The sequence below is a fragment of the Coturnix japonica genome, chromosome Z, assembly GCF_054131305.1.
Source record: "Coturnix japonica strain WE chromosome Z, WE-NBRP24, whole genome shotgun sequence".
Classification (NCBI taxonomy): Eukaryota; Metazoa; Chordata; class Aves; order Galliformes; family Phasianidae; genus Coturnix; species Coturnix japonica.
In genome coordinates this window covers 31688151-31760239 of record NC_140702.1, presented here as the reverse complement: position 1 = coordinate 31760239, position 72089 = coordinate 31688151, and the positions used below count along the sequence as shown (strand labels likewise).

At 41.6% G+C, this 72089-nt stretch overlaps 2 protein-coding genes and 2 long non-coding RNA genes across 4 annotated transcripts in view; 1 reads left to right on the top strand and 3 right to left on the bottom strand.

The window, feature by feature from the left end:
* The window catches only part of LOC146753888 (uncharacterized), a 21250-nt gene extending 17083 nt beyond the window's left edge, over positions 1-4167 (bottom strand). Inside the window, exon 1 of the long non-coding RNA XR_014939304.1 lies at positions 3955-4167. This is a non-coding gene — a long non-coding RNA (uncharacterized LOC146753888). The remainder of the gene's footprint in view (positions 1-3954) is intronic.
* Positions 4168-44590: 40423 nt separating this feature from the next.
* Positions 44591-61485, bottom strand: TMEM38B (transmembrane protein 38B). The gene is made up of 6 exons (XM_015849638.3): positions 61355-61485; positions 55660-55816; positions 51410-51594; positions 50277-50364; positions 48141-48258; positions 44591-47118 (listed from the first exon to the last, which is right to left on the bottom strand). The coding sequence occupies exons 1-6, from the start codon at positions 61458-61460 to the stop codon at positions 46909-46911; spliced, it is 864 nt and encodes a 287-aa protein (XP_015705124.1). The 5' UTR covers positions 61461-61485; the 3' UTR covers positions 44591-46908.
* Positions 61486-61532: 47 nt separating this feature from the next.
* LOC146753887 (uncharacterized) lies at positions 61533-62112 on the top strand. The gene is made up of 2 exons (XR_014939303.1): positions 61533-61737; positions 61821-62112. It is a non-coding gene; the product is annotated as an uncharacterized LOC146753887 (long non-coding RNA).
* Positions 62113-71058: 8946 nt separating this feature from the next.
* TAL2 (TAL bHLH transcription factor 2) overlaps positions 71059-72089 on the bottom strand; it is an 11214-nt gene continuing 10183 nt past the window's right edge. Inside the window, exon 2 of the mRNA XM_015849639.3 lies at positions 71059-72089. This exon is cut by the window's right edge and continues 1626 nt beyond it. The gene's annotated coding sequence lies outside the window, so the exon portion shown is untranslated.

Genomic DNA, 72089 nt, shown 5'->3' with positions numbered 1-72089 from the left:
CAAAAAATGTATTCCCTTTGCCAGAGGACTGATCTTTCAGATTTGTAAAATCTAAACTGTGCTCATGTCACTTGAAATTCAAGGGAGAGAAAATTCATGCAGTTCAGTAAATGCTTTGTTTGAACCTGCAGTGACTCTGGCATGGCAAAACTCAAGAAAGGGTCAGTAATTTTAAGGTGCTAAAATAAGAAAAAAAGTGGTATCACAGTGTGAAGCTGACCTTGGGTCCTGCCCTTTTACTGTCCCAGCTTCCAAACTCCTCGGTGACCTTGGCACAATAAACTAACCTCTACCCTTTGTGGGTCCTCACCTGCATGCAAGAGCACAGCCCTCAGTACAAGTGGGTCTGGATCACAAAGTCCTTTGGTCCACGTTCATATCCTCCTTGCTCTATGAAAGGAACCTCCAGAGGCAGGAAGCTTCTCCAAATAACACTGAAGAACAAAGAGGTCAAAGCCAGAAGACTAACACAGCTATCATAAGGAATCAGGTAAACTGTTACAGACTAAACCCTGTTCTCAGGTACAACATCCTCCTTCATCATCCCTTGCTTCAAATCATGCTGAGTACCAAAGAAACATTTTTCTCACCCAAACAGAATATCATTTTCCTTAGAAAGGAACTAAATCCAATGAATTAAACATTATCATTCATAACAATAAAGGGAAATTAGTATCCCCTCTTACTTTCTTCTTCAGCAGGGCAAGGTAGGAACTTCACCCCAGACAGACAACTGAAATAGCTCCCATAGGTATTTCCTGCACCACTCTTTCAGAGGGACCATATTAAAAATAAACTAACGCTGTAGGCAGCTTCGGAAAATGACTTCAATGGTATTTATTGCTTTGATAGGGTCAGTGCACAGTATGCGCATGTTGCCTTTTAAACATATGTTTCAGGCAAAGAATCAAAGCTAATTTCAGTGTGTGAAAAGCAAGCAGATTTCATTACTGATTGTGACTTTAACTTCAAAATGATAAGGATGCTGGATGTAGGTTCTCAAAACTGAATGTCCAAATGGGAATTTATGATGTAGAACTTCAGTTTTATCATCCATGGGCTTCAATACCAAAAGAAGAAAGAAATTCTTTGCTAGCAGTATTTTCACAGTTAACCCATAAGCCAGCTGCCTATTTCTCCCTCTCCTCTAATTCTCCCTGCAGCTATTTCCTCTCTGTAACATGTTAAAGCAAGAATGGCCATTGGCACTAACCATTTTTGGCATCCAAGTAGTGGATATGAAAGAGATCTGGAATTTTTTCTACCAGCACTATACAGTCCCACTTCGACTCCTCGCAGAAGTGTCAGCAGAATTCATAACAAACTCAATACAATCTGAGTCACAAAGTGTAATAAAAGGCATGCTGCTAAGTCGTCTTCGTCTTCGTCTTCTTTTTTTTTTAATGAGGATTCTTCTCATATTATTAAATCAGATCTAGTTTTCAACTTCAGGTGGCCGCCTGTAATAACCTTCCTACAAGGTATATGGAAGGAGATGGACCTGAAGAATTATTAAAAGGCTGCAGGCATAAACACCAAAAAGCGAATGATGCAGGGTTTTCCCAATGTTCTGCAGAAAATCAGTTCCAGGATAGATTATCACTAGTGGCAAAAGCCAGAAGGTGTAAACCTGTAGCCTAAAGACAGACCTCTAACTCATGTTTTGATACCTGAAGTAACCACTCTTGCCGTGAGATACTTCGAGTACATATTTAACTTTAAAATCAAATGTGGTTCATTCACTTCTGACGATAAAGAGCTTAGATGACAGATATCTATAAAAGTGCTTAAATGTATAATTGACATGTATAAAAATTCATATATGTATCAAATTAGTAAGTAAATATATGTATGTATACAAGCTTCTGTGTACTACTGAATCAAGACTAAAAAGAGTCTAATTTGCACAATGAGTAAGCAGCCACATCTTCATTTTGAGTCAAAGAAAAGTGCTAGATTATAAAAATAATCAACTCTTTTTTTTTTTTTTTTAATGCTCCTGACTAGGGATACAGATGTGCACTGCCTGTTTTGCAAGGCTTTGTCCAGGTCTGTGTAACAGCACCACACTTCCCTAGGTTCAAATGACACCTTTGAAACAACTGAAGCAGTAAATCATGCCTCTTTATTATCATCTCAACAAGAATGATAACAACCTCTGCTGCTTGGTGAAATACCCATGGGGATTTCACCCGATTACATGAGGATAACGTATTTTTCATGACTTTAGCTGTCGGTCTACCATTTCCATTGTATACTTGGTAGCCAGTAACAAAGGACACAATCCACTGAAGAAAAATGTATAGTTGAGGGGTTAGCCATTTCAAGAGTGGAGAAAGGGAGGTAGAAATTGAAGGAAGAAAGGAAAGGATGACACAGTACAATTGCTCAGCTTAGGAGCACAGCTGCTTGAACAACTGAATAGCAATCAATGGGTTAGTATTCAATCCAAGTTTAGATCACACTGAAATCTATTAGAATACTGCATATAATGAATGACTCTTACTTATTTGGTATTCTATCTTGGAATTAATCAACCCAGTTGTTATGCAGGAAAAATAAATAAATAAATAAATAAGAATCAGTTGGGTAGACAGGCCCAAAAACAAGAAAAACAACCACCTTGATTTCCCTGGTGGCTAACAGCCTGACAGTACTCAACAACACATGCTGAAATTGAACACTGTGAGAAACAATGCAAGTTAGAGGTTTCTCGGCTGTTGGGGCAACAGCCTGGTTTGCGTGTGTGTGCCCCATCCTTTCCCGTTGGGCTCTCACACAGTACTCATAGAGTTGTACCATCTGCTGGAGCACAATTCAGAGATAGCTTTAAAATGATGATAGCTCTGGGAAATGATAATCACTGGGTCATAGAAAGCTGTACTGCAGCGTATAAATAAGATAACTGAAAGTGCTGAGCAGGGCATGTTTGCATTATGAAATGTATTTTCCTTTTTCCTGTATAAAACCTGTCTTGAAAGCACGGGGAATGCAGAAGGATTGAAAACCAGAAGGACAGCAACACTGGCCCAGAAAGCTTCATAAAGGAGGAGGGGGATGGAGGAACGGTAAGCTGTAGTATTATTGACTGAGGAATGATAAAAGAGGAAGGAATTCAACAGTTACATCTATTTCGCTTGGTGCAATGGAATGAGATCAAAGGCTTACTTTCACATTAGCACAGAATAATGCATACTCTATAAATGATGCAAAGCTAGGCCACATTCCCAAGATGTGACAATGCCTCAAGATGCCCCTCTGCTAAGTTCAGGTCAAGGCAACAGGCTCCTGCATATGGAATTCTTTTTCAAAGCACACAAACGTAGCTAAATCATTGGACAAGGAGACCAAAAACATTCAGGACAAGCATGATGCTCTTCACTGGCTTCCACATTTTCAAAGACAGTATTGCAAATTTAGGCAATTTTCATTCACTTGCAGAATTTTTTTTCAATAGTTTCTGATCTTTCAAGGCACCCAAACTGTCCACCTAAGCACCACAAGAAGCTCAGACTGAGTAACTGGACTTTGTTTTATTTAAAAAACAACGGTGTGGAGGAGAGCATCAAAAGATAAGCAACTCACATTCCAGAGATGTGGCTCAATCCCTGCTCTGCACTGGCAGCCTCTGTGCTCTTGATCAGCTCACTTGGGACAGTCCCTTTAAAGACCTCAAGAGAAAGAACAATGCCAAAAGCTTCTTAACAGCCCTCATTTAATTTTTCTTTCATTCTTTCTTCCTTTTTTAATGTTTTTGTTTTGTTTTGTTTATGTGATACATCTGTCAAAGCTACCTAAAGATTCAGATCTGTTTCTGCTCCATCTAGATATCGTGGATATCTTAATGAAAACACCATCAGGACACATCTGTATCTGAATTCCTTTAAGAAAACTTAACCTCTGGGACTCTATTTTCCATTAGTTACATGGAGATGAATAATTATTTTCCCTCACCTGTCACGGTTTGGTTAGTGCAGGGATGCGTTGCCATACCAACAGCGATCCAGCCCGGCGGTCGGACAGGGCTGAAGTGCGGAGGTTCGGGCCACCCCGGTCATGCACAAACCCTCCTCGCTGTCCCTCCTCCCTCGCTCCCCACTCCCTCTTCCTGGAAGAGAAGCAGTTTCTCTTTGTGAGAGAGCACAAAGGGGAAGAAAGAAAAGGAATTGTCCATCAAGCTCAGCAGAGCCTCGGGGGCTTTCAGCAGAGGATGCCACAGCCTATGAGGAGCGTCAGGCACAGTGAAGGCTGATTTTAAAAGGACAGTTCAACCCCAGCTCCACTGAACTGCCTCCAGCGGTCCCCAGCCTGTGAAGATCATGTGGCACCAAAAGGCTGGCTGACATTTTCCCATCTTTTGCCATCCACGGGCAGGCACAGCTTCAGACTAAGCATAGAGCAAAGCCCCATGCTGCTGACAGGCAGCCCAGTGTGTGCCCAGCAGCATGGCACCACCGGTCTGGTGATCTGCTGGGTCCTCCCAGATGTGCCAAGAGCACAAGTTGATCTGTGCAGTATCTTCAGGGAAGATGTAAGAGATAAATCCAGTCCCTGCTAGAATGTAAATTCTCCAGATACAGACAGGGGCTCTAGCCAGTACTGGAAGAAAACTCACCCCAGTGTCAAACCGGGGTCTCATCCCAGACACACTTCTCAAGACATCCAAACTGAGAAGGCACTGGCAGTAAGCACAACTGAACAAGCTGCTCATGAAAGGAGACCACAAAGAATACAAGAGGAAAACCCAGAAATCATAGCTAAGGACAGATGCAATAAAGCTGAGTTTGTAATTATATATACATGTGTGTGAATGTACATTAATAGAAGAAATACAGTAAAAACTTCTAGTTACCTTTTTCTCATGATTTAGGAACAAGACAAGGATCAGCAAGAGGAGACAAGTGAGCGGAAAATGGAGTTTGATGATGAGAGGACTATTGGTGTGGTTTAGGGCCTTCCCCTACCTGCATCAGTTTTCAGTGCTTTTGTATTAATAAAACCACAGCTGACACATCTCTCCACCTTCTCCTTGCTCCTCACAACTCTTTCTCTTAAACTCCCTGTGATTTATGGTGTTTTCCATTTGCCTGTCTTTCACTCACTTGACAGATAGCCCTATATTTTGCCTGGCTCCTGACCTACAAAGCTAGTCTGGCACATTTCACCTTCCTCCCTTCGTAAAGGTGCCCTAATTTTTAGACTGCAATCACAGAATCAGAGAATCACAGAACCATAGAATGACTTGGGTAGGAAGGGACCTCAAAGCCCACCCAGTCCTAAACATCTGGTGGCTGCCCCCCACCAGCTCAGGCTGCCCAGGGCCCCACCCAGCCTGGCCTTGAGCACCTCCAGGGATGGGGCAATACAGCGTCTATGGGCAGCTGCGCCAGGGACTCACTGCCCTCAGGGCAAAAGAGTTTGACATGGGTAACACAGTAAGAGTTAAGTCAACAGAGAAATAAAAATAATATACCTAAGTATCTTTTTGGACTGGATATCTAATCATGTTTACTCTTTATGGCCTGAAGACTCCCTCCTACCTTACTCACATTCCTATGAAAGAGTCTTATAGATGCATAAATGTCCACCTCTTTGGAATCTCAAGAGCTCTGATGTGAAGAGGGGGTTAGTATTTCCTTTGAGATCTTTTTATTACAATGGTTATACCACTTTTAGAATCTAACCTTCCTAGGAACTCTGAAGTTTGGGTGTCTGGGAACATATCCATGTACTTCTAAAAATTCATCATGAACAGAAAAAAAAAAAAAAAAAAAAAAAAAGGATTTTTTGAATTATGTTATTATGTTGCTGGCCAAGGAGACTGTAGGGATGAACTAGATGAGCAGATGCAGACCAGGCATAGACTCCTGCTGTTCTTGGTGCAGCTATGTTTAAGTGAAATCCCTTCAGAAGAAATAATGAAATGGACATCTATGACAGCATCTGGAAGCTATTCCTGGATGTACTTCAACAAGAGCAAATGCATTAGGGTGGATGAGTTGTATTACGGGAAGAGGCAGCAGCAGAGAGGTGGGAGTGCGTGGAGGCCTCAATTAGGGGAAAAGTATTAGGAGAAGGAAGAAGGAACAGCAGCAGCCAATCCCAATGACAAAATGGGGAAGCACTGCTGTGGGTCACACTGCTTATAATCACACCAGCCTGCTAGACTGTATTTCTATGAAGGAATTATACTGGGAACACAGCTGCTATTCGCTGGACTTTAAAAAAATAATAAAATCAATTGTTAAGTTAAAATGAGGGGGAGCAACATATTGTTATAATGAATGAAAATAAAAATGTTCGTGATCAAGTGCCATTATCAAGAGAGATGAATGGTTAAACAACAGCCTTAGCAATATCAGGACAACTTCTCCCTCCAGTTTTTCCTTCCTCCTTTACCATTGTGTGCTTAGGAAATAACAGTTATGAAGTTTTTCTATGAATGGCATTAACTGCTGCTTTGTATTGATGCAAAAATATAATAGATTAATACTTTGTCACTGTATTTTCTTTAGCTACACTTTTAAATATCAATAAAAGCTTTAACAATGTACACTAGGTAATTACTTTCTTGGAAAGTCCATTAGAGTTCCTATGCTTTTACGCCACAGAACAAACAACAAAAGAAAGGTTATAGACCCAAACAGTTTCTGATGTAAAAGCTCATTTTTCCTCCACCTTTTCAAAGTAAAAAAAAAAAAACACATCTTCAGGGAGTAAGAAAAATAGCAATTATACTGCCAAAGCCAAAGGAACATTCTCAGTGAAGATGAGAATTGGTCCTTCAGCATTCTCATCTCCTTGCTTTCTCACAGGCATTCCAGAGACACACAACACAGGAAAAGGCCACACATCCATTTGCAGTAATTTCAGCACAACTGCAGGTCCCGTCCTCACCTCTCCAAACGTTCTGGAAAAGCGCTTTCTGTGCAGCACGGGGAGGCCTGATGACCTTTACAACACACCAGCTAGCTTCCTGCTCACGTTTACAGCCCCTCCACTATCAGCAGAGAGTGATTTCACACTTTACAGCACAAAGGGCCAAACTGCAACCTTCCTGCTCCACCAACAGGCTTAATGCTTTCATCAGGACATAACCCAGGTTGCCTGATACTGCTTACTGTGCAACAAACCATGTTGGCTTCCTCTTGAAAGAAATGCTTCCCAATGATTCTGATTCTCACCCACTGTTCCCCTTCCAAAGGCACTCACTGCTTCTGTTCACAAAAGAGTTGGATCTGAATGCAACACAAAATTCCTGACGAGGTGCAAAGTAGCGCTTCTGTTCGCGTTTTATCCCTTGGAGTAACACGTCCCAGTGCTCAGCCTTTTCCACAGGACGTGGCAAAGACTTGGAAGACATCCTCGGTGTTGTCTTTCCAGATCTCTGGCAAATGTGTTCCATCCCACACAGAATGCTCTTTTTATTGATCACAGCTTTTATTGATTTATAGCTGTCTGCATTATGTGCTTTGGTTATTTGCTGTCTCACTGACAGGGAGGGTCAAAATCTTGCAGTTTCTCTTTATACTGCTGCTACAAAAAATTACAAGCATCAGTGGAGGTGGTCCTTTATTTTTATTGGCCTCAATTAAATTTCTTAGGGTCACATCCCAAGCTGAAGGTATAGGTGGAGAGGTCTTAGTACCAGCTCAGCAGTATTTGAACCAAAACTGTTCTGGCCTTGGAGGGTCCTTTGTCCTTAACCAAAACTAAACCTTTATTTGATGTGAAGGCATACCAGAACACCTCCTATAACATCCCTGTATGGAGACAAAGGGGTTTCATCTCCTGAAAAGAAAAGAAACCCAGCCTGAAAATCTAGCCAATTGCTTTGCAGTTACCATTTTATAGTCATATCTGCTAAATCTGAGGATTTTTCTTTCTCTGGGATGAGTACCAACAGTGCCAGCTCTCCATACAGATGGTTCCTGTACATAGGCTGTAAGCTCCCTAGGAAACCTGGATGCTCTAGTCACTTTACAGGTACCTCCATCCTGTTCAGAAATGTCAACAAAGGCTACACTACACAGAAGCAACTCAGCATGCACAAATTCCCTACATGGTGCACCCACACAGCAGGATCCTACAGCACAGAAGTTTGAAATACTTGCAGAGGAACAACACCAGCTGCTCCTCCAAGAGCCTTGCACACCAACATCCCTCAGCTCCAACTCTGTGCTCTGACCCGCCTCTTTCTGCTCTTCAGGTACAGGTTGTATTTGGTACATCTCACTTCTGATTCAAGACCCACCCAGGTTCAGAGTTAAATCATAGAATCATAGATTTGTAAAACAGTTTTTGAGTTAGAAGGGACACTAGAAGGCCAATCTAGTCCAACTCCTGTGCAATAAACAGGAACATCTACAGCTCCATCAGGTGCTCAGAGCCCCATCCAGCCTGATATTGAGTGTCTCCACATCAGGATGCAGTACTCCAGGTGAGGCCTCACCAGCACAGAGCAGAGGGGTGGGATCATCTCCTTTTCCCTTCTGACCACACCTCTTTTGATGCAGGCCAGGATACAGTTTGCTTTCTGGACTGTGGAGGCACAGTGCTGGCTCATGTCCAGCTGCCATCCACCACTACCCCCAGGTCCTTTTCAGTAGAGCTGTGCTCCATCCTTACATCCCCCAGCTTGTAGTGATAACGGGTGTTGCCACAACCCAGGTGCAAGACCTTGCATTTGGATTTGCTGAACCTCATCTTCTGAATGTCTGCCTTCTGCAGAGCATCCCTCCTCTTTGGCAGCATTCCTGTCTGTAGCAAACTTGCTCCATGAGTCCCACTCTACTCGAAGCACTGGACACCCCTCAGCATAGCTAACCTTTTGCACTTAGAATAATTACAGCATCCAAAACTTTCACTCCATCTGCCTAAAACATCTCAAAGTACAAATATTAAATTAAAAACAAACAAACAAACAAAAACCACAAATCATTAAAATAAAGATTATCAACCCAACATTTAATAATTAACTGAAAGCAGATAAAATCTAGCAAAAAAAAATATACAAGCTTAGACACAAAAAATACATTGGTAATATTTACAAACATATTAAAAATAATACCTTTACTTATCTATAGGCTTTGGGCAGAAATGGATGGAAAACAAAGGATTGTCAAGAGCAGAGAAGCAGTTTGCCTTGGCATGGCAAAGTGTGCCTCAATGGCCATTTACATTTTTCACAGTAGAAGAATACAAATGAATCCTCAGCCAGATGCTCTCCTCTGAAGCACTGGCTTCTGAGATATCATCTACAGTCTTCCTGATCAGGACAAAAATTTCTACCAATTACAGCAGGCTCTGAAACAAGCTAAGTCTCTCCTGAATCATACTTTTGGAAAACCAGCTCATGCACCTGAACCAAGTTTTGTCTCCTTTAATTCTGTTTTGAAATAGAAGTTATCTTAGATCCCTAGATACCTTACTTGGAACTCAGTCTGATCTTCCTTTAGAAGTGCTGAGCACTTCCAGAGCTAGGGAGCAGCTGGGAGCAATTTGGACAGCACCTGGCCTTGAAAGCTGAGGTTCTTCTTAGTGAATTCAACTGGTTCTGCATGTGCTGGGACCACACCATGGGAATGGCCAAACCTCTGGATGCTGCTAAGCAGGGCTGAGCTATGGTAGCTGTTGTCCATCAAAAAGCTCAGAGACAAAAGAAGGCAATTTGATTTTCATTTGCCCTACTTCCACACAATGGGAACCCAGCTGGTTCAAGTGTACCCTTCTTGATTTTATGGTAACACAGACAACAGGAGAATCAAGATGAAAGGCTGTCCTGGACTTTGGCCTCAGAAAATAAAAGGCAAGTGTGATAGGAATGTGAGCACATGTACAATTCCTCTCTGATTAGCACAGTGATGTGTCTGCAGCATTTTCACAGATACACATCCTCACTCTTCAGACCGGTTCTAGCTGATCCATATAATGTATGCAGAAAGCTTGGTTCTACCAAATAGAAACAGAAAGGAAGATTTGCTTTGGGAAAATATATTTTTTTTTCCTGTGAATATTAATCATTTCAGCTTTGATAGTGAAGTGATATGAGTAAAAAAAGCCACGAATTGCTCCAGGGCTCTACACAGATGACTATTGTAGCAAAGACATTTGCTGGAGATAACACCGCTTAAGCTCAGAATCATTATACAGTACACAGTTAACTCAAATCAACCTGCTTGCTCCCCAAGTTTTAAACAGAATTAATGTGACATCCCAGTTGAAGCTGGATCTCAGCAACTCAGAAAATAAAAGTGACAAATTAAAGCAAGTTCCATATGTGTTTTAATCTTAAATGGCAAAAAGAAAACCATTATGCCAGATGACAGCAGAGCAATATGGTCCCAATACACTGTTCATCTCCTTTACAGCTTTAACTAATGCTTGGTATATTTTGCAGCAAGAAAAGCATAAGCATTGCTCTAAAAATGTCTATGGATAAGATGAAGGTCATCACCTTTCTGCCCAGAAAGTCAACATAGATATAGGATACAATCAGTATGTGCCACATATTCACTGGTCATCTTTACAGATCACCCTAACATGATAAAAATCTTCACATTTTAAACTGAATAAAAAATCTTCAATTAAAAATTAAATTAAAAAACTATTCTTGTCTTACACTACAGTAATATTATGAGGCTTGATGAGGTCACAGTTCTCAAAGGGCTGGTCTGCAGGGCAAGCAGACAAAGGAAATACCATCATTGCTTTTGAACAGATACAGGCTGAGGCAGACAGAGCTGTAAGCGTGACACCCAAGGGCATCCAGAACATCTGCGGGAGAACTAAGAACCAGCAGCATGCATCACTCTTCTTCCATTGACTTCAGTGCACACTTACACCTCAGGCAGGTAGATGATGACTGCTTCAACAGGAAAAGATGAAAGACCACTGAAGTGCAACCAACAGAATGTGCATTAGCCATCGGTGCATGCCTTCTGTGCACTGTGTGAGAAAGCATTAATGGATAATTGAAGATGGATTGTCAAAATGTGCACTAACAACTGACTATTGCACCTAGCTGGAAGAAATGACTGCTAATGGAATAAGAGCAAGACTCCTTAAAGTAACAGTGAGTTAAATAGAAGAAGAGGAAGAACCTTTGCTATAACCGATGTTAAACAATCTTCCATCATTAAAAAACAAAACAAACAAACAAACAAAAAAAGAAACAGTTCCAAGTAGTGTAAAGAAAGGCTTTTTATTCAGACTAATTGTTAATATTTTCACCCTCTACTCTTCCTTGTTCCATATCATCACTAGTTTTGCAGGTCATTTTCTCCTTCTCCTTTCTTTTTTTTTCACCTTACCTTGTTTCTTCTCTTGTTAATGCAGGGTAACAGAAACAGCAGCAGGGTTTTCCTGTTTTTCAGTGAAGAGATCTGAGCCATGCATCTCTGGAAACTGATGCATTCTTACAAGATCATGAGGAAGGCTCAGTCAACATGTTGGGTTGGACAGTCTGTACTCATGACAGCCATAAACTAATAAAACATCACTGCTCAAAGCTTCAGATCATGAGAATTTTCCAAGTCACACCCAACCTGTAATTTCTAGGGAAGTTTTTAAAAAGAAGAGAACACTAAAAATGAAAAATGCTTTGAAAATTTTTAATCATCAGCATTTGTGTATGACAAGGAATAAATGCCAACAATATGTAAGGAACAGCACAAAGAAGGATCATACAAAAGTATAATGACACTGATAAGGAAAATCACAAAAAGAGAGAGCAGTATCTTCTTACACATATATGAAACCTTTCACTTTGAAAAAAATTACAGCCTACAGGTAAAACTCCACTAGCTTGAGCTAGTATGAAATTAATTTTGACCTAGTTTTTTATTTTACATTACAATACATAATACAAAATTTAAAAAGTGAAAATATAAACGCTTTATCCTACCTTTTGAAGCGCCAATACATTTCATTCTGACAACACAGGGATATTTTGATATTTGTCAGAAGTTTTTGACTTGTTCTTCTTCCACTATCCCGGAATGAAACTGGATGAACCCATTATGACTTCCGGATAGATGAAAAATGAAGTGGTATTATAAGTTCTCCAGAAACGATACAGCACAGGCAGCTGTTGAGGCAGCACTGAAGAGTAGAGGCAAGAATACAGAGCAGAAACTTTGTATCCAGGGCGCAAAGTTTGGATTTCTAAGCTCTGGTGTGGATCACTTGGACAAGCGATCTGGACCTCCACATATATGTCACACTGACTATGTTTATCTGTGCTGCCTGGAATCAGATTATTTTATCTGAAATATCAAAGAGAGTTATAGGTAAAGAAGATCCTTCCCTAGCTAAAGGAAGTCTTTTTAGGATAGTAGAGCCCATAAACAATACCCACAGCTCTAACAGCTGGCAGCAACACAGTCATGAAGCTCCATACATGACATGTATACGCAACAGACAGATGCCACCCTTAATCTGCATTTCCCATAAAGAAACACAAGGTTAAACTACACAGGTAGGCTTAGCCTAAGGAGGGGCACCTTCTGACAATAGAAGAATGAATGAGGGAAATGTATGCAGCTGTGAAAACTGTTAAAAATAAATAAATAAAAGAGAGAGAGCAGAAACAAAAATTACAGTGAGAAAAAGCTATAATTCCATCAATAAACGGTAGCTGGGCTACAGGGTTAATCATGTAGGTCCATCTTTTTACCAGTGATAGCAGTTCCTCTAAGATTTTGCTATGGTAACTCTCTTTTGTGGGGGTAAGTAAATAACACAGTGAAAAATGCGTTCTGTGGGCAAGAAAAAAAAAGGTCATTTAAAAGAACATTTTTCCATAAACACTCCACCAGACAAACAGAACATGATAACAGTATCTTTAGAATCCAGTGCTTCACCTGGTAGCACTGCAAATACAAAACAGTGTACGTATACAGCACAACTGAATATATTTCTGACCTGGTCCACATTAGCATTACATCAGCCCTCCTCAGTCTCAACTGCACATTCATACAACCTCAAGTAGGCCAACACTTCCTCTCAGACAGACTTTCCCTAGAGACAATTCATTTTACCTCCCAAATTGCTTCCAGTCCCTGGGAGTCTGGTGAGCATTCCCTACTCCCAGTCAAAATTCTTTTGCATCCCAGACAAATTCCTTTGCATCTCCCTAAAATGGAGATGACAGACAGTCCTTCTAGCAAAGGGCATGAATTCAGTGCATCCCAGGTTTCCAACCAGACATCTCTCTTCATCCCAGCTACATAGTGAGACCCATCTCTGGGCCTTGGCAGACTGAGATGCATGATTTTCATTTCCAGCAATTAACGATTAATGAAAAAACAGCAGCCACAACAACTCCATACCAAGATCTGAGACCATCTGTTACTGCCTTGTTAAGTGTACACATTCTAGAATGACCGATCTACTTAATACCAACAGTGTGGTACATATCTCTTAAAGAGATTTTTACTGCATGGGCTCTGGATGGATCTCTGATGTGGGGAATGGATGCAAGGAGAGACAGAATAAACACTGGCTTGATTATTTTAAGACGTATCTCTTACTCAAGTCACGTCAGTAAATCTCACCCAACATACAAGAAGGTGGAGTTACACTGGGGAAGGCTTTTGGCATGTCATGGGAAGGCCACTAGGAAAAAATTAGCATTTTTCAGTTTTTCAACTATTTTTCAATGACCTGTGCATTCACTCCACCTTTCATTTTTCCCTGAGATGGTGTTGAGCTACAACATGCAGCATAGCAGCAGAGAAAGGAAGGATTTGTTTACAACACATTTGAAAAAAAAAAAAAAAAAAAAAAAAGGCTCCAGCACTGTTGTGTGTCAATACTCACCCGAATGTGCCCATTTGATATTTTACTGACAGAATTGAAAATATGTTTGAATTTCAAACTTGTCGAGATGGCTGGGATGCAGGGATTATTTTCCCCTGAGGGCAGATAAACAAGACGGATGGGCTAAACTCCGAATCGCCTAATGATCAAAATGCAAGGTAAGCTGTCATAGAGAAGGCTCTTCTCATCCTTGCTGACAGCACGAATTCTGCTGAATTATTACTAGTCTTTCTGATTAATGGGTCTAGTGACTAATTAGTTCATGAATCTTGCTCACAAACAGCGCTTTGATGGCTGCCTTGTGTTTGCTTTGAGAGGAAGACCTCACTGAAGTCAGATGGAGATGTGTTCTCCAACAAAACCCATCCCTGGACAATCCCACACCTGGCAGTGGGTGCGCAGATGCATCCTGGCCCTTGTGGTGGACTCGCAGCTCCTACTCTCCCTCTCTGACTGCTGCCTGACCAGTGGCTTTGTGTTACTTCTGTGACTGCTGCAATGAGAAAACACATTTCCTCATGTACAGGAATCAGCCAAGATTGTAACGTCTTCTCTTACAGAGGGTGAGGTCACTGCATTCTGGAAGAGACAAGACATGGCACTAGAAGCACCCCTGAGCTTCATGCTGCTGCTCCCTATTTTACTGCTCTTTCCAGAGGGAATTAGACCAACCAGTATTCACCAACCAAGGGAGTAATGAGAATAACCAGGATGACCCCCAGCCACATCACATATTTTCCTCAGAGAAGGAAGTATGCAAGTCAAGCCCAGACAAGTTTCTGCTAGACAGACAAGCCAAGACACGCATCTACTTGCATCAGAAGTATGGAGGGTTCTTCGGAAAGTAGTTCGTTGAAAGAGAACTCTATCCAATTAGTCCCAGTTTCTGCTCTCTTCCTTCCCTTGAAGAGCACTAAAATAGGTCCTCTTCATTATTACACCAGGAAGACAGTATCTTACACGAGGTTTTGGAGTCCACTGTTCTATATAAAGCTCCCTACCTATAAAGCTACCAAAAGTGAGGCCAGAGCCTGTACCTACATTAACAGACACAAAGGCTTTGGTTTTATAATTCTTCTGAAGTACCAGTGGTGTGCTGGCATGTCAACCATCACAGTATTTGGGGATTTTCTTTGCTTTTGTCCAGCTCTAAACCCGAACTGCAACACTAAGCAGAACTTCCTGTCTACTATGACTAGAAACATGTAGTGTCTCGTTTGCTGGTTTGATGATGAGCATTATTTCACCTGCAAACAGAGAGAAGACAGCATAAAATCCTATGCAATTAATTGGCTTTCTCTGATTAACAGTGAGTATATTGAAAATATGTCTTCATAAAGGGAAGGCCAAACGCCTGTGGCCCAGGATCAACAAATTTAATCCATCTGTAATCAACGCCCAGTACTCATCTCCTTTCTTTAATAGGGAGGAAGACACTATTCTGTTTTGTTACAACATCACAGACCTCGCTCTTGTCTCTCCCTTGGTTAATATAAGAGCAGTTACAGTCAGCCTGGGCAAGATTTGGATCCAACAGTACTGCTTCTTCACCAGGTTCTCCAACTGAGGACCACTGCAATGACACTTCTGCCAAGAAAGTCAGAAGCATGTAGTGAGGACAGAGGCTTGTCCTGAACCTGAACCTCATAGTCACGCAAGCATCTGTGAGTCTGCTAAGCTATTGGAAGACTTTTCTCTATCACCTTACTTCAAGCTGAGTATTATCTACGCCAAGATTAGCACTACTGAGATCAGAGGTCCGTTCACTATTCCATCTAAGTACAAATAATTCTCTCTCTGACACACAACATGTTCTCCCTTCTTTTTTGATCTCAGAGACACAGACCTACCCTCATCTGCAAAGACTGCCAGTAAGTACACAACCGGAAAATTCAGCCCCCACAGCAGCCTATATGTCTGAAGAAAAAGACAAGAAGCTATGTACAAACAGTCAGTCTAGAATGTTCTAGAGTTCAGAAATCAGCTTTGGAAATCATAATAGCTGTTCAGTCTCTGCTACAATACCCCTACCAGGTGTTGTCTTCACTGTTTATTTTGCAGTGGTAGCCCTGTTCAGCTGAGCAGCTCTGATACATTTTTGTATTAAATTTCATGTCTATTAACTGAGAATTTGTGGTCAGCAAGTCATGCTGATTCCTACCAGTGACAAGCAGACACTGTTGGAAGGAACCTTTCTGGTAGCCCAGAGAGAGCCCATCCTCACCACGTAAACAATGAGGTATGTCAGCAGACTTACCATAAGGGCAGCTGGAGCAAAAAGACTGAAGTCCTTCTGTTAGCTAGCCATACAACATGCCAGCACTTACAAAATGTCAAAGCAGAACTTAAAACAAAGGTGCTTTCCAGCATTTGAATCTGTTTAGGCAACTCTGCAAGCATGTTAAAGAGGGGTTCTAGTGTGAAAGAACTCTTCTGCAGCCAAGAGAATTAGAGATTGGTAGAGATATGCATTATTCAGCTCAGTTCTGTTCTGATGACTTGTTCAGCTCAGTGGCTGTATTGCAAAGGTAAACAGGTTTCTAGCCATAATCTTGTTGTCTCTGAGCAGCAATCCATCTGTCTCTCATTTACAGTATCGTCTAGTGGTGTGTCTTCTTACCCAGGTGACACCCCCTTCAGATACTATTTTAATACTACTGAAGACAGACGAAACCCCAGATTTGCCTAAGCAAATTTAAAAGAGCTATTTAAAGATAAAGATGCGGCAAAGCTGAAGTTAATACAGTAAAGATTTCTCAGGAGGGATCTTAAATGGAGAAATTACAGAGAAAGAAAATAATTCACCAGAAAGCTCTACCAAATAAATTGAAGTATTGCAGTTTCTAGGTAGGACACTACAGTGAGGGATATATGCATATAAAGATCTCTTGGTATTGTAAATTTCAGTCCTGAGAGGCTTCAGTCTACTGAAGACAGATTTAAGTTTGACTCTAGTCTTTGATAAAAATATCTAATGCTCAATTTAGAAACTTCTCAGGAGCCTAAAGCTTGTCCTCTTTTTCAGACAGAGAAGTCCATACCTCATGGGATAAAGATACTAAGAAACAGGCAGCAGGTCAAAGGCTGGAAACTCAAAAGCCTGCAAATTTAAATGTCATGCAGGGATTTTGCATACTGCAGACTCTATTAAGAAAATGGAGGTTATTTGCCCTCTCTTTAAAGAGATAATTACCCGTGCCATTGAGACAGAGCTCCTTGAAGAAAGAAATGGCTATTGTAGAGGTGAACCAGTTTTTCAAGTCTAACAAACAGATCTCCTCCTGAGGCTACATGGATTGCCTTGTTAACTAACCAAGAGTCTCATTGACAGTGAGGATCTGTACCTATAAAAACAAGGTGATGCTCACTAGACACTTCACTGTGAGAAGACAGATGCAAAAACTGACTTCAGGAATGTGAGGAGACTCCCGACTCCGGAGAAGCAGGCATGTGCAAGGATATTGAGGAAAGACCCTGGACTGATTAAAAAGGTCTGATCAAAGCCTAAAGAACACTCAGAGCCATGCCAAAAGTGAAGCAAGGTTAAGCATATGCAGATGTTTTGCTGTTCAGTTTCAATCTCTTCAAGACCTCTCGGACTATGTGAAGTAGAGATTAAGTGTGTCTAAAAGGCTTTATGATGCCTTCTTGTTACATGCTTGGAAAAGTAAACAGTAAATCAAAAATGCACACAGAGGCAGAGAACTGGGAGGGGACTTGCTTAAAAGGCAAGTGTGCCTCCAGATGCCAATGTGGGTCCAAATGCAGCTGGGGTCTGACCCTGTACATGAGCACAGAGAGGATCAAATTGCCAATGTGAAGTAGTCGAAAAAGAGTGTCTACAGCCTAGTGAAAATGAAGGAAACTTGATAACACAATGTATATGGCTGTTGTAACTTAAAGAAAGCAAAGTCATTTTGTGCCTGGCAGATGGGAGTCCAGGAGGGCAACGAGGCAACAGTCTGACCTGAAAAGGACACTGTTACCTTCAGCAACTGCTGCATCCTGCCAACCCAGCACATCCAGTATAAGATCTCAATAGAAGGAAGGGCACAGTATGCAGTGGAGCCATGATCTTCTGCCAAGTAGTTTCCCACTGACACAGCACTCCTACACTCCCCTATTCTTGCAGAATCATAGAATTGTTTGAGTTGGAAGGGATCTTTAACAGTCAGCTAAGCCAACTCCCCTGCAACAAACAGAAGCTTCAACAGCTAGATCAGGTTGCTAGTGAAGCTTCTCACAGAGCACAGCCAAGGTTATAATCAGAATCCAGAGACTGTATCTTTGGTTGCAGCCCCAGGTACTTAGCAAATTGAGTGGTTCTCCTGATCTTTTATTCTCAGGCAATCCATCCACATGCCCAGGGATGCTCCACACCTGCAAGGCAGAAACGCCTGCAGAGGAAGCATGTAGATAGGCAAAATCCTGCCTCAGCCCTAATCATTCCCATGCCCAGAACTGTCCTCTGACCTACCCACTGCTGGGACACACAGTGCAGGGATCAGTATGGAACCACATTTGAAAGTAAAGCTAGATAACTGCACACAATGAGTACTAATCATGTCACTCATTTTACTTCTGGAAGACAGCAGTGTAGCAAAGGATGGCATGAAAAAAAACAGAGCAATGCAAACCTCTCCTAGATTCCTGCCCTTCATCTTTCTTGTTGCTGTTGAATGTACAAAGGATATTCAACAGTTTCCACCTGCACTGCACATAGCACAAGAGAGTGAAGTTTCATTCAGAGCCTGTAGGTCCTCAAGCAAGACAAGCAGTCCACACCAAATGATAAGTACAAGAAACAGCAATTATTTTTTTCCACCAAAATCTCAAGGGAAGGGGATGTTTTGAAATGGTCTTAGGTGTTCAGTCATTCACATTAATTACTAATCTACTGCTAACTTCTTTCACTTTAAAAATGTTAAAATAAAGCTGAAAAACAAAATAAACAAAACAAAACAAAACAGCTAGGTGGATCATGTTATGGTGTGGAGCTTGTCAGATAATGGTAATACAAAACTGGCCAAGACAATGAAAGAGACCATGGGAACTTGTGCCAAACCATCATGAAATCACCCAACTTTCAGAAGACAGGCACTCTGTATTCTTTCAAAAAGTAGGTCCCTTTAAAAGACATCAAGTATTTTTAGACTAAGATCTCTTCACATCAGTAGTCTCTGCAGTATTTTAGACCACTCGTTTTTTGTTCTTCTATTGTACCAGAAGTAAGGAGAAGACCTGAAGCAACTTCTATTAATACACAACCTCAGGATTATTTTTACTTATAGACAGCTATTTTTGGAAGTCTTCATGCAATACTTAGGACAGATCATTATTTGTAAGCATTTTATCTGCAGTTTGTTCTAAGTACACACCAAGGACAGAGAGCTCTTAATATTTACTAACTGAAGAATTGACTTGCTATGAAAAGTGGCAAAGACTTCCAGAAGGTGTGGCTGAGGATACAGTCTCGGTTGAAATGTGGGTCAGATAACATGCAGAGGTGTATTTTATCTTTTGGACAAACGCAGCAGTGTAGAACTGGTGCACAGTAGAAATGTTTTATGGGAGCAGTAGACCAGAATCTCCCACACGGGATATCCCACTATTTGGAGTCATTATGGGAAGCTACATGCTCTAACAGCCATTTATGAATCAAACCTGAGTCAGGAAGCAAGAGGCAACATGCTCTGACCATTCCTATGCAGGAGGGTGAACTAAATAATATTCAAGAGACTGAAAAAGGGGCACTTGGTGAAGCAAGTCTATCTATATGTTTAAAAAAAAAAAAAAAAGTGTGTGTGTGAGAGAGAGAAATATATATATGTTTGCAACAAAATTCTTTCCCCAAACTGCCTTAATCCAAAACACATTTGTCTCTTAGGAAGACTTCACAAGACACTGCTGCAGTTTTTGGCCAAACTAAATACTAGCAACAGAAGCCACTGAGTTGGTCCACCCATCCAAAAGGAAGAAATAAAACTCATGCTGAGTATCTTTTAACCAGACACAAGTAAGTGGCGTTTAAAACTGTACCACTCTGACAGCCAGACTTGAGACAGGAAAATCTCTCACCTTCAGTCCTGGTTGTAACCCAGACCAACGTTTGGTGGTGACATAGCTGTACCATGGATGTGGTACAGCAGACTGGAGGCCTCCACCTCATTGTTTTTGCCTCGCTAGAGAAGAGGTTCCAGTACAAAGCCACAGCTGAACTGGCTGCTGGAAAGAGGCAGGATGGGATTAGGAGGAGGAATTGGCCACATCTCTGTGTCTTCAGCAAACAGCTTACGTCTCCAGTACTGTCCAGCTAAATCTTCTTAACAGGAGAAACATAATTGAAGGTTTTTTCATTGTTGTTTTATTGTTGGCGGTGTCATTTTGTAGTCTTGTTTTTGTTTTCATTAGGATGTGGGTTTCTTTTCAGCTCAGAAAGATTTCTGGTTCCAAATTGCCATGATAAACACTTCAGTGTCTTTTAATGCAGTTTGAAACAGGTTTCTGCAATTCAGCTGTGATCATATCCTCACCCAACTGCCTATTATAGGAAAAAATGCATGGGAGATTGCTGTACATGGAGAAAGAAAGTTAAAAAAAAAAAAAAAAGAAAAGAAAGAAACATCATGCATGTGTATAAAATACAGGACATATCATCCCTTTTTTACATATCTATGTGCCACTAAGCATCAATGAGGGAAAAAAAAAAATAAATCAAATATTGAAAAGTAAATATCCTAAACCACAGACAACCAAGATTTTCCTCATGTCTAATTCTTAAATAAAGCATTTCAGAACATGACTGAGGTATATTATCTTCTCTCACAAAGGCTGTGTATTAAATTCCTCACTGGCAAAGGAATTTTTATGGAAGGTTAATGCTTCCTGTAACATTTATCCTGGATAGCGTGGCTTCTCAAATAATTTTGTGGGCTTTATTTCCTGCACTGTTATAAAGCTTTATCTTCACTGTAATAGCTTTACAAATACCATATCTTTTCCCAGTACAAAGGCAGCAGTTATTTCTCAGTCTCACCACAGTGGTTAATTAAACACACACACACACACAAAAAAAAAAAAAAAAAAAAAAAAGAAAGAAACCAAAGTTAAAGTAACATGTAGAGTGGACATACAATCCAGAATGAAAAGAAGCATGAAGCTGGTTGCCACAGCCAGCGCTACATTGACTTACATAGCCAAAACCCTGCTTCTTATTATGACAATTAAATCTGGAGCAATCACATTTCAACCTGGGACCTGCTACCCTTTCACACTACACAGAACAAGCATTTGCTCACCTGCTCTAACACTGGCATAAAAAATAATAATAATTATAATAACATGCTGGTGGGCAGAGCTCACTAGCCTTTGCAGAATCACCAGACATATTCTTGAAGAAGTTCATTGCCAGAGAACAGGTGTAAATGGCAAAATAACATCAACTGCACTAATTGGGGATTCAGTTGTTGTGTAAAATGAGTGCAGCTGGCGTGCTGAGGTGTCAGACAGAGCTGTAGCAGAATAGCAACTAAGACTAGAGTGTAAAGCATAGCAAGAAATGCACATGCACCTTCATCTTCTACCCTCCTGCTACATGCTTTTTGGACATCATAGACTTTTAAGCATGCTGCCATTTTAGCATGCAGAGTATGGGCCTCCAGGTGGCTGATATCTGCAACATCTGATGCGACACAGATCCCCATGAAGCCCAGTTCCACAACACTGCCACCCCACTAATGTACACCTTGCCCAAAACCATGGAGCAATGCAGTGAGATACGTGCCATGTGCAAGTAACAAATGAACCCACCACACAGGCAGTTTTGTCATGGACAGGAGAGCTTTGCAGGAGAAGTCTGGAATACTTCTTTTTAAAAACAAAACAAAACAAAACAAGACAAAACACAAAACGCACACACACAAACAAATGAACAAACAACAACAAAAGGAAATTCACATCAAATAGCACATACACCTGTAAAAGTGTGTCTTAAACTTGTCCTTGATTCTTTCCATGTACATTCAGCCTTAGCATCACTACTGCTGCAGCATCCCCTCCTCTGAAGTGAAGATCAGCCCCACTAGGCCATCTTCATTCCTGTTAACAAGAGGAACCACAGCTCAAATCTATGTAATGGATGCTGTCCCTGGAGGTGTTCAAAAACCGTGTAGATGTGGCACTGAGGGATATGGTTAGTGGGCATGGTGGAGATGGGCTCATGGTTGGACTTGACGATCTTAAGACTTTTCCAGCCATAATGGTTCTATGATTCTAAGTCTAAATATAACGTGCCACCACCAGGAAGCATTTCCAGAAGGATGAGAGCTGTGTTATGGTATGGACTACACAAGAGTCAGAGCACTAGTGATTTAAGAGATGTGGGGAGTTGGTCACAGCTCACAGACCCAACAAATGCAAGCATGAATTTACAGATGCTATGGCTTAAACATGCAGGCTTATACATCAGCACAAACACTTAAAAACAAAAACAACAACAACAACAACAAAAAGACCATTTAGGTTAATATTTATACATAAATAAGGAACATGCTGGAAGAAGTAGTCAACAAGGACACCACGAAACTGAAGAAGGAGCAGCAGTCAGCCTATCAAGACAGTCAGTGAAGGCCCACAGGATGGTAGAGTAGGAGTGCTCATCCTGTGAGGAGGGTCTGTGGAGCTGGGAAGGTTCAGCATGGGGAAGAGAGGGCTTAGTGGAATCTAACACTACACCCCACTCAACCATTCTGAAACAAACAAAAGCTGATTAGTAGATTAAACTAGCAGACAACGCAGCCCCAAACTACTCCCATTCTCCTTTCTTTCAGTTTAGATACCTGCATTTTCATCTTGATACAAAGAGTATTCCTAGAGTCCGGAGAACTTTGAAAGATAAGCCCCACTTTATTACCAGTCATGAAAGTAAAATAATTGAACCTTCCATGCAATGATTTGATGACAAAGCTCACAGTCACTTGTCTTCCTTATTTTCCCAGCTGTTTGAGGCTTGTGGACAGCACCATCACAGTGCAGTTTAGAAGGTGACTCATTGACCCCATGGCCAAGAAAAGAAACACTGTTTCATGCAGAGCGCTTTCCCACAGTTCACCACATTTCAAGCAGGTTTACCCTCACAGTTTCTAGGTTTTTTTTATGAGATTTTTATTGGAAGGGACTAAGGAAGAAAAAATGAGTCTTCTCTATCCTTTTGTAACGACCTCCACTAGCAGAAGATGTGAATGTTTGGTTTAATCCTGAGTTTCTCTTAAATCAAGATATCATCCTGGAAAGAGCCCAACTCTGACCCAGTTTCCACAAACAGTACAGCAACTTGAGCTGATCTACATTAAACGTGAAGAAGGTCATCGCTTTAAACGTAAAATGACACAATGCAGCCATGAGTGATGCCATGTGTAGCGCCTCAGAAGCAGTACAAATGAGCTAACAGTAGGACAAACAGGTGCTCGGTAATGGGTGTTGCAATCTGTCTCCTACAGCAGTACCGAAGACCTGAGGTAAAGGAGGAGGGGGCACCTACCAGGGTTGCTACAAAGTCGGCTTTACTGCTACTGCCTTTATGACAACAATATAAAGTAACTCCCACAACACAGTGAAGATAAGCTCTTTAAAGAAAATATAAAGGCATTAGCTTGGCAATTCATCCGAACCTCATCATGCATCGTAGACATTTTTGAAGTTTAACAAAGAAAAGCACATCATTAAAGAATACTGCTCTATCACCATTCTTATGCAAATCCTTTCAGATAGTTGGGTGGAAAATTCCATCGAACACGTACTGAGAAATAAATGTTGCAGGGTGGAAATTTCAGCTATACCAAGTGCATCTATCACTTGTATAATCCAAACTACTGTATGTGCCCTGACTACAGAATTAGTATTGATCCATTCACCATGTAAACATCAAGTACTTTCTATTATTACTTGAAATAGCATGCTATCACAATTTCTATTTCCTCCCTCTATCTTAAATAGAAGTATTGCACATTAGCTCTTCCCTTCATGTACTTTTTTGCACAGCTATCTAACTACAGTGTTCAAGGCTTTGCTGGGTTTCCTGCAGACATCTGCAGTATTACCATCAAAGTACTTTATTTTCAAGTCATCTCTGATGGAAGGCAATACAGCTCTCATTTACACTGAAACCTGTTACTGTGGTTTCTCTTGGTAAAACACTGAGTCCTTTGTTTTAAGATCTCTGTTGTGACTACCATTATGAAGGACTACCGCAAACAGCTTCTCCAAAGGTTACTCATACATCTCTCATGAGAACCACTAAGATAAGAGTGGACTGCAAAATTCTAGATAGCTATGTCATCTGAGCACACAGTAGTAAAAAAAAACAACCAACCAACCAACCAACCAAAAAACAAAAACAAAAACAAAAACAAAAAAACAACCAAACACAACAATCATGATTTCTATCTCATCTGTCTCAGCAAAGAAGCTGATGTGGATAAAGCACAGCTTTGGAAGGTGCTGGGAGAAGATTGGAAGTACAGTGTGTTTCACTTGTTAGAACACTTCTTTGTGAAAAATTTGAAATGGAAAGATAAAAGGCTTTTCAACACCAAAACTTATAAATTTTAGACAAGAGGCAGTCTTAAAACCTAGAGACTTCAGCAAGACAGCAACGCTGCTTGTTGGCTGTTCCTGCAGTACACCCAACCTATGCACACTGCGTGCTGGGTGCTGATCACTGTGTTTCACATATTATCCAGTGCAACATGAAGCATCTTCCAGCTATACAGACAGAGAAGAAAGTGATTCAGAGGTTATTAATGGACTGCAACTGAGACTCCTTCCCAAAAGAAGGAATGAACTTTGGTGCCCACATCTTGCTGCTTCTTGGTGGAAGCTGAGTCCTCTGTGTTCTTAATGGTTTGAAAATCCCCCATCTGCAGCTTCTGAAAACATTCACACCTTGCTCTCTCTGATATGTATTGGTGTCCACTGGTATAAATAATGCATCCTACTGAAACTTCAGTCACAGTTCAAGCTGTTGCAAAAATAGAAGTGCTGTGACACTCTATCCAGACAAAGACTACAAGCACTACAGTCCTTCCAGGTAGCTGCAAAGAAAGCACGGTCTGTAGGCCAACAAGGAGGCATTACAGCTGAAAACATTTCATTGATAATGCCCCGCTGCCTCCTTTCTGGAGCCATTGATTCAAGTCCCTGTCTGAGCTCAAACACTGTGCGTCAGATGGCTGAGATCATGTCTCCATGGCAGCCAGACCCCAAGCCATTTACAGCTTTAAATGTCAAAGGAGACTTTGTGGACTGCATCTGGGAGTCCTGCAGCCTCCAGGAAGAACAGCCACATACTGCTTAAAGCAAACCCCAATACTTTTATTTTCCTCTCAAATATGTGTGGTGATAAACACCTTGTTCAGTATTTCCAAAAACTCCTGCTGAAAAAGGTGCAGCAAGAAGGGGGAAGTGGTATATGCAAAGAATCAGTGGTCTCCTCTGCTTGGTGGATTCAATAAATGGTATGGTCTGCTGCACTGGTCAAAGGCACTCGTAGAATCATAGAATCATTTGATTTGGAAGAGACCATTAAGGGTCACCTAGTCCAACTCCCCTGTAATGAACAAGGACACCTACACTAGATCAGATTGCTCAGAGCCCTATCCAGCCTGATCTTGAGCATCCCCGCAGATGGAGCATCCACCACCTATCTGGGCAACTATCACAGAGTTATCTAGATCAAATCTATGTCCGTGACAGGGGGGCAGTAGCCCATGGGCCCCCCGACTCCAAAAATGGGAAGGGAAAAGGGAAAGGGGTAGGGAAGATGGGAGTTGGGCTCAAAGAAACAAACAGAGCAGTGGCAACGATCTAAGGAGGAAAACTTATTTTACTAACTATGATATCAGAATGCAAGATAACACAATATAATACAATCTAATTGCAATGGAGGCTAATAAATCAAGTAAAATAAGTTTAAGAGAGAGTTTTCCAAAGACTGAGAAGCCTACTATGAAATTGAAGGCGCCATGGCTTGGAAGCACACCCACACCCACTGCCAGACAGTGAGAACGAGAGAGAGCGTCACTTCCATGACGTATTTCCCTCTCTGATCATGAGGTCCTCTGGAACATGTAGTTCTTCTTCTCTGTGCTCTACATGATGTTATGATGTGGAATACCAATAGAAAAATTACAAAACCATGACAGCAACCTGTGCCAGTGCCTCACTAGCCTTTGCATAAAAAACTTCTCCCTTATGTCCACTCTAATCTCTCTTCTTTTAGTTTGAAATTATTTCCCCTTATCCTGTCACAACAGACCCCCTATTGGGCACTTGTCTCTGATCACACAGACTGCAAAATTCCCGAGCCATGGCTGTGCATAGCTTCTGCACTGGGCAATCTTCTACCTCATGCAGATAAAAGAAATGGCACCCAGTTGCTCAGAACTGATTCTTAGGCAAGTGCTGGCAGAAAAGACACCCAAGTTTCTCTGCTCCCCAATGACAGCAGCACAACTCCACAAAGTATCCATGAGAGATGAGTTTCCAATCAAAAAAAAAAAAAAAAAAAAAAAAAAAAAAAAGCATGTTCTTTCATCTTCCTATTTGCAATAAGACCAGAAGGTCTAATAAGCATATTGTTCAGAAAGGCCATTATTCCTGGGAAGACACTGAAGATGCCAGGACTCTTTATTTTCATGAGCACAACATCTCCCAGATTTCCCTCTGACAGGTCAGCACAATAAAGCCTCCAGCCTCAGAGGTCACAGCAGAACTTCTCACCACATTTCAGATGCAGGCTACCTGATGCTGCAGCACACCAGCATGTCAGCTGCAATCAAAATTCCAGCAGCTCCGAGCCCAGAAACATCTGGACAGTCTCAAGCAATGTAAAAGTGATGGAAGAAAGCAAAGGGTGAACAGGCCCAAGGAGAAGGAGTACTCACAAGCTGCAGGTACTCACGTACCTCCCATTACGAGCTCATTTCCTTCAGCAGAAGGGACCCACATGGAAAATAAGGGAACCAGACTGCACATGACCATGGCTCAGACATCTCTTTTTTTTTTTTTTTTTTCCAAACTTAGCAGAATGGCAGTGATTTATGCCAGTTTATACTGGCATACAGTGGGTCTTGGTGTGCTGGGGGTTCATTCCACCAAAACAAGAAGGCAATAATAAAGTCTTGTTTCTGGGTAAAGTATGTAAATTTTAAGAGTGAGACATGTTTCATACTGTTTATAAAGCATAATGTAGATCTGTGGTCCCCAGAAAGAGTTGTTAGCCTTCTTCTCAGTATGGTTCTTTTGATATGACCTAAGCAAGAAGAATATTCTCAGAAAAGTGAGTAAGAAGTTCCTGGGATGAAGCTGGGGCCACCAGAGGCAAACCCAAACAAGAAGTCAGAAGACCGTTTCCAACTTGTCTAACAGAGAAGCGTTCAGACATTGACAGATGCAATGTCCAACATTCAGCTCCTGCTTTCCAACTGTATCTGAGGACCAACAGAAGGTCCTCCAGCAGTTTCACCAGACTCTGAGCTCGCCGCCTGTTAGGAATATTACATATAAGCAGAACACTGGTGTCATCTGCTCTGTTGACCAGACATAGCTGCAGACTGCTGCAGCCATCTGTAACCAAAGTCACAAAGTGCTGAAAGGAAAACTGACAATCTAATAGTAGCAATGGGAGGTGACAAGGAGCTCGAATGCTCTAAAAATATGAGGGTGAGATTTGGAGGCACACTGAAATGTACTGGCAGCTGGGCAAGTATTTCTCCTTAGGCTTCCAGAAAATCCCAGTCATTCAGGAGAAAGTCTACAAGCACATCATTGAAGGAAAAGGCCACTGGTGTAGAAAAAAGAAAGATGTATATGGGAGATGCAGAGGGTAAACACAACATGAACTTACAGCCCACATATATGAAAGTGGCTGTGCTTCACTGCCATTAGAAAAGCTGACAGCAGAGATATACTGTAGCATGTTAGCCTACCACGACCAGTTTTGGTCTCTTACTTCAACTGGTGCCTCCCAAGCTACTCTAATAATCACCCCACGATATTCCTAAGTATCACTGCTCTGCCCTCTGCTTAGTTCACTCTTTGCCAGACCATCAGCTTTCTTTAATTTCTCAGACACATTTCAGATGCTGTGAATCTCGGTAGCAGAGACCTCTAGACCATCCCTTGTAATTTAGGTTTCTCTGTTTGCTTACTTGAAGATGTGTTATAAAACACGCTGAAGTGTTCTTTTTTAATTAAGCAATGTAAAAAAGGAAACCATGCTATCAGAAATGCTTTAGTAAGTCTTGCAGTTAATCTCACACAAATGCTAATTATAAGGTCATAAAACCATTCTCCTCCCACTTAGGCTAAAATAGCCAAGTCTTACACATAACCAGGCACCTAAGAAGCAATTAATGCTTCTTCACTTACTTGTAGCCCATCCTCACCAACAACTGCTGCTTGAACCTAGCATGCTCTGGAAAAAGGCTGGCACAGGCTCAATGCACTCTCTGTTGCACTTAGGAATGATGACTATAATGCCAATTTAACTATTAAACACACACAAAAAAAGAAAGAGAGAGAGAGTGACAGAGAGCGATGGAGGCCGAGCCCCTTCACCAGCTCAGCAACTTTTTGAAATCACAGACATATCTTCCATCCATCAGTGCAGCCCACTGCTGCTTACACTCTTCACTTCTCAAGTGGCAGAATATTGAATCGTAGAATCACAGAATGGCTTAGTTTGGAAGGGAACCTTAAAGCCCAGCCAGTTCCAGCCCTCTGCTGTGTGCAGGACTGCCCCCCACCCGCTCAGCTGCCCAGGGCCCCATCCAACCTGGCCTTGAGCACCTCCAGGGATGGGGCACCACAGCTTCTGCAGGCAGCTGTGCCAGGGCCTCACTGCCCTCTGAGCAAAGAATTTCCACCTAATGTCTAACCAGAAATTCTTTATCCATGATGATGCATCTTGCATGCTTTGGGTGAGCTGTTCTGACATCTCCAACACCATGGAAACCTGGGGTTCTGGGGTATCCCACTGCCTCTCCTCTTTCTGCTGTTGAGGGTGAATCCAGACAGCGACTTCTACTAGCGCATCCACTCACAAGGATGGCACATACCCTGGCTGTCAGGGTAGAAGGGCCTTTTGTGTTCCCTCTGAAGTCTCTGAAGTGAAACACAGGCCATTATCACACTGAACACAAGGCCCTGAGCTGTGGTACTGCAGCTTCCATCTCCTGCTGCTGTACTCATTTCCAAAGAGTGCTCTCTGCTTGATCACTTCAAAACAACCACAAGCATTTTGTTCAGGGTGAGGCACCTGGACATACCTCTATAAAGACCTGAGTCCATCACCAGTACTACAGAGAGGAGAGACTACAACAGCCTCATGCATTTGCAGGTTTCCAGGTAGCTGCTTTTTAGGTATTCCTCACTCAGCATGCAGCTTCCTTACAGTGCTAAATCCTCAGTGAACATGAGAGGTCTGATCCTAGATGGCAACCTCAAGTCATACTAGGAGAGGTTCTGGTTGCATAAGAGGAAAAAATTCTCAGAAAGAGTAGTGATGCAGCGGCACAGACTGCCCAGGAAGGTGATGGAATCACTGTCATGGAGGTTCAAGAACTGTGTGGATGCAGCACTGAGGGACGTGGTCAGTGGGCATGGTGACATAGGCTGATGGTTGGATTTGAAGACCTCGGAGGTCTTTTCCAACTTTAATGATTCCATGATATTTTATGATAATTTGGGCAGTCAGACAGCTCAAAGTTTTTCTGACAAACCCAACAGTCCTAATCTTACTCTGCCCATGGCTAAGGTACAGAGCACAGGGTGCTTACAGGAAACAGCTCATTCTCTCCTTAGACCTGCACTTCTCCGCTGTTTAATTGCATCAGAACCCCCATCTGTTTTCATCTCTCCTGCTGATTTCATCTAAGTCTCTGCATCTGAGCTCTGCAGATGTGAGCTCCAGTTGCACAGCCATCCCAAAATGCAGTTCAGTTCCACCCACCATCCATCCCTTCCTGATCGCTACTGAAGCATCAGCTCAAGTCACTTTTCTGTGGGGGCAGTTTCTGTCATGCAGATATATCATGGATGTGTGTCTATACAAAGGCTTTCCCCAGGGAAAACACCACAGGATTATTCAGGATAGAATGAACAGTCTGTGCTTGCCCTGAAAAACAGGAGTGGTGTCAAATTGCACCAGGGGAGGTTTGGTTTGGATAGGAGGAAAAATTTCTTCTCAGAAAGAGCAGTGAGGCACGGGCTGACCAGGGGGGTGGTGGAGTCACCGGCCCTGGAGGTGCTCAAGAACCGTGTGGATGTGGCACTGAGGGACAGGCATGGTGGGATGGGCTGCTGGTTGGGGGTAGTGACCCCAGAGGTCTTTTCCAACAATAACGATTCTGTGATTCTATGGTAGTACCTGGTTCTCAGCAACCTGAAACAAGAAACAAAGGCACACCAGCTGAGAAACAATCTTCTTTCTGTATAAAGGAAACAGGTTTTTTTGGTGTTTTTTGGTGTTTTTTTTTTTTTTTGAGTTTTTTTTTCTTTCCCCCATTTCTGTCTGTGCTACTCTTTAAATGAATCCTCTGTAGACAGTTAGTTGGATCCTATGAAACAAGAAGGCTACACTTGGCACCTGCTGTGTTACAGACTGTGCCTGTGAAATCAAATTTACAAGGACAAGACCAGGGAGAATGGCAAATAGCAAAGAGCTGCAGAAATGATGTATTTGCCTATATTATATTAATAATTTGTCATTAAAAAATAAAAAAATAAAAAAATAAACAAGCTAAGACTGACATGCAGTTAGCAGAGAACATCCTCTTCAGTGCGTCTTCAGTGCTAGACCTGGGCTCTTTGCAAAATCAGCTTTTTGGGAGAATGGCTTTCTCTATTGCATGTTGCCAACACACAAGGAACAAAACCTGGCTGAATTGCAAGCACTACCACCCCACTCATGAGCCTTAGACAGTGTCTGTGAAAAAAAGGTTATGTTCTGACTGCCAGGTGGGACACCAATGCAGCTTCAGTCCACCAGACTAGAACCCACCCACATGGCTAATTCGTACATATAGAAATATTACAACCCTATGCATAAAGAAGAGCGAGGACCACTGGCTGTCTGCTGTTGGGCTCCCAGAGGTAGAGAAGAAAGCCCACTACTGACTGAACATTTTGTTGGAAAGGAAGAACTTCGTGTGGCTCTGCAGAAAGCTCCTCCAGGACTGCAGGGGAGCCAGCTCTTAACAAGGGTAGATAATGCAAGATGAGTGGAAATGATTTTAAATTGAAGGAGGAAAGATTTAGGTTGGATGTCAGTTCTTTACCAAGAGGGTGGTGAGATGCTGGAACAGGCTGCCCAGAGAGACTGTGGAAGCCCCGTCCCTGGAGATCTTCAAGGCCAGGTTGGATGGGGCCCTGGAGCAGCCTGATCTGGTATTAAATGTGAAGGCTGGCAGCCCTGCATGTGGCAGGGGTTTGGAGCCTGATGATCCTTCAGGTCCCTTCAAACCCAAGCCATTCTCAGATTCCACGACACACACAGAGTGCATGCACATGCTAAGGTGCATGGAAAAATCACTGGAGATGTTTAATAACCATGTGGACACGGCACTGAGGGACACTTAGTGGGCATGGTGGGGATGGGCTGACAGATGGATTTGGTGATCTCAGAGGTCTTAATAGTTCTATGACTCTGTGAAAATAGAACTGTGTTGGTGTGAATGACGCTTTTCCAATAAGAAAGCCTAGTTATCCATGCGGAGTGAGTGGGCAAGTGTACCAGGGGTCGATGACAGAGATGGTTTCAGAAAATGCTGCGTTTTAACAGCCTGATACTGCGAGGAAGCAACAGTGGCAACGTAAGAAACAAGTGGGGTGTACAGAAATTAATTCTTAGAGAAGTGGCACCGTGTGGCCTCACAGCGCCGGGGGCCGCCCTGACGGTGGCAGCGGCGGGCGCGCGCCACCTGCCGGCGGGCGCGCGGCGGCGGCGCGGCCACGTGGCGCCGCCCGGCCGGGGGCGCGCCAGCGTGAACGCGCTTTCCCGCGCCCGCCTTCCTTCGCCCCCATCCCCCGCTCCGTTCCCGCCCCCCGCCCGCAGCCCGCAGCCCGCAGCCCTCCTCCCGGATCCCCGCGCTGCCGCCCGGCCCAGCGGGGAGGGGGCTGGGACCGCTCCCGAGGCGTGGCCTCGTAGGGAGGCCGCGGGGAACGGAAAGTGCCCCCTTCTCCCCCCCGCCACCTCCCCCCACCGAAATCGCAATCCCAGAAGTTTTCCTCTCTTCCGGCCCAAAGTTCAAACCCGAGCGGTGGCCGCGGCGCACGGCGGGCTTCCACGCGTGCCGGACCTCGTATTTCCCCGCCCCACCCCTGCCTCTCTTTGTCTCAGCCACCAGCGATTCACACAATATCCGTCCTCCTCAGGCTGTAGCCGCTCAGGCTCCCAACTCAGCGCGTTTGTCCCAAACAACGAAGAGTTTATCCCTGGTGATGGTCGTGTTTGCTGCCTCGAACGTGGGGCCCTGCAGCATCTGCAGCAAGGTCGGCGTGGCCAGGGCAGCCCGGGCAGCGCTGGGCCCCGTGCCGCTCCACCTCGCTGCTACCAGGCCCTCCAGAAACCACTTTTTAGGGAAGGAGAGTGCTCTCTATCAAAACAAGTTCTGCAGAGCTCAGCCAAAGTAGACAAGGGATCAGCATGGGGAGCCTCAGCCAAGTAGGCTGTTTCCCACCAGCGCTATTCTGGCAGGGGACTTAAAGGTAATTTTTAAGCTTTAATCCAACACAACCAGAGAACCAGGGAATTAGCAGTGTCTGTACTCAAGCATTTGACTTGTTGGAAGTCTACAGGCAGGCAGTAGCCGTGTTCAAGCAGAGCCCTGATATCAGGAACTTCCAGGAAATAATTTCTCATCATATTCCATTTTTGAGATCCTTAACGCATGATTTCTTGTTTAAGTTCTGTCCTGTGTTACTACACAGCACAGGGTGCTGCCTGCCTACCTGCATTTGTCCCACAGCACAGCAGAGCAGATGGGTTCCTGGCTGCTCACCTCCATCTGGGGATGGCAGGAGCATGGTACCATGTCCCAGCACCACCTTCCATCCTTGGCACGCCCTGTGATGCCTGATGAAAGCACACAGCCACATGCAGCCAGCACCCATTAAAACGGTGCATGTTTGTTAGAGGTTTGCTGCTAAAGTAATGTAAATACATGCAGATGCATACCTTTGAAGCTCATAGTGCCTTTGGAACAAAGAACTGGAAATGTCTCATTGCTTCCAAGATACCAGTCTGTGGACAACTGTAGTTTATGGTCCCAGACAGTGACCAGTGGCAATATTCCTAGCAGACAGTCTTGTGGTCTGTTCAGAGTCCCCCAGACTGTGCTGTAACTACTGCAAAACTAACCTGGCAGTCAGGTTGCCTGCAGTTACCTCTGGCCTCACCACCAGCTGCTGGTTGGAGCCCTTCCACTGATCATAGAATAGAATCATACAATCATTAAAGTTGAAAAGGACTTCTAAGATCACCATGTCCTCCTGTCAGCACATTCCACCATGCCCACTGGCCACGTCCCTCAGTGCCACATCCACATGGTTCTTTAACACCTGCAGGGCCAGTGACTGCACCACCTCCCTGGGCAGCCTGTGCCGCTGCATTGCCACTATTTCTGGACAGAAATTATTCCTAAGATCCAACCTGAATGCCATGTCAAACACTGAAAAACACTGAAAATAACCCAGTATGTGCTTGGAGTACAGTAATCATCCCAGTCATTAGGATGTGCCTAAGCTTAGTACAAAGGTGGAAGGTGAAAACTAAGATGCGTTGTGCATGTAGCCCATCTGAAATTCTAGTACATGGTAATTTCCAAGAATTGAGTGTCATATCCACAGGGATATTAGCGTGGCTGTCTCCTATTTATCAATCAGTCAGTGGGAGTTCTGAGATCAAAAGAGACTTGCAGTCAAGTTCTTGCTCATATCCCCAAGGCATTGCTTGAAAAGGAGATTCAGCATGCACAAAAAAAACCCAACAAAACCCGCTTGTCTTCTGCTCTGATAACTGAAGAACGTATGCCAAAGCCATCATCTGCAGAATGAAATATTGATGGATAAGCCAAAGTTTCAGGCTTTCCAGGGAGATCTTCCATGAAGAGACTGCACTGATGGTACCTGAGGTGTCAGCAGTGGGGTGGAGGAGAGAGGGTGCATAGGAGGCAACACTGCATTACCAACAACTGTAGGAATCCTTAGGTTCCTGAGACCCCAAGGTGCTAGGGGTGAGCTGGGATAACCAGAATGCCCTGGTTGGTGGGTAGAAAATAGGTTACAAATGCAGCAGTGGTGTACATACTCTTTAAAACATGGTAGCAAAGAGTATTTTAAATGTACGTTTTCCTCAGCAGCCTTTGGTAGATGAACAGGTTTAGGACTCAGACAGCACCACCACCCTCTACACCAAGCACACACCTGTTAGTGTGAAGGGGGAAGGGTATCTGACTTGCATTGCTTAGGAAGTGCTGTCAGTATTGTGTACAGCTCAGCCAAGTTTGTGGCAGACCTTGCAGCCCAACCAAATGCCAGAATACATGACCTAATGGGTTTTGCAGTGTATATAGTCTCATATTTTATTTGGTGATGAATACTTGCCATAAAGTACATGTGGAGACAAAGAGAATAAAGCAAGAGTGGTATTTGTGTTGTTTGCCAAGAGTAATACCGCAATATTTGTTTATGTAGTTAGCCAAAAATACCAAGTATCACAATAAACAGGCATTAGGCCAAATTTATCTGTCACTGACACCGTCTGCTCAGCTGATCCTTGCTGAAAACAGCATTTGGTCTTCTATTTTAAGTATTTAAAACAGTGCAGGGCAACACTTTCTGATTTCTACATCAAGCATCCTTTGCGTGCACGCAGGTGATACATTACATGTACACACCTCACTCTTTCGGGATTCCGTTTCAGACAGTGACACAGAACCAGAGCCAGCTCTAATTAAAGTGAACAAGGAAGCATAACCAGTACCTAAAGTGAGCACATTCACCAACACGAGGAAATCAAAGTGACATAACAGCAGTAGGAAGTTACTTTCACTGTTCTCCATCTTCCCTGGGATCAGCCAGCCCTGTCAACCACATTATAAATGAGCCGTGTGATACAGACATATTTTAAGCTCATTTACCTTGATTTGCTCTTTCATCTTTTTTTTTGCTTTATTTTATTTTATTTTATTTTATTTTATTTTATTTTATTTTATTTTATTTTATTTTATTTTATTTTATTTTATTTTATTTTATTTTATTTCATTTTATTTTATTTTATTTTATTTATTTTTTCCCAGCAGAGGGGAGGGATGATTTCAAGTCAACGTGCTGAGCAACTCTGGAACCACACAGAAATGTTGTGACCAGACATTGCCTACAGTGAGGTCTCACGTGAAGTACTACCATTCTTTTGGGACAAGCAGTTTTACACCTGCCCCAGCTCAAAAATTACAAGGGGCAGGAGGAACGAGTAGTGTTAACGACTGTAAATAAGGCCAGTGCATTTCAGATCAGATCCTGGTTGAATATGAGACAGTGAAGGTGAAAGAAAATTTTTTCTTTGCAGAAAGAAATGAGGGAAAACCTGAATAGCAAGCAATGGAATAATCACATCTGGCACATAGCTGTGTGCTGTAGAGAGTGAAGTGATCTGAAGGGCCGTAGTTAAGCAGCAGTGACGTCAGGCCCACTGCTGCTGAAGTCAGTGGAGGCACTGCTCCTGACTTTACTGTGATAACATTCACGCACCTCCAAGTTTGAAGGACAAGTGCCGGATGTCTGCGTGCTAATTACCTTGGAAAAACGTCCTCGACTTCGAGGACTTTGAACAAGCTTTGCCAGCCTGCTCCAGCTGGGGTTCCAGACATTTTACTTACAGCATGCAGTCGTCACTGGGCAAGATGACTGTGAGAAAATGAGGCAGACAGTGGAACACAGCTTAGTTGTATTTATGTGAAATGAGTGTTTCTCACTGATGCTGAGTAATATTTTCTCACGCTGCAAGTTCTGGCAGCAACAGTGCTAATCAACAGGAGAAAGAGCACTCAATCTGGCCACAAACAAAGGCTGCTGAGTTTCATTATATCTGAAAGGGAATTTCAAGGGAGACTTCTGGAGTCCAGATGAACTCTTGAAGAGATGGGAATCCCTCTGCTTCTCCTGAAGATTTATTCCTGAAAGTAATCACTTTCCCTTTTCAGACGTGTACTTTACACATGGCACACGCCTCCCTCTCCAGGCTTTGCTGTCAGCTTGTCCTTTTCACCAAGAACAACTCAGCCTTCCCTAGAAAATATTTGAGCTTGAAGCCTTAAAATCCATTCCTCTCCCAGTTCCTTGTCACATATTTTCCAATACTCATAAGCTATAAATAGAGACAGATGGAGAGAGAAAAATAAAGACACTCATTCCCTTGCAAACTTTAGGGCCAGAAGAACTTTCTGGCAGGAAGTAATGGAAGAATGATAACTATTTTGATTCTAAAAACTTTTGAGTTGTTCCTCCTAAGTAGGGCCAGCTGATGTGTAAGGCAGTCAGCTATTTTAGTACTGTCATGGAGTTGGCCAAGGAGTTGCTGAAATGCTAATTCCTTCTGACAGAAGCCCTGTAAGTCAACTTTAGACAATTACCTCTGGAGCTTCGCAAAAGACAGACCTCAACCATGGCAAATTTTGTGTACATACAGGAAGACACAAAGAAGGTGACTGTAACTTGAATATTGCCAACTCCAGGGATGCATAAGGGCTGCTGGAGACAAGTTTTCAAAAGGCCATTTCTAGATACTCGCAGTCTGGAGGAGACTTGTTTTGAAAACGTGCTGCAGGGATGGTTCTACGGAGCTGGTTTTGTCCTCAGGAGCCATCTCCATCTCTGGCTGGCCTTCTGATAGTGCAGATTTCTGGTCTTCATCAAATTTCAATGAAGAAAACAGAACTTTTCCAAGCATGTATGGTTGACCATATTTTAAATATCAAAACTGCTGTATGAGATGAATTACAATTATCTTAGATTATATGTAGATTATTTTAGATTATCACAGTATCACAGTCTCGTGCGGGTTGGAAGGGACCTTAGAGATCATCATATGTAGTTTACACACAATTTAAATCATATGCAACTCTGTTCTGATGCAAACCTCTTCCTTGGAAGTAGCAGTTAAACAGACATGCAGACAAGCCACTAAGCCTACATTACTGCTAATTGCTTTCACTTTACCTATTTATTTTGTACTGATAAAACAAGCAACTTAAATGTGAAGGATGAAATGCAAGGCTTTTGTTCTGTCAGCCAAGACCACCGTACTGTTTAGTCATCATATCTTCCTAGCTTGGTGAAGACAAAATATGACAGCCTTAGAAATAGGTCATTTGCCAGAATGAGTTAGCACTGTACCTGTAAAGACGATAACTGCTGATGCAATTGATTGTTTCTTCTTTGGAAAGGAAATGAGAATCAGTCCCTACTTTTACCAAAAGAAACTATAAATTCTATGGCTTACTGATACATCCTATGAGTCTTTCAGAGCTGCCAGAGAGTAGCTTAGAACTGTATAAGTGTGAGCCTAAACATGCTGAAGGCTGCATGCACCCATCTACTTCTAAATTAGAGCAGCAATTGTGCGTGCAAAAAGTGTATTTACACAATTAGGCAGCTGGTTAACCTGGAATGAGTGTCTGTCTCTGTCTACAAGTCTTCTGTTAACCTGTTACTCCCTGAATTGCTTGACGTGTGATGTGACTGCTGTCTCTGTTGTTACTGCCCAGACTGCCTGTGTCTCTCATCCTGTACTCTTATAAAATGCTACAATTCCTTCCACCAGCAGATGTCTCTCAGGCTGTGCAGAAGTGCAGTCTTAAAGCATGTGTGGTAGGACAGAAAAGAAATGGAACAGCTACAAGCTGTGCTACAATTCCAGGATGTGACATACTTAAATTTTAATGAATGCGCTTCAGCAGCCTGACTGCTCCACAAGAAAACTGTTAGGGCAAAGCCTCGTTCCATGCATCTCACTCTCTACACTAAACGTTGAATAACTCTCACTGTTTAGCATAAGTGTTCCTTTGCTCCTTGAATAGCTGCCACCACTTGTTTGCAAGATGCTTCAGGATTGCTTTCGGCCATACAAGTGAAAATCTAGACTGTTTTCAAGGGCTGACAGGGATACCTCAGTGTTGCATAGAGTGTACTGCTTTATCAGTACGACTACCCGTGTGCCAGAGAAGGTTGAAAATCACAGCAGTAATGTACTTTTGGATGCACTCTAGGAAGAGCCCAGATGGTGGCAGGAAACACAGAAAACAGGGCAGAAAAGAGTTCAGAAACAATCCAGTTGTGGGGTTGTTTTTTTTGTTTGTTTGTTTGTTTTGGTTTTTTTCTTTTAACATGATATTTTCAAATAGAAAAAATAAAAACATAATCAAGGCTGCACGTGCAGAAAGTATGGCGATGCAGAGCTTGCTAGGCAAAATGCTTTGCTCACACAACAGACCAAGCTGCAGACCCTCAACAACATCAGTAGACAACAGTTGAGTTTCTGGTGAGGGACTGCTCAGCTGTGAGGCTGAGCAATGAAAGGCAGGAGTTCATCCTGCAAGTGGGCCATTACTCCACTGCTCTACTGGCAGGATAATCAAGGTGTTTGCTCTCCCTTATCAGGGTGTGAGCCATGAAACACAAAAACTGTACACTCCTGTGCTCCTGTGATCTTCAGGTTCACATCTGCCTCAGCTGACATCGGGACAACTCCTCCCTTCTTAGATCAAGCATGCGGTGCATTTACAGGCTCATTACTTCCACATTCTTTCTGTACCTTTCTCCCATACTTTGCAGGATGTCAATGTTGCTTACATTCCGCTCTATGTTGCTAGAGCCCCTGAGACTGAGTGTCTCACAGGCAAAGTCATTTCATTATTTTTAAAAATAATTGCCATATTGTTACCTTGTAATGTGAATGTCAAAAGGAAGTAAGAAAAGGTGGAAAAACAGATTAATTTAGCAGGCAATTAAAAATCTACCAGTCAGAGTATGGACAAAGGATTGCTATAGCTTAACAAGCTACAGTTCATCAGTTGAAACATGTTTAACTAAGCAAGCCACAAATATAAAACAGAACAGGTTAATTCAACTATTTTTTTTTTGGTTAAAGGCTTTCTCAGATGATAATAGTGAGCAGAGAGGGAGCATAAAATGACAGCAGTGTGTTGTTGGAAGTTGCATGGCTTAATTTCTAGCAGAGAAAATTCAGAGAATGCTCGTTCCACAGGAGGAGGAAGACTTTAAAGGACACTCAGACATTCAGCTTCTGTCCATGTCACTGGGAATTGCGGATGTCATTTCCCACTGTGCTCTTTCTCTCTCCAAATCCCTATGAGAAACAAGATGTTCACAACAAAATGGGGCCAGGAATTGCTATGGCAGGGCCTATTCTCCAGCTGGATCCTCAGCACACCCATATGGGCTTGTAAATACATGTTGGAAAAGCCCTAAATGGAGCACTTACAAGACAGAATGCAACCGCTCAAAGAAGATTTCATGGCTGAGGAAATAAAGGCTTTAAAATGTGCCCAAACATGCACGTAGAGAAGAGGCTGTAATGGCTCCAGAGAACTGTCCTTCCTCTTTCCCTTCCCCAGATCACTTCTAAAAGCAGAGGCACATGCAAACCCAGAACACCTCTCACCTGACAGGGAGCCAAGGACGCTCAGTCCCTCACTGCATATGCTCAGCCAAGAATCTCTGAGCTGCCTTGCAAAATTGCACTCCCAAGGGGAACAAAACAAATGCTTTCAGCATCTTTCCAAGTATTCTCTGTTGTGTTCAGGCTAAATCTACAAATGAGCATAGATGTATCTAGAGCCTTCAGTTCACTGCCAATGCCTAATCAGACAGAGCTGGAAACACAATTTTGTTTTTTAATTTTTATTTTTTTAATTTCACTAATTGAGAAACATATTAAATGTTTTGGGAGTTTGGTTTTTTCTTGTTTGTTTGTTTTTTGTTTGTTGCCCATGGGAATGCCATCAGAGGGTGTTATCATCAAACCAAAGGAGATTTTGACCAAACTTTTTCATGGTTTATCTCTAACTCCATTGGCAAAAAGGTTTGGTTATAATAGCAAAACTGTTCATGTCAAGCTCTCCAGACAATTCAACAACAGCATTTGAGCAGTTTCACAGGTTACATTACACTGAGGTCACCAGATCCATCCATTTCATGCTGCATTTATTGGCTGTATGAAAGAGCATGCTTTTGTGTGAAAAAAAGCACACTGAACAGCAAAGCTTCTGCAGGCTCATCACAGCAGTATGATGTAAAATAATACAAGGAGAGGGTTGTCACAGTGTGGTAGTTCAGATTCACTAAACGGTGTACCAAAGAGTATGGTACTCTGGATGCAGGAGAGCCATGGAGGGTGACCACAGCCTTCCACTCTCTGTATCAAGGCCAGCCTTTGTGCTCAGATAATGCTAAACACAACAGAGTGGCTTCCAGCCTTTACTCCACTGGGAGCTGGCTCCCACGTTTTATGGTCATTCAGATCACACAAACCTGAATGCCCCTTGAGAGGAGTACCATGGTCTGAAGAAGAGGACACATTATAGATGCACCTCCTGGTTGTCAAGACTTACTGAGATAGAAGCTTAGAACTGCATCCGCATCTCTTCCAACGCTAGTCCCATTTTGCTTTGTTTTTCAAAAGTTTGCCTTTCCAAATCACCAAGCAGAAAGCAGGTAAGGAAAAGGGCTTTCCACTTGCTTAGGATGCTGTGTTTTTATAAAATGAGAAGAAAAATGGCACAAGTTTGTGCAAGCCAAGAAAATGAGTACCCTCTATCTGTTAATAATACAGTGTGATAGGCTAAAACAGGTACTCCTAATATCAGCTTAACATTTGATGGGAAAATGGACAGGGCTAATATAAATAAGGCTCAACAATTCATTTTCTTCTACCTCATTTTTTGAGGCATTCCAATGTGATAATAATGCATATTTGCGTGTAGCTTACATCAGAAAAAATAAATAAATGGCTTTTATTACCAAACTATGGAAACACAAAACTCATTTGCAATCTGTCAAGGCAAGTAATCTTGCCAGATGACCTAAACCTGAACAGGTGAGGATCTTTGTCCCAGTATTTCAAAATACAGTATTATAGCAATTTTCAGAAGTTTGATGATTGGCTCTGAAATATTTTTGAGCCAAGAAGATGGATGTGCATTATGCACAAAGCAGATATTTGCTGAAAGTCTGGGTTGATCTGAAAGTGTGCTTTCTTGAAGAAAGGACAGCTTAAAATTTTCTGCTCATACCTGAGGACACTGACAGACTGCAATTGAGGCAATTTATGAAAAAAAATAAATAAATGAGTGGAAGCTTTGTTAAAGTCCAAAACTTAACTTTGGAAAAATCAGTTTTTAAAAAAACAAAATCCTTTTTTTTTTTTTTTTTTAGGAGGAAAATATTCATTGGTTTTCTATGCTGCCCAGAGTTAACAATAATTTCCACCAGTATAGCTTTCTTGCAAAAAGAGATTTCCTTTCTGTCAAACCCATTTTCAGCTGGAAAAAAGCCTCAACAGAATAACCATGCTCAACAATAAAAGTAATAATTCATGCATCTAGAATATGCTTTCAGCTCTGCTCCTGAAAGCATTCTACAAATAACAGGCTGACTGCACAGAAGCAAAAGAATTGCTTCTATTTTATAAGAGAGGAAACACTAACAAGGCAAGGGCCCACTTTTCAGAAGCAAACTCAAAACGCTGCTGCTACAGTACAGGGTCAGCACAAAGGTCTCTCTAGCCCAGTAGCCTTTTGTTGGAATGGTAGGGGAAATGCCATGGTCATGGAAGGTGGGTTGTCTAGGGTAAAGCTAATTCTTCACGCTCCAGATGTGCAGATCTCTCTAAATTCCCAAATGGAAGAACCTCAGCTGCGTAATTTTTGCTAGCAGGATACTGTCTGCATCCATTCCTGGCTAGCTGGGGCTGCCAAGAGTGGATGCCAAGAGAAATAGCTGAGAACAGGTCAAGCATGCACTGTGTAATGCACCCATAATATTCTCCCTGACAGTACATGATGGGGCTTACCTGAATCAGAACTGGTATTTAATTGATTCCCATTTCTGGCATGCACAACTACCTCTGATCATGCAATCCACAGCTTAATTATACACTGCACAAGAAAGCTATAGTCTTTTCTGTTTGTTTGCTCCAAGTCCATCGCCTGCAGTTTTGCTTACAGTTGCCTTGCTGCTTCTCTAGGAAGAAAAGCTTCCCTGTGCACCTGCTCACATAGGATTTTGCAGACCTTTGTGGTAGCCCATATTCTCCTCTCTTCTCCAACATTCTTGACTTACTGAGTCAGGAGTCTCTGTGCAAATGACATTCCATAATTTGCTTGCATTTTCAGCATTAATAACAGATCTGGTAGCCTCACCAGTTTGATACCCGTGGAGAAGCTCCATACTGCCCACCATAGGACCACCTGACATGACTACTTTACTGCATGACAAGAAGCAAGGATGCATTTCACTAAGAGTATTCTGTTCAATGCACTATTTCTCTGATTGTAATGAACTGCTCAAACATTATTCCACTCTCCTCAACATCATTTCAGCCTGGTTCTTAACACTACAGGGCTAAAAATAATAATAAATCAGTACTGTTTAAACATATCATAAACACATCTCGTTAATAACTTGAAATGCCTGGTCGTGTTCTTGTAGTTCATGCTGTGAATATATCCCCGGGGCTCTTATCCAGCTTGACCACCTTAATCCTTGTTTTTCCTTACAGCACTGATGATCTGGTTTCATAGATATCCATATAGACCAGCCACAGGCTCAGAAGTGTAGCCTCTGCTCTTGGGTAAGCAACTGTAAGGTTGCACTAGTGCAGAGAACCATACAGCCGGTTCATGATAGCAGCCTGAGTTTTCTCTTCTTGCTGTGCTAAAAGCATTCTGCATAGCATCTCCAGGAGTTATTCCCTTTTTTTGACTCCTGGTGTGCTTTCAGCTGAAGCTGATTTGTGTTGTACTCTGGTCAGCTTGCCATCTGAGGACAAAAACACATACTTAGCAATAATATAATTTTATAAACAACTTCTCTCCATGCAAATCAAGTTCTCTCAGTAGCAATGATGGGTTTCTTCTCTGTGTTTCTTAAGAGTGGGCTTTTAGCACTTAGAGAATTTAGTTGCTATTTGGTAAACACTTCAGCATTTGGCATCTGTGGGAGCTACTTTTCTTTCTTTTTTTTTAAAAGATCCTTCATGTTTCATCTTCTTCTGAACTTCTGAACTGATTATGATTCCTGCCAAACTTACCCACATTCAGTCTGAAATAAGCAAAAGCTTTAGGTAAAGATTAGGGAATGAAAAAGCAACTGATATATTTATTTCAAAGGAATTATTCTTTTGGCAAGACAGTTCTAACCGAAAGACAGCTATGAGACATCTGAATTATGCTTGGAGAAGGCTCCACATGAATCTAATTGATCCTGAACTTTTTAATCCAGAAGGTGAAGTATAAAAGTAAAGCATATGTGTGCTAGCTAAAGGGGAAGCTACCCTAATTATAGGAATGCAAATCTCAGGGAACATGAAGTCTAAATTATCAGACTGGTGTCTAAACTCACCACTGGTGAGGTCTGCAACGAGCTAAACATATCATGTGGAGTTACCTCTCCTCCTCTTCAGCTGCTATACTGAATTAAAAGGACCTAAAAATATATGGGGTAATTGGATTGAAGCCAAAGAATGTCTCAACTAACGAAACAGCAGCTGCTTAGAAAAATAGGAAGCCTTACTAAGCTTCATATTTGTCTTTCACTTAATTTGGAAAAGCTCAAAGCCTATCTCCTGCTGCTTTAAACTTTTATATACTAGAATGCAAACATCAAGGAAAAATCACCTTACTTGCTGGACAACTCACTGTGGGAGAGTCAGAACCAAGATCTGGTGCAAGATAAGTGGCTCATAAGACAACAAATTTTCATTTTAACAAGGTTTGAACCACAGAAGTCCATACTGTGAGGGGGAGTTGCTATGAGAGTGTACTCTCCTGAATACAACACTAACTTTTTCACCTTGGATTTTTCTGATATTCTGCTATGACAACACAAGAACCATATAACTTCATGTCTTCAACTTGTTCAGAACAGTCTTCCCTTTTAGCATCTTAAAGGCATACACAAATATTACTGAACAGATATCCCAGGACCATATAATAATGCAATTTTTAGAAAACAGGATATTTACCAAGGAGGTTTGGATCAAAAAATCCTTCATTGATTTGATTCTGCATTTAGCCAGAAAATGCTTACCTAATAGTACACTGAAGAATCAAGATGGAAGTCACTGTTTCTGCTCATCAAGTACATCTTATGGTATTTCTTGTCAAAGAAACTGGGCATGTTTAAGAGAAATGAAGACCAAGAAGAGCCACTGAATTAACCAGGTGCAGGCCTTACCAGTGCAAAGTGAGCTGGTGGAAGAACTCTTTCAAGCCTGCCTTTATATGAGAACAAAGCAGCTATTTCTAGTTCTACCAGACTAGTGCTAGAATTAGATACAGGCTACTATTTCACATATGCTATTCTGACAAATCTGACATTCTTCACCCAAAACAAAATACTTCAAAGGATTTCTTACCCGTCACACAATGAGACATTTAGCAGAGACATAGAAGCACCAGCAAAAAAGCCAGAAATTAGTTAAGTGTTTATTTAAGGCATCCTGGATACACTGAATTAAAGCCTCCTATTGAATTCAGCTTAAACCATATGCAACTAGTTATCATTTTTATATTAAAAACAAACAAACAACAACAAAAAAAGAATAATTATTGGACTAAAAAATAGCTTAATAATCCCCATAATACTTGCACGTAATTCAGTGTGTTCTTTTGAACACCCATTCTACAGAAAAGCCTGTGAGATCTTTAAACATGGTTTATTTTCAAAGTGCTTATTGCAGAATTTCCTTCAGTGTAAAGTATGTTCCTTCTCCTAACAATACACAATACATTACGTTTCATATCTGCCTTGAAATATTCAGTAAAACAGAAGAAAACCCATTTTCTTAGTATTGCAGCTTTTAAGTACAGAGTTCAAACTGTAAACTTGTTAGACTAATTCTCTAAGTGTATTTTCGCATTTGTTTGGGATAAGTGTGGCTGGTTATCAGCCAGCATTTCTCAGCTGTGTAATTTCATATTACAATTCAATGAGATTAAAGAATCCATCCAGAAGTTTTAAGAATAGTAGACAACAACTGCTGCTGATGCTACTACATAAACTTGCTGATTATTATGCAGAAACTTGGCTGCCCCAAGTTTATTTGTATATCCATGGGTCCTAATATCAAAACCCTAAGACACTCTGCAAGTGTGACTTCAAGTGCTTTAAACTGGATAGATTTTCACTGTACAACAGTATGAACATCATTAATACGTTGTCCCAAGAGTAGGAGGTTCTCTTTTATTCTGTGTTGAGTACCTGACTTTGTTTTTGAGGTAGCATGCATTTGCTATACAGATGAATTCCAGACTAAGAAGGTCAGTGTCTTTGGTCACTACCATGGAAATGTAGCTTGACAGGCATAAGAAATTTCTTGGATTCTTTTTTAAGTCCAGCTCTGGTGACAGTTTTTTCTCTAAATTTAGATGTGATCCTGGAACTAGAACTCTGCCTTTTCAGATCACATCTTCCTCCACATTCTCCTTGGCGTTCCTACACAAAGATTAACCAATGTCCTTTTATTCAAGAATTCTCTTCAAATCGGCACTCTCCAAAGACAAAGAATCTCATTCAGTAAAAGTAGTTTAATGTATTCTAGAAATGGCACATCAAATTGAAGACTTCTCTGGAAATATTAGAATCTTATCAAATGCAACATCTGTGAAGCATTAAAGACCTTGGTTCTGAAGTGTGTAAGACAATTGTTCCATACTGTTTGTAAAAAGATGCAACGAGCAGGATGCAGCAAATATCAACAAACATTAATATATACTTTCAGTGCTTTTGATAGTAACTGTCCTTCCTCAATAGCACCAGAGGTAACTGCTAGAAAATAGTATTTGTGTGTATTAACAGCAAGTATAACAGGGCACAACTTGTGATAAACAAGGCATATGTGCTATCCAGTATTCTTTTTTTTACAAAAGTTTGAATGTTTGACTTTGAAAAGAAGAAAGACTCATGCCTAGAAAAAAGGTGCAGGTGAAGAGATGTTTCATCCCAGTCAAATTGAAATACACTAGAAACAATATCTAAAAAATCACACATATAACACAAAAAATAGCAAAATATTCAATGCTTACAAAAAACACTAAAGTAAACCCACAGGAAAAGTACTGAGGTGCTTCTATTCCGTAAAGATTTTTAAAAGTGCCAGACAATTCTTGTTTTGAAAAATACTAAAAAAAAAAAGAGCAAAAAATATTGGCTTAAGTAAATAATGAAAACCTCGGCCAGTGTAGTGGGAATTAAAACAGTAATTCCATTATTTCTGTAATCAAAGGCATTAGTGTGGTACATTTTCATAGTTTTACAGTGCAACGTGATTAAGCCTTAATCAAGCTTTCCTACTTGGTACATTGTGCTTTGAACACTTGGCAGCGCAAGTTCATGATATCCAAATGAAATGTGAGAATCAAGAAGAAAAAAGAGAAGTGAACCAAGTGATATACCAGAAAAAATAGCAAAGCTGACTGTCACATTTTGAAACTTATTTTAGCATCTAAGTATTTAAAGCTATTAATAAATACAAAAAATACTTAAAACTTAAAAGCACTGTAAAAACGTGAACTTTTAGACTTAGAAATCCAACATCTGCACTTAGACTCTGAATACATTCTAAAAGCATATAAAACACGTTCTGAAGGCAAACAACACCATCATGTTATACAGCCCTAATCTCATCTCATACACATTTCATTAAAAAAAAAACTAAAAACCACAATATTTCAATCAGCCTCATCTAAAATATAAAAACATCTTCACAGGTTATCATGTTTTGTAAGCTACTTATTCTGTTTTCTTTGCCTGTCTCTTCTTAACACCATCATGCGGCTGCTCAGAGGATGACTGGTCACAGACTGAAGAGCCACTGGAAGATGAAGCACCTTCACCCCTTACTTTGGATGGTGGTTTTTGCAAGCCAAAGAACATGTGGCTTAATGCAGCCTCAATGGGAGCAAATGGAGAAGCTGTAGATCTTGTCAACATCATTGTTACCTATGAGAACAGTGGTCAAGTTGCAATATAAGTTTTAATGACCTCACAGTAGTTGAAAAATAGTTCAGTGCTAAACCAATGTATGGCACTTCTAACTTGCAAACTGAGCACCAAGAGTCCATGCTGTCAGGAACAGAAGCATGCTCATTGTAGCTTGAAGTCATCAGCAAATGCTTCTCTTTCTGACCTACACTTTTAAGATATCTATATACAAACAATGTGCACAAAAATATTCTACATAGATTTACTAAAACCATCCTAAGAGTAAACCATTTTTGATGTCATACAGCAAGGCCTTTGTTTGTTTAGGAGAAAAGTTGTGAACATTAGTTTGAAGTCTCAGCTCCCTAAAGCAAGTTCTAGAGAACAGAACTTGTCAACTGCTTCACAGAAGTGAGACTGACAACAGCCACTTTGCTCTCTAGTCTATTCAACAGCAGCTCCGAAGCTTGTAAATTGCTAGACTTCTGCTAACACACAGGCCACACATTTCTTATTAGCTAATAATGCGGAAGATGAGCATTATCCTAAAAATAAACAAGACTAAGTGAGTCAAGGACAGAAATTAAGTGATGCTGTGTAAAAAAATACCATTATTTACCTTTAATCTATTAACAGCATTATTTTTACAACACTGTAAGAATATGCATACACAGACAAAAACCTATTTGTTTTGGGTTTTTTTTTGCAAAACCAGAGATGACTGCACATATAAGGCAAGCATTCAGCAACTACCAAAAGGCAGAGGAGAGCTTCTTTCCACAAACATCGACTTTGTTTGAATTCATGGCCATAAAAGCCTACCATGTGAACCAAAATTCATGATTCCACTCCACCCCATATGCTGAACAGTATTAGAATAGGTCTTCTGTTCGTATAAGCAAGACTAAAGAGCTTTAAGACTTCAGCAGAAGCCATCCTCCCATCCTAGAAGCAAGCTTTATAACTTGTGGTATAATGTCTGAGGACTGAAAAAGTTTTTTTTTTTAAATCAGTTATTTTCAACACCTTCAGATTCTTACCTTTGAAACTACAAGAAAGATGGTATATAGAAACATAAGGTTGTGTCTTCCTATTGGCAAGTACTGGCTGTGCTGCAGAGTGAAGAGAATTGCTCCTATCAAAGTTACCTTCACAGGGCTGAAAATTAAACAAACAATGTTAATTTTTCTTTCCTACACTACACTGAAAGATTTCATGGCCTGGAAAACAATATTCTCATCATGCACAACAATTATTTCTGAATAAAGCAGGCAAGTAACCTGCAGTGACAAGGTCAAAAACCACACTGTTATTAAACTATGACTTCCACTTCATATACTATTGTTATGCCTGCTGCATTATAGACATGCATCAAGTTCAGCACTGACTTATACAGCCAACAGATTTCTATATGACAAATACTCTTCAAATTAAAATACATCCTAATGCCTCTCTTCAGATTCTTCATACCAGCTTGCTCCACTTCCTCTTCTCTCAACATGTATTTTACTGAAGGTCAAATTACAAACTTTGCATTACTCAGACTTGACTTAAAAACACTTTTGTCCCCTATGTCAGAGGTGTTACTTATTCCAAGCAGTTTCCAAAGGTGTCAGAGAAGAACCTTGTCCAAATCTAATTCCACTGTGACACTCCACCAGTTCTGCAATTGTGATCAGCTGGCAATTGGCTTGAGCTAGGCCTTTGTTACCAAGTTTTGTCAACATAGCTGTGTTGCATTGCAACATGGAAAGATTTACATCTTCAATCTAATTTCATCATGATGGTACTTCAGCTGACAGGTATGCAGTCGGAAAACATGAGAACTTTCTGTTAAATGAAGTCATGTAAAGAGGGAACACTAAAATACTAGCAGAAAAATTCTATGCATTCTTTACGCTGCACTTACAATAGAAGGATGATATTTCTGTTATCACACAGCATTTATTTATAGGCAAATTCTTTCACTGTCTTTGCATTAAGTCAGATTTTCTGCATCCACTTCCTACTTAGGAAGTCAAAAACAACAACAACAACAAAAACAACAAACAAAAACCAACAACAAATAACTCTGTATAAAAGTGTGGAATCTGTTTACAGAGCACTTCATCCATTCAAATTTGTAACTTACTTCTGTTTAATATTCTGAATCTTCCCTTATTAAAACAAAATATATTTTAAAAAATATTTTTGAGCTATTTTGAGCCACATCAACCATGAAAAAGCAGGATATATACCAACCTAAAAGTGTTGCTCTGATGCTTCATCTGTAAGTACATTACTTTTACTGACAGTAACTACTCTAAGTTTGGTGAAAAGACAACAACCTAGGCACATACTAATTCTAAACACCTGGCATTTCAGAATAAGCCAGTTACTAACAGCAGCCAAATAATGTTGAAAGTTTTCTATAAAGGGCAGGTTACTAAGTTGTTTTCTGCTATTCTCAGTTGCTAACAGTGGCTGCAGAAAAGTAAAATAATAAATAAATTTAATTAGTATTTCTAAAAACTGGAGTCACAGCATGAAGATCAAAAATATTTTATCAAGTTAGTTAAAAGAGCTTATCTCAGCTTATAAGACTGTCTTGTGCCTTTCTAGCCTCTCTCAATGTTAATTTTATTGTTTAATCTGGAAGTCATGCAATTTTCCCATTCAACAAGAGAAGAAAAATTTCTTGTTTTTCAGTATAGTAAAGATGTGTTGCTGTATTTTCGCTACAGTGAGTAAGCAATTTGCACCTTCTCAAATAATCAGAATCAGTGGAGAACAGTGCTGGCAAAGAAAGTAAGAGTGTTCAAAGGAAGCCGTACTGTTGATGTTCAGAATGTGCACTAAAAACACAGACTTTATTCACGTATTTGTGGTACCACTGGCTTTTCATTTTAAATTGAAGACCATGTTCCTCCATAATGTTTTCCAACAACTTCCAGCCACTGTTTAGCCATAATTTTTATTGGCTTTTCCCCATTTGGTATTCTTGTGCTGTAAACCCAAAATGACCAAAATATTTGCTAAAATTACCTAAGACCTACAACCAAGCTTTATTATAAATATTTCTATTTTGGTTTTGTTTTCTTTTTTTTTTCTTGTATTTTCAAATGTGAAGTGTGTGTCAGTACAGGATGTCAGTAAAACAGCAGTTAACATAATGCATTTGTTTTTAAAAAACTTACTAGGACATCTTCAGCAGTTCATTGGTTTCAGGTTTCCACACTCCTCTCACCAACTGCTCAAAGTTGGAGATTAGGCCACTACCAGCTCCTGAAATTCCAAAGATTAACATTAAGCCTCCACTGGCATGCTACCACTGCTGCACAGCCTACTGTTGCTCCAGCAAAACTTGTTAAACCAGGCGCCAAATGTGGCACCCAAAGCTCAGACTTAAAGATACTAATCCAATCTTTCATATGTGCACAACTTGAGTGACCAATAGGAAACTTCAGAGCTTTAGCTACTTAGGAAGAATGCCAGGTTCACCTTTATGCAGTAATTTGACATGACACACTGATCACTGCAAACAAGTGCTTAAATTGGTAAATCATTACAGAAGCTTATACTATTCCATTCTTCTTGTTAGCAACTAAGTACAGAGAATATGAGTATGAAGTAAGAGGACCCTCCATAAGAGTAGATGTATGTGTGTTTTATGTTACAAAGAGGCAAAACAATGTGGTATTAGAGATTCTGGCCAGTGATCTGTATCATCAACCGAAAAAGTTAATACAATAGATCTTCACATTAGCGCATGTTGTTTCCCAAAGCCCAACAGCATTAAGCAAATAGAATCAAGATCTGCAGTACTACAACCTGAAGTGGTTCTAGCTTTGTCACTACAAATATAGCTGTTAGGAAGGTAGATTCCAGACAGCATGCAGGTTAGAAGGGTAATTCCTGTGTTTAAAATAAGCTCAAGTTAACAATAAAAATGCTACGAAAACAAGCTCTCTTCTTCATCCGCATGTAAGGAAAACAGTTCAGAGGACATATGCTTTTGGAAAGGTTAGCGACAGCAGTGAAGCTACATGGGAGATCTACTTCTTCACTGCCACCAACTGCCCATCCTAGAAGTCCTCACAAGACCTTCTGAAAGGATAAGATGAATTTCCCTTAGAGTCATTCAGTGCCACTCTTACCCAGGCAGAAAAGCTGCTGCACAGACTTCTCCCTTCGGGGGATAACAGTTTGTATAAGGACTATCATATTCACCACAGCAAGGAGCAGTGCTAGAGTTATGCTGAAGGGACAGGCATTTAAATACCACTCCAAAATATCATAACTCATCAGAAGAAGATGTTATGTATGTTACCTCTGGCCCAGCCCACAGCTACCATGACAAGCCAGGCATCTTCAAAATGACTGTCTGCGTGCGCAACGCCAGCCACTATTTTCCAGGTCCTAGTCACTTCTTTCATTCCTGCAACCAGAAGCCGAAGAGGCAGAAAGGCAAAGCACTGGTAGAATTTGTCTTGCGGGCAGTAAAACACAAGATACCTGAAAATCATATTGAGAAAACCAGTTACCAATGTTCAAAATTTTCTGCAAACAAATTCACTAGATATTTCCTGAATGTGAATAGCAAAACTTGGCACACTACTGACAGCACAGTTTCTTCTACCACAGATACAGAACAAATCATAGTTGCCTCTCTGTCCCAGCTGAGAATTCCTAAAAGCAATCAGAAGGAGCTTTAAATTTTCACAGAATATTCCAAGCTGGAAGGAACCCACATGCATCATCGAGTCCAGCTCCTGAAACTTCTTTCAGCAATGGTTCTGTAATTTACATACCATATTTAGACTGTTCAAACTATTAAATTGCTGTCTTTTTGTTTTGTTTCGGTTTTGTTTGCTTTTTTATCCCCAGAAGTAAGACAGAGTGATAAATTATGTGCTGACATTATGCTTCCCCCCAAAAGGTGTATGGAATTACGTAACTTCAGCAAGAATGCCTCCACTAGTTAGTATCATGCCAGACAAAATGCACAGCTATTTTCAAACCCACTTCACACCTTAGTAATTCTAGCTTTTCCAGCTTGCTGGTTACAAGCATGTTTCCTTCTTCAAAGTCTTATAAAAACATTTGAAGTTACACTTAAAATTTAATATATATTTTTTCTAATCTGGTTGTTCTCAGAATAAAGATACCTAACAATGAAATCTGAAGTTGACAGTCAATTGTGATTAGATTATGTGATATTTTACTTTATCTCCTCAACCACAACCAAATTTCAGTTCTTAAACAGACACTTAAGGTCCCCTCAGAAAAAAAGTTAAAAAAGAAAAAAATGCTTAAGGATCTACATTATCTGAGAATGGGAATAAGTGGGAACAAGGCAGCAATAAAGATGGGGACAACCTTTAAAAGACAGGAAAATTACTTCAGTTTTCTGAGATAAATACCTGCCTCTTGGCTTAGGCTTCTGGCTCAATCCAGTCTACCAATAAGTAGATTGGATTGAGCTCAGAAAGGCTGTATCTTTTCCCAGTTTTCTCAGGCAGCAAGGTAGAGATGCAACTCTTTCCCTAGTTCACTTCATCAAAACGACTAGCACACACGAGAGCCAGGAAGAGTCAGTCATGTTTCTTGGTTTGAGGTTAGAAAGTCTGAGAACACTTCGGTGTTTTTCTAGAATTAACATCTATCCTTAACAGCAGAATGCCAGGATGCTTCCTCCATAGGAAGACACAATTTAGCTGAAGTCATATCCTAGTTATGCATTTCTTTTTGCTGCAATGTATACAGTGCTATGAGCTATCACTGAAAACATATAAAGTTTTTTGTCTTCACGACCTCCCAGACTGAAGCATGTAATAGCCTTTTCCTCAAATACATGGAAGCCATAGGAATTTACATAATAGCTAAGTATGGTTCCTGTACTGAGTTCTAGCATCATTTTGAACTGTTTAAATTTCTTCCTTTATCTCCTATTGTAAATTCAATTGCCTTTGCAGCAACCAAGCTTCAGATGGTATATCATGGATGTATATAGAGTACACATTTTAATGGCTACTGCAAATAGCTATTTAAGCCGCATAATCAATACACAACACTAACCAAAATTAACTTGCAATTGCAAAATGTGTGTTTATGACATCAAAGCATAGATAACTGGATTGAATTCAAATTGCACTGCTACTCCACCTCATTTCTCTCTCTGTTAGTAAAGCTTGCAAACAGTAGATGTCGCTATCCTACAGACTATTCAGGAGCATTTCTTGAGCATAGAACAACCCCTTTTGTTTTCCAGTTTTATGTGATCTGAGGAATTTCGCTTCATGTGACTTGAGATCAAGAATTAATTGTACTAATGATGAAAGAACTCAAAACGAAAAGCTTAATAAGTTTCATAACATTCATAGGTTCTTATTAAAACCTCATTTTATTTCAGCATAGCAAGTCATGTTTTTCCACATTAAACTGAATTTTATGTTCTCTATGCCTGTCCTTCAGATTCAGAGATTCAGGCTGAACATTAGGAAGCATTACTTCTCAGGAAGGGTGGTCAGGCACTGGAATGCACTGCCCAGGGAGGTGGTGGAGTCACCGACCCTGGGAGTGTTCAAGGAATGATGTTGTGTTGAGGGACATGGTTTAGTGGCAGCTATTGGTAATAGGTGAACGGTTGGACTGGATGATCTTTTAGGTCTTTTCCAACCATGGTGATTCTATGATTCTGTCCGAGTTTCAGCTGTGACATAATTTCCTTCTAAAGAGTGCCTGGTATGATGCTATGGTTTGGTTCTAGGAGAAAAATAATGCTGATAACACCAATTTTTACGAATGCTACAGAAGCAGTGTTGTACAGAGCCAAGGCCATTAACAGTGAAAGGCCCAAGGAGATGGGAGGGAACAGTATCAGGACAGTTGGCCTAAACTGGCCAAGGCAGTGAAAGTTCATCACACTCTTCCCCTGCTCAGGGACTAGCAGGGTATCAGTAAGAGGGTGGTAAGCAATTGCTTGTAAATCACCTATTATATACATTCATACATACATATATTTTTTTTGTAACAAATATAATTTTTTTCTCTATCTTCACAAATATTTTTAGCTCAACCCACAAGTTCTACGTTGTTTTCCTGTAGTCTTTCCCCCACCCACTGGTAAGGAAGGGATCGAGTAAACAACTATGTGGTGCTGAGCCATCTGCCAGTTAAACCAGAACAGCCCATTTGACACCCAACACAGGGCTTTTCACAGAGACTAGAGTGGCCACAGGACTGGTTTTGAGGGTCATGGCACCTGCAGGGCCTACCAGAAGGACTATGGTAACTGCAGAGTCTGTCACAAGACAGTCCTGCAACCACAGGACCTGTCGCAAGGGTTGGAGTGGCCACAGGATCCATCATGGGAGTGGGAGCATCCACAGAGCTTCCTGGAGGAGTTGTGACAACCCAGTTCTTTGGGCCCTTTGCTGTGAAAGGTGTTGGCTCTGTACAACACTGATTAGCAGCAACTGCTAACACTGGTGTGTTATCAACACTGCTTTTCTCCTAGAACCGGAACAGAGCATTATACCAGGCACTCTGAAGAAAATCATTTTGTCCCATCTGGAAATAAGACACCTCCTAACTCAAGTATTATTTGTTAAAACAGTCTTATATACCAGAAGCTGATTCTGTAAATGCTTTACCAATATATGTTTAATTGTGGGTTATTCATCTGATTTGCTTAAACTCGTCTGCATCTTCCATTGCAATATGAAGACCAGAAGACTAATGAACATACACATATGTAGATATAAACGCTTATTTTCATTTCTATGATTTGCAGTTGTAAAACTTAAGCAGCAACAAGGAAGGATTTCAAGCAGCTAATACTCCCATAAAATAGAAAACCACTGCTGCTCACAAATTTTGTTAAGTCCTAGGATTCCTTTTAAGATCAAGGCAACAAACTGAACTCTCAAATATATGACTTCCACTGCAAGGCTACCTTCACATTAAAATAATTACAGTACTATTTTTGAACTCCAAGACAGGCCAAATTGCTGGCATATTCACACACTTGACTTCCTCATTTAGCTCTCTAATGGCTTTCACTACAGTCCCATCCATTTAGGAAAGCAAAATGGGAAAGAGCAAAAGACAGAAAAAAGAAGTCAGAAAGAAGATACTGGAAGAGAAGAAAGAGTGTCCATGTCTTAGCTCCACAGCTGAAGAAAAGTTCAAGAACTTTATTTCAGCCATGTTCTGGTCTTCAGAAGCTCCCACTGGAAAAACCAGATAGCATATATGAACTCTCTGTATCCAGGAAGGCAATAACTGAAGTCTCTTTTATTCTGGAGCATCTGTTTGACATGGAATACTACAAAAACATAAGGAAAATGTAGTGACTGAGCATTTCATTATAAAACAATTTCAAGAGTTGCTCTTTTATGAACATTTCACTTCTACAGAAAGGGTTAAAACCAGCTATTTTGCAACAGGGACCTCTCTGATGAAGAGAGAACATCTAAATCCACAATATTTCTAAGTTAAGCTTAATGATATAATCTTATAATTACAGTCAATGTAGAGCTTCCTCAGAATAAATAATACTCAATTGTGGCTGCTTACCAGACTGAAGATGCCAGCAGAATATTTGTGGTTTTTGCCAAAAATGCTACAGGAGGTTCTCCAAGCATCAAGGAAGACAAAACAGATCCACCAAAGCAGCAAAGCATAGCACTAAACCAGCAGGCAACTGGACTGCGGATTGACACGTCTACAGCTCCTAGAGCAAAGAGAAAAGATACGCAAACAGAAGCAAACATTTGACAATTGTGTTACATTTTAAAAGACAGTGTTTTTCAAGTCACACAGTCCTACACTGTTCCTTCAGATCATGAAAAACCCTACACAAATCTGCAGGCCTTCAAAGGAGAAGTCTCTGCTAAATATAAACTTCCTGTGATATTGACTTAAGTGTGCATTACCTAAATAAAAGTGAAAAAATGGCATAGTGTTCTCTCAGCATCTTTTGTGGGTTGATTCAGTCTATTTTGCTACCAGTAAGCAACAGCTTTCAAATAATGGCCTGAGAGGGTTTGTTGTTTAAAACTTGTCATAATGTTGCTTTTGAATTTTTATTAAGAATATATAATTGTTTTGCTGACCTAAGCAGGACTGGTACTAGTGCAGGTACTTTCTGAAGTTCATTCTACAATTTCCATTTCTTCTCTTTAGTGATTATGAATTCAAGTTCACTGTTTTTCCTCTTAATACCCTCCAAACAATGTTCTCTGGGTAAAATAAAAGCACAACCCAAAATAATTGAGCAAATATTGTTTCATCTGCAGTCCTGAACAGGCAAAAATGTTTGCCCAAAGACATACAATATATTTAAGCTTCACTCGTTATTAGATGCTTCACTGTTTCATCTTCAAAATCTTAAAATTAATTGATTTTTAAATTGCAATTCAACTATTCTGGTAGTTTTCAATAGCAGAAGATTATGTTGGAGTAAAAAAAAAGGAAACATCAACTATTTCTAAGGGGAAAAAACACTTTATCAAAGCCAGAAATATATTGAAATCATTGTTTTGACTATTTCCTTCCACTTCAGGAGTTCACCACTTACAAATCTCCCCCTTTATAAAGACGTAGGGCTTGGTTTGCCTAGCCTAACTGCATTTTCATAGTCCAAAGGCTGAAGGTCACAAAAGCAAAGATGAAAACTACTGTCCACCCCAAAATGAAATGTAGCATTTGGTTAATGATTCAGCAGAACCATTTTACAAGCATTCTGTTGGAAGAGAAGGTTCTTATCAAAACCAGAATGCCTGAATTTATCGAAGAGAATACAGACCTCTCCATGTAATTCCCTTTAGACAAGACTATTAACAAGATTGCTCCTGTTTTAAGTACTGGTACAGTATTACAGCACAAAGAGATCATGTACAGGAGAAGCATCTGAAATTCTACAGAGTAGCAAGAAAACCTGAACAATGGCAGCAGCCAATGTAAATCATGAATCACTCAGGATCATGCACTGCAAGGGCATATATATAAAAATATATGTACACACATATATATATTTCTCAGCAGTTGCGTTATGCACTTCTTTAACTCCTAAACTGATGCAACACCGAAAGTAATCTGCATAGTAATCTGTTTTTGGTTCAAAACTGGTAACCATATTATCATAGAAGGTTCCATACGCAAAAATTACTATCCTCCAGACCAGGTGCAAAAGAAATCTTACATTTCATCCATCACCAGGTAGGCCTGCACCAACTTCTCCTTCATTAGCATGATGCTTCTCACCTGGCATTAGCAGAGAAGTAATCATCTTAACATCTTACTTGTGACCTCCTGGAGAATATTCAACTGTGCTCCCCCCGACACAGCACAGCTAAGAGCTAAAGAAAAGAAAGCTTCCTTCACCTCACCGGGTGTTTGGCAAGATTACTGACTGAAGGAAAGGAAACCACTTCAGGTGCTGTGTCTTCCTGAAAAAATAGGATTTTACCAATGGAGGAGAATTTTCTTAGTTCATACATCATTATTCAAGTAAAAAAAGTTGATTCCAATTTAAAGCCTAAATTAGCACCTAAGTTACATATGGGATGTAACTTTCAGAAAATAAATGGAGTTTTAAGTAGGTCACATGTTTTTTAAACAAGGAGTCATTTATATTTGTCCTCGAGTGTGCCATGAAAAACTAATGAGGCATCATACAACCATGCAGGATATCATCTGCCAAAAGGCCACCAGTCATGCAAACAGCATACTTTAGAAAGCAAAGATAAGGTTTCAAAATAGAAGGATTATCATTGAATGGAGCGATAAATATTATTTCTAGGTGATGTTAATAAAAAGCTTTGCCAGCTCATTCTGTACGTAGGTTATGATCTGCTTTAAGCTTCCTAATGTGTTATGAACAGGCAAACAAGAATACATACCAAGAATACATCTAAAGATCAAACCAGAAGCACATCCAGAAAAGTTTTCCCAGCACTCCAACTGAACTGTACATACTGTGAATTAAGCTAGAGCACTTACACAGCCAAATTTAATCTATCAAAAGTATGCCAAAAGCATTAGTTCTCCTCAGATAACTCAGATCCCATCTCAGCAGACTTCTGAGACCAAAACTAGCACATTCCTTCCAAATGCTGCATATCCACAATCCTCAACTTCTGTTTTCTTCTGCTCTTCTTTCCTTCCACCTCCCCCAAGAAAATATGCCCCCAAAAACTCCCCTTCTGGAGTTTTTGCAGCTAATTAAGCAACCCCAAGTGTACTGAGCAAGAAATCTTAGCTTAATTGATGTGCAAAGCAACACACTGGTTGTCTCTGCTATAGCTCATCAGTACTTACAAGAGAGTGAGAAAATCAAGCTAGAAGGACTGGGAAAATTCCCAGTTAGTACGTGAACATCCATCATAGAAATACACTTAATCTGGTGTGTAGCATTTACTAATTTAATGAAATGCCAAATGAGATAAAACAAACTTGGCTGTGATGTGACTGCATGCTTCCTATGCCATCAGACAGTTAATTGATTCCCAATTATCTGTGAGTAAAAGAATAACTGAGTTTCTGAGAACACACAGAGCAGTGAGGCAGTGAGTCACCATCCCCTGAGCTGTTTACGAACCGTGTGGATGTGGCACATGGTGAAATGGTCTGGTGGCTGGATGTGAACATCTTGGAGGTCTTTTCCAACCTTAATGATTCTGTGGTATAGTGTTCAAACTGTTTGCAAGCAAGCAACAGACCAGCATGCAGTCACTGTAACTACTGTTATTAATTAATTAACAGTAATTACTGTTATTAATTCTGGCTCTAGAAGAAAAAGAGAGTCTATGTCCTCTAGAAGAAGGGACAGGCTCCCTGGGGAGATTACATGGAAGCTGCTAAGGTATGCAGGGAAGAAGTTACGAAGATGAAAGCCCAACTTGAACCCAGACTGGCAACTGCAGTGGAAGAGAATAAGAAATCTTTTTACAAATATGTCAGTGGTAAGAGAAGAACCAGGAAAATGTCCATCCTTTACCTGATGCAGCAGGGAATGTGACCACTGAGGATAAGGAAAAGGCTGAGGTCGCCAATGCCTTCTTTACATCCGCCTTTAATAGGCAGATCAGTTATCCTCAGGGCACTCTATGCCTGAGTCTGGGATAGAACGCAGAATACACTCCTAGTGATTCAGGTAGAGCCAGCTAGAAAGCTCCTCCTACATCTGGACTGCCACAAGTCCATGGGACTGGAAGGGCTCCACACTTGGGTGCTGAGAGAGCTGGTGGGGTTGATTGCTGAGCTGCTCTCTGCCATCTACCAGCACTCCTGGTTATCTGGAGAGGTCCCAGAGGATTGGAGGCTTGCCAACATGACTCCCATCTACAAGAAGGGCTGTAAGGAGGATCCGGGCAACTACAGGCCTGTCAGCCTGACCTCTGTACCCTGGAAAGTTATGGAACAAATCATCACACAGCCATGTGTGTGGCATACAAGGGATCAGGCCCAGCCAACATGGCTTCATGAAAGGCAGGTTGTGCTTGACCAACCTCATCTCCTTCTGTGACTGAGTGAACAGACTGATAGATGAGGGAAAGGCTGTAGTCTACCTAGACTTCAGCAAAGCCTTTGACACGGTCTCTTACAGTATTCTCCTGGGGAAACTGGCTGCCCGTGGCCTGGACAGGTATATACTTCTCTGGGTAAGGAACTGACTAGAGGGCTGAGACCAATGGGTAGTGGATAATGGAGTTAAGTCCATCTGGTGACCTGTTCCAAGTGATGTCCCCTAGGGGTCAGTACTGGGGCCTATCTTGTTTAATATCTTTACTGATGACCTACATGAGGGGATTGAGTGTACCTTCAGTAAGTCTGCAGATGACACCAAGTTGAGAGGTGGTGTTGATCTGCCTGAGGGTAGGGAGGTCCTTCAGAGGGATCCAGATAAGCTGGATTGCTGGGCTGAGGTGAATGGGATGAAATTCAACAAGGCCAAGTGCCGGGTCCTGCTCTTTGGCCACAATAACCCCATGCAGCGCTATAGGCCTGGGGCTGAGTGGCTGCATGACTGTGAAGAGGAAAGGGACCTGGGGGTGTTGGTTGGTGCTTGGCTGAACATGAGCTGACAGCGTGTCCAAGTGGCTGAGAGGGCTGATGCCATGCTGGCCTTCAGTAGAAACTGTGTGGCCGCACCTTGAGTATTGCGTTCAGTTTGGGCCCCTCTCTATAAGAAAGACATTGAGGCCCTGGAACGTGTCCAGAGACGGGCAACAAAACTGGTGAGGGGTCTGGAGCACAAGTCTCATGAGGAGCAGCTGAGGGAGCTGGGATTATTTAGCCTGGAGGAGGCTCAGGGGAGACCTCATCACACTCCACTACTTCCTGAAGGGAGGCTGTGATGAGGAGGACTTTGGCCTCTTCTCCCAGGCATCAAACAGGACCCAAGGAAATGGCCACAAGTTGTACCAGAGAAGATTTAGATTAGACATAAGGAAAAACTTTGTTCCCTCAGAGAGTGGCACTGGAATGGCTGCCCAGGGAGGTGGTGGAGTCAGCATCTCTGGCAGTGTTCAGGAGGCATCTGGATGAGGAGCTACAAGGTGTGGTTTAGTGGCTTGTGGTCGCATTGGTGATGGGAGGACAATTGGATGAGATAATCTTGTAGGTCCTTTCCAACCTTGTGATTCTGTGATTCTGACTGCTACAGAGCAACTCCTATCATTCAGCTCCTCTCACAGATGTTCATTCCAAAAATGAACTGTCTTATGGCAGTGCATTATAACCACCTTTAGGTAGAAAGTTCCTCTTTAAGTTGCAACAGTGTATTAAAGTGTTGTGTGTCAGCACCGAGAAACAACTTTAGGTGTAGCAACAAGATGTGGTGAAGATGCCAGCACTTTATGTTGGCCTTTACAGCTTGCTAAGTGCACTCACTCGGCAGGAAGCAAACATACACCTTAACACGCTTCACAAGTGACCAAAGAATCAGCTCTCAATAAGCAAACAGTGCGCTGCAGCTCCCGACCGCTCCACAACTCACAACGCCAGCTCCGTTTCTTGAACGGTTAGCAGCCCCAAGTCACTCCACAGGTGGCTACGCTAACACAAGGCGGTCTCTATGCTTAGGACAAGAAGCAGCGGGTCTGAGGATAAGAGTGACAGTGGAAGCGATCTGCTGGAAAAGAGCAAGCGGCGGCTGAAGCACTGTGCCAGCGTGCACCGCACAGACCGCCGCGGGACGTCTCTGCCACGCCGGGGCACAGCGCGACCCGCCCCGCTCCCCACGGACCCCTCGCCCAGCGCCGCTCACCCCGCTGCTCCTTCAGCGCCATGACGGAGGCCACGTAGTGAGCCAAGTCGAAGAAGGGGAACATGGGCAGGCGGGAGAAGAGCAGAGGAACCTGCCCCAGCTCCATGGCGGCAGGCGCTTGTGAGAAGCGTGGCCCTCGCCGGGAGCCGTCGGAGGGCGGAGCGGCGGTGCGCTGGGCCGGGTCTGATCCCTTCAGAGGGATGGGGCCGGAGGGGGCGGGGGAGTGACCCTCCCTGAACAGTGAGGGGCTGCTTTCTGTCTGAACTTTATTTCAGTCGTTTTGCTCTCGGTTTCTTCCTTTCTATGCTTGAGTGCAGACACGAAAACCAGTTATTTTCTAGAGCAGCCTATCGCCTTCCACAGCTGATGGGTGGTAAAACGCGGTACGTTGGTAGCTGCATCCTCTGGTAGAATATGGGTCGGTATCGTTTTGTCTCCCGCTGAGTGCTGACGTGTTCCTGTGCAGCAGCAGAGGATTTCCTGGCTGGATGTTCTGCCCGCAAGCTGTGGAACCATTTCTGCTCTCTGCAGTACTGCTTTGTGCCACTGAGCGGCACCAGGCTCGTTACCAGCAGCCCTTCGGTTCTGTGTGCCAACAACGAGAGGGAGGGAAATAAATCGGCAGCGACTGCAACGAAGGTTGAGTGACGTGAAAGAAAATGTGGGCCAGCGACACGTGCTCGGTGGCGGTGTTTACACCGCAGAGGTGCGTGCTGTTGTGCCTGCCCTTCACGTAAATAAACCCAGCTACAATGAAATGCCAGCACAGCTACTCATCTTTTCGTGCAGCACCTCTGGCAGCAGCTGCCTGGATTACTCAGATCCTCATGTACATATGGCATCCTTTACTGGAGGTTCTGCTGTCAGTATGAGAGGATGGCATTAGTTTATAAGCTGGTTATGCTTTGTATGTGCGTATTAGTAAAATGTGGGTGTTTTTCTGATTTTTAAACTAGAAGAACAGGTCTCCCCTCATTCCTTGTGGGTGAGATGATAAAAAGAATATTGTGTGTATAAGGAATTTTAAAGTGGGCTCATGAGTATTCTGCTGTGTTCATAGAATCATAGAATGGCTTGGGTTGGAAGGGACCCTAAAGATCATGGAGTTCCAATCCTCCTGCCACTGGAAGGGCCGCCAACCTCCAGGTCTGGTACTAAACCAGGCTGCCTAGGGACTCATCCAATTGGTGGTAGTGAGCACCTCTAGGAATGGAGCTTCCACAGCCCCTCTGGACAGTCTGTTCCAGCACCTCACCACTCTCTCTGTAAAGAACTTCCCCCTCATGTCCAGTGTAAGCCTTCCGTCCTTGAGCTTAAAATCATTTCCCCTTGTCCTATCGCTGTCTAGCCTTGTAAAAAGTTGATTCGTCTCCTTTTTATTATCCCCTTTTAAATACTGCAAGGCCACAGTGAGGTGTCCTCAAAGCATTCTCTTCTCCCGGCTGAACAAACTCAGCTCCCTCTTTGTAGGGGAGGTGCTCCAGCCCCCAGTCATCTTCATGGCCTTCCTCTGCACCCTCTCCAACAGCTTCCATCCTTCCTGTACTGGGGGCCCCAGGCCTGGACGCAGTACTCCAGATGAGTACCAGAATTTAAAGCACTGCTATTTAAATTGTCTTTTCTGTGTTGGATGCATCAGTAGGGCAAAAGCATGGATCTTTAAATTTTGGTAGACACTGGAGGGTTTTAGATGGTTCAGTACTTTCCAAAATCTGGCCTTCAAGAAGCAGAGGATCTGTGATTACTTTGTCTCAGATATCATGTTATTTGTAATGGGATGTATTCATGTACAATGTAGCATAGCTTATAAAAACACTGTTTAGTTTGGCTCATGTCTTTCAAGCTTCAGTATTTCCCAGGAAAAAGAAAAACAAAGGAGATTTTCATGTGAAATCCAATCAACTTGTAGTAATTTCAGAAAGCATATTTTTTATATTTGCACTTAATATATTAATTTTGCCTTTCTGATTTTTTTTTTTTTCCTGCTTCTTGGCTTAGTCATTCCACTCATTATTTTGTTTAGTGCTAGTTTTGTTAACTGTCAACTGGTTTATATGGTGGTTTATATGCTGGTTTATAATGCATGACGCGTTCCACTAAAAAGATCTCAAGATACAGAGAAGCAATGCTGGCAAGATGCTAGATGTCTCCTACCCTATCAAATGTCCTAGATGTAATGCCTGTCCTGAAACACTGTACAAATACAGCTGAGCCCCAAACTGAACATAAAATGGCAGCTTTAAGACAGTCATTTTTATTCCTCCATTTGTTCTCATAAAATATTGTCCTTAAACATTCAGCTTAGGGCTGCAGGACTAACCAGTCTGCTTTGCAGAAAAATGAGAGCCATACTACTAAAGGTGGAGTGTAGAACAAATGTCTTCCTTCCATTTTCCCAACAGCAAATAATTTATTTTTAGCAGAGGAAGGAATTGTCTCTCAAAAACCACCACTCAGAATTTATGCCTGAAATGAGTGCAGGAAAAAGTAAACAACAAAGTACATCTAGTATTTTCCTATACTCTTTTGGCTAATAAAGGGCAAACCACATTCATTGGAGTTTTAGAGACAGCAAGCTCAGGCCCATCTCTTGCTGGAAATGTTGCAGTGCCCCCTTCCCTCTCTTGTAATCTATGCATCCAATAGGCAGCACTTCTGTTATCTGTGAAAATGAGATACCTCCTTCCAACATGAAACACAAGGTATTCTTGAAATCTGGACAAATACAGTTAGCAGAAGCTGTGTTGTCTATGTCCTAAGCATCAGCTTACTCCAATGCTTCAGCAGAGTCACTGTGTGCAGCAGTCATGGTTGGTGAGGCTGGAGTATTCCATCCACTTTTAGTCTCCCCAGAGAGAGATGTAGCTACTGGAGCATGCCCATTGGAGTGCCACAGAGATGATTAAGGAACTGGGTCATTTTCTTCAGAAGAACAATCTGAGACTTGGAACTGTTCAACCTGGAGAATAAATGTCTGAGGGGAATTTCATCAGTGTGTGAAAATGTGTATTGGGAGGCAATGATGTAGAAGGACCTGGACTCCTCGTTGTTGCTTGCTGACAGGATGGTAGGTGATGGGCATGAATTATAAACTTGAAATGCATCTGAGCACAAGAAAATATTTTCTTACTGTGAGTGTGTGTAAGGATGGAAACAGAGGTTACGGACTCGGTTTGTGGAGATTCAGAGTTCAACTGGTGTAAGCCTGGGTAACCTACTCTTGGTGGCATGGCTTAAGCAGGAGTGCTGAACCAGACGATCTCAGGAGGTCCCTGGCAATCTAAACAATTCCGTGATTCTGTGATTGCCTAAACTCTACAATAAATTTGCTTTTATCTTGAAAACAGATTTTCTCTATTCTTGCAGCACAGTTTCCTTAGCAGTTTCAATTATAGCAAAGATAATGCTGGTAAAACAAGGCAGGGAACATAGTCAGCTCCTGCAGGGGTGGCTTCTAATTTGCAGTTGTGTGTGCATGCCTGAAAACTCACGGCCCATTATTCAGTAATTTTTGAGTGCAGCCTCAGTCTAGTAGGACAGATGAGGTTGTATCAGGAGCTGTCTAGTGCCATAGCTACCACCTGACTAACAATCCATGGACCATACTTCAACTACTAGATTCTGGGAAGGATTAGTTAAGGAAAAAGAAAAGCAGCGTTCAACAGGAAACAGACTTTCCATTGTGTGCCTTCATTGTATATTCTCCTTGCTCCCATTTCTGCTCAGTAACGCAGGCTGGTTTGGAACACTCTTAAGTTGTCAAGAGCTGCAAGGGGTTACCCAGAGTGTGCTTTGTCTGACAATGCAGACAGCTTTTTTTGTTAACTGGCTTGAACCCATTAGACAATGGTGTGTTCCCCCCTCCCACACCCTCAATCCTGTCCTCACCACCCTCATCCCCAGCCCAGCTTACCCTCCACAGATCCCTTACAGTGTTTGGGTTCATGAAGTACAAATTAGCATAATCAGATTAGCTTCATGGGGTTGTAGAGCTGAAAAGGAAGAAAAAGAAAAAGTGGTTCACAAAGAGAAGCCCTGAGGAGGGCAGAAGGGGGTGATATTGCTGTTGTGCTGTGGTGCTGAAAACTTGCACCTGCATAGCAAGCAGATCCTCTTCTCACTAAGGACTCTTAGATGGTATTAAAGCATAGGAATTAATTGGGGGGAGGAGAAGGAGACAGAGGAGATGAGAGGAGTGAGGAGAGGAGAGGAGAGGAGAGGAGAGGAGAGGAGAGGAGAGGAGAGGAGAGGAGAGGAGAGGAGAGGAGAGGAGAGGAGAGGAGAGGAGAGGAGAGGAGAGGAGAGGAGAGGAGAGGAGAGGAGAGGAGAGGAGAGGAGAGGAGAGGAGAGGAGAGGAGAGGAGAGAATCCTGTAAATTGAATTATCTGTATTGGGAATGAAGCTTTGCTGACAGTAGAAAATATTGATTCTATTTGTCATGGAGAGGAGATCAGTTTGGTAATCTGGACTATCAAGATAAGAGCTTTAGAATCTCTGCAAGAGACTGATAAGAGACATTGTAGGAAAAAAGCCTACTGAGTGGGGGTGGCGGAGTGTGGTGAGAGTATTGTTTTGGTTTTTGGCCTTTTTTGTTTTTTTTTGTTTTGTTTTGTTTTGTTTTTGTTTTTTCCTGTAGTGAGCTTGTGTTGCTAAAATGGGCAAATAATCTGCTTGATTGCCTTAGTGCCTGCCCTAATTAGCACCTTTCTGCTCTTTCCCTGAAAAGAACCTTCCTACAGGACTCAAGACACAAATCCAGAGTCACAGGTTTTAAAAGCAGCTTGAGACTTCACATTCTTATATATACAGGAAGCTGTATGAAATTATTTTTAGGTGCCTCACTTAGTGAAGTCTTCACATGCCTTCCAGTGCTGCTTCTGCACTGCCAGCTCTTCCATTCACATTCATCTTTCTGAGATATCTTAAAAGCACACATGGTCAAAAATTACAAGGTAAATCATAAAATCTCCCTAACCAAAAAGCACCCCAAAAAGCACTCATGACAGCCCTGAAATGTTTTAAGTTGAGCCCTCAAGATCAAGAGTTTTATTGTGAACCTCAGCCTTAGACTTCTTCAGGATAAAAGCAAACATAAATATCAGAGGATGTCAAGCTTACAGGCAGTATTTATGACAAGCCCCTGTCTGATGCAAACCTGTGAATTTCAAGAAATACTATTTCCGCTTCTATTTACCTTAACAGCACATGCTTGGGATCTGTGCAAAGTGTTTAAATGATTAAGTGAGAAAAAGTAAAGAAGAGGGTTTTTTAAATCATTTTACCATCATTTTCACTTATTTACCTTTAGAAGTAGGCAATTGATGTAAGAAACATATTAACAAAAACATAAAATGTATCAGGGTATTAAAAATATAATTACTACTTATATGTATTGGTTCAGCAGCCTGTGCTGTTAAAAGACACTGTGGAAAATTTTGAAATTAATAAAAGTCTCTGAACGAGGGCTTTCTGAATTACCTGACAATTTGATTTATTTACTCAGTGTAGCAGAAATGAGGTGTTCTGTTTTCTGTGGGTGACATATACAAAAGTAACACAGGGGAAGTCTATGCACCTACAAGACAAGTGTGCCAGACATGTAAGAACCATCATACGTGCTTTCTCTCACTTTCAAAGGTATTTCCTTTTCATTTTTTCTTATTTTTCTTTTCCCTTCATCTGAAAGAAGAATTAGATATTAAAGACAAAATTTGCACATGACCTGAAGTGAACTTTAGCAGATGTCCAAGAGATGATGAGAGGAATATATTTACAAATGTTTTATAATCTGCTCACAAGTTCAAAATAGATTGATAAAATTTGTCTGCTAACACTGCCTATAATGAGTTTCTGTCCCCATACCCATATGTAGGTGTTGGGGAACACCCGTTTGCACTGTGTCTGTGCAGTAATGTGTCCTTTGAGACTGGAATATCCTCTGCCAAATGCATTGGCTGGGCATGTTCACCACACAGCAGCTGGCAGCTCTTCTGTGCCTGGAAACGCAGAGAAAAGATGATCCAGAAAGGGCAGCTCCCTTCAGCACCAAGTTATTTCTGCTGCCTTTGCAGTGGAGGGAATGTTTCCCATCCAAGCCAGTGCCAGTGCTGAATGCTTTTGGCAAACCCAGTCTGCCAGGCTCACTTGTTCCAGAGAGCCAGCAGCCATCCTTACATCTGGCAATGGGCTTTTTCCATTCAGAGTGACAGAGATCACAACTGAAGCTGTTACTCAGCATTTAGTAGGGCCAAATACTTCCTTCTGAAGCACTTTTTACCCTACAGGCAGTAAAATACTTTGGGTCACAGTCAGTTGGCATGAGTTTCTGTGCCTAGCTTACTAGGTCTAATAGCCTCCCTCCAGTCCAAGTGCTTTTAGCCATTGTAGTTTCTTCTTTAAAGTCCTCACATCTTTCCAGTATGTGTAAAACCTTGTAAAACGTCTTCTAATTTAATAATGTAGCCTTGAATCTGGTAATTCTGTAGATTATATTTTAGTTGGTTGTATATCTACATATCAGAACACAGTAATTTTGCTTTGATTTCATGAAGATTTAATACTGGCTGTTGCTGGCTTCCCTCAGCTCCAGGGCATCCAGGGTTTGCCAAAAACAGTCACCAAGAGAAAAACAGTACTATAAACCAGCTCCACTGTTAACACTGATCTGCATCCTGGGTTCACCCCTGTTAAGCACAGACAGGTTTCTTGGGCATCATACAGTGGTATTTCATGGCTAACCTTGAACACTATGAAGGATCTTACCCCAGTTTGAGCTATTCAGTGTTGTTCAGAACTAGCCAGCTGTAATGGAACAGAAAGGTAGAGTCATGGGAAACTTCTTATCTATACTTGTGAATACTTCCCTGCTTTGCTTGCCAACACAAAAGTTAGAAGACATATCTGAGGCCTAACATAGTCCATACTGAGGACCACAACAAAGACTTCTTCCTACCCTTCATCCTGAGCCATCCCTATGCTCTTTTGTGACACTGACACTCAGCAGAGGAATTGCAAACACAGAATCATAGAATCATTAAGGTTGGAAAAAAACCCTAAGATCATCTGGATCAACCATTCATATACCACCAGTATTACCCACTACACCATGTCCCCAAATACTACATCTACACTTTGCTTAAAGACCTCTAGGGATGGAGACTCCATCACCTCCCTGGGAAGCCTCTTCCAGTTCTTCTTAATATCCAGCCTGAACCTCCCCTGGCACAACTCGAGGCCATTCCCTCTCATCCTATCACTGTTATCTGGGAAAAGAGAACAACCCTCACCTTGCCACAATCTCTTTCATGTGGCTGTGGAGAGCAGTAAGGTCTTCCCTGTGCCTCCTCTTCTCTAGACTGAACAATTCCAATTCTCTCAGCTGCTCTTCATAAGATTTGTGTTCCAGGCACCCCACAGATGGCTACTCTTTGTGTTTTTGCCAGGGGGATCCCTTTCCAAAAGATGCTAAAGCTGGAACTTAGCAGAGGACCCTCAGTTATGCACAGTTGGGTTCATACACATAGTAAGGGAGCTGGCAGGGAATACAATGAGATGAGTCTGTTTCTCACAGAAAAGACCTGGATCAACCCAGAGTGCAATAATACTCTAGCAGTGGCTTATCAACAGAACAGTGATATTCTGTGAATTCAATGAGATACATCTGTTGATCAGATACATAGTAACCTGTCTACCTTCTGTAACCTCTCTACTTGTTTGAGCTTCTTCCCTTCTATCCACCTTCTCCCTTTCAATTCTCTTAGCAGCTGCTGCATTAAAAATACAATTATGTCCCTGAAAACTGATGGATTTCTATTCTGACACTTTGTCTTTGGCCTTTAGATTTAAGATTGGCTCTCAAGTGACCTCTGCCCCACAGGTCAGTAGTTAAGTCGCCTATTCTCTCCACCTCCTTTCATCACCCAGCCTTCAAAGAACAAAAGTCAGATCTGCCTTGCTCTCTCTACTTTAGCTATGGTCACTGCATATCATTCCCTAGCAGCAGATAAATTCATGGAAGACAGTTTGATATAGGAAGATAAATTACTAAATTGTTGCTTAGTTGTGTGTCTCTGAACACCATCATGCTGCAGCTTCTACTTTGAGCTCAGAGCAAGATGCTGAGATGAATCTCAGTGTACTAAACATCTTTTTGCCATTTACTTTGAGTGACTTGAGAATCCTGTGGGTCTCCCTTGAGTCCACTGTAGCTTCAACCCCCCTGATTTAGGCTCACTAAAACTAATAAGGCCTGCCTTACTGCAAAATTTTCCCAATCTGGACAACACACCTGGGGAAGGAAAATAAAAGCACCATCCTGGTCACTGCACAACATGCAGTGCTAGATGCAATGTGTTTCATGTCAGCTAGGATTTGAATCCACTGCATCCCAGGACAAAACCCTGACTTACCTCCTGGCCTCCCTCTGACCACAGGCTGGCCCTCACTAGAATTCACACAGCACTAGAGCCTTCTTGCAAGACATGGTCTCAGCATTTTTCTTTCTTTACTCAACCCTTGTCTCTAAGGAGCACTTCAGTTATGGTCCATAGGCACAAAGCAGAATGTGGAAGACCGCATGATGAACACAAGTTTGGACAACAGGCTTGTTCCTAGGGGTGCTGTGATTAACTTACACTTTAACTCTCCTAGCAACAGTTCCTCGAGGTTCTACAATAGCAGAATTGTGCCACTTTTCTTCTGGCAGCCCTGGCAACCACCCTCTGAAGAAAGTAATGCTCATTCAGTCTGCAGTGTGAAGGCATATTCTTCTATTGATCTTGATGGAAATTCTGAGTAAAGGAATGACTCATCTGGATTTCTGCTTCACAAAGGCATGTGAGGACACCTCACTCTGCTCAGGGTAGGGTGTATCATGTGTTGGAGAGAAACATAACTTATTTTTTTACCTTGCATCATACCTTTTGCTATCTGGAGATACAAAAAAATTATTCTATGAGATGAACACCTTAGCTTTCCTTGCAGTATTGAGAGCCGTGTTATTCCCCTTACACCTTCCCTCCTCACCTGTCCCCTCCCCCCCTACCCCCCCCAAAAAAAAAGGACAAGGAAACAAAGAACAAGGAAAAATGTGCCACTCAACCCAGTTTAGCACTGCTAGGTACCCGTAGGAGATACAGTAGGGGCCTTACAATTAGGGACACTTATGTCATTTATACTAAGGTTTTGCCACTGCAACAATGTATAAGAGACATTTTCAACCAGCTACAACTGATGTGTAGATCTCCATGCCACTGGAGCCATTATCTTGCCAGACAATTTTGAGCATACCAGTTAATGTGGCATTACTTGCAGCAAGCAGAAGATCCTCTCTGAGTTGACATTGCCTTGCATGGTATAAATACATACCTTAGAGTTCATATTTGCTGATTTCATTATTTTTATGTAGAATCTCTTGGGACAACATATTTCTCAGGCACGTTTTGTACAGAAGTGCCTCTCTTGCACATCATAGAGTACCACAGAATGTTTTGAGTTGGAAAATCACCAGAAAGTATTAGTGACAAAAAACAAATAATTCCTGACGTCATTCATAACCTGATAGTGGTTCCAAGTTGCTTCTAAGATCAAGAAACAAAAGAAGGATTATTTACTGTAAATTACACTGCAATGAATCTGATGTCCTCTGCTAAGTGGCATGCAAATGTAAAATGAAATTTTAGAGAAATTTTACAGATGAAGAGAGATTCATTTCTTAAATAATTTATTTGGAATATATTAGATGTTAATTAACATAATGTAGCGCAAAATGTGATCAGGTACATCATATCTGTTCCTGATCATACAGATAAGAAATCCCCAAAACACGAAGCAAAAACAACAACAACAAAACAACAATTGACAAAAAACTCTTTGGTCAATAGATCTAGTCAAACACACATGGGATGCGAAAGTAGGGAGCTCCTAGATGGAAAAAAAGAGAAAAAAGGAAATGTGGATGAGAACTGAAACAATAATGAGAAAGGAACTTTAAGGGTTGGAAATATTACAAGTATGTTATGTTACAAAATTGGCAGGTTTCCTTTTGCTTTCCCTAGGCAATAATTCTGCTGATGAGACGTTTTGACTTGTCTTGGTGATACATGTTTCTTAGGATAGCAAGTGGCTGTTAGAACAAAGAATACCATCACGCCTCACCAATAAGCACTCTGATTTATTTGGACTAGTTCATCAGAAAGCTAGGAGGAGGACTTGGCTCATTACCTCTGATGCAGAGGTGGGGAGAAGGCAGTGCTAATTGCACAGACCATGTGAAAGTCTCCTATGTGTTTTCACTCAGCTGCTCTCTTGTACCATCCTTAGCCCTCAGAGTTCAATAATGCAGGAATAAGGAAGTGAAGATTCGTAGTGTTCAGAAACAAAACGGTCGTTAACCACTTATACTCCTTTTTCTTTTGGTCAAAGGTTTCCACTGATATTCCTGTACCTTACAGCATTAACCCTGGACCAAGTGAGCGGTATTGCTTTGTAGTGCACTAAACAGCACAATACACACTTCACAAGAACCAGACCTGATTTTTTTGGTGCAGCCCTGAAAGACACCAAGGAGGAAGGAGAAAAGCATGCTTGCTGTTTGGTGAGACTTTAAACGCAGCTGAGCTGTGGGTGACAAATACCCTCAGGCAGAAGGGCTGTATGTGTTACATAAACAAGCCCTGTCTCTGTTTCCTGAAGGCAGCTCCTTGTCTCACAAATAAGAAGAAACAGCCCAGGGAGA

Coding starts and splice junctions, on each gene's coding strand:
- TMEM38B (XM_015849638.3), bottom strand. CDS start 61,460: ATGGAGCTGGGGCAGGTTCCTCTGCTCTTCTCCCGCCTGCCCATGTTC. Junction 55,817..61,354: donor GGCGCTGAAGGAGCAGCGGG/GTGAGCGGCGCT, acceptor TCTTTGCTCTAG/GAGCTGTAGACGTGTCAATC. Junction 48,259..50,276: donor GAACTGCTGAAGATGTCCTA/GTAAGTTTTTTA, acceptor TTTAATTTTCAG/CCCTGTGAAGGTAACTTTGA.